Raw genomic sequence first — 72089 nt, 5'->3', positions numbered from 1 at the left:
GGCCCTAATTCTTGGGGTCTGATGTGATACTCCAGTACTAGTACTGGGCCTTTCATCCAGGGGTCTAGCGTCGGTAGGGGGTGTATGGCACTGCTGTTAGTTGCCTGGTCTTCAGAGCATCTTTTCCTTTTAGGAGGGACTGTTTCTCTAGTTGAATTTAGTCAGTGCTGATAAGCAGTTGTGATGGATACCCTGCTGATGGGAGACTGTGATGAATAAACTGCTGATGGACAGCTGTGACGGGTACACTGCTGATAGTGCTGGCCACTCTGTCATGGGTACACCGATTAGGCTGCACTTATGGCTGCTATAACAGGTACACTGATAGTCTGCACTGATGGCTGCAGTGACAGGTACACTGTTAGGCTGGACTGATGGCGGCAGTGATAGGTAGACTTATAGGCTGCACTAATGGCTGCTGAGACAGGTACACTTATAGGCTGCACTGATAGCTGCGGTGACAGGTACACTTATAGGCTGCACTGATAGCTGCTGTGACAGGTACACTTATAGGCTGCACTGATAGCTGCTGTGACAGGTACACTTATAGGCTGCACTGATGGCTGCTGTGAGAGGTGCACCTTATTCTATGGCAATCAGGGCACAGTACAGAAGGATATAATTGGTAACACACAGTTCATGGGTCCTCCTCTTCACACAGGTTCTGCATGTGAGGAGAAGAAGCCAGTAACAGCAAGTTACTGATCTTTGTTTTCATTTGTGATCGGCTGTGATTGGACACAGTGATCACATGCTCTTTACCCTTATTGGTGATGCGCTGTATCCAAGGAACACAGCTCACCACCGATCGCCATGCTGCGTGCCCCCGGTGGAGCGCACAAGCAGTGAGACCGGGAGAATGTCATATGACGTCCACCTGTAAAGAGGAAACTGGTCAAAAAAACAGCATGGGGGTCCCCCCTAAGGCTTATCAGGCCCTTCAGGTCTGGTATGGATTTTGAGGGGAACCCCACGCCAACATTTTTAAAAAATGGCATAGGGTCCCCTCCAAAATCCATGCCGGACGCTTATCCATGTATGTGGCCAGGCAGGCCAGGAAAGGGGAGGACAAGATAGCACCTCCCCCTCCTGAACCATACCTGGCCACATGCCTTCAACATGGGGGGTGCTTTGGGGAAGGGAACTCTCCTGAAAGCACCTTGTCCCCGTGTTGATGAAGACAAGGGCCTCTTCCTCACAACCCTGGACCAGTGGCATAAAAAGGTGGTTTTGAGGTTTTGAAGAAGGAGCTCCTGTGCATCCTCCAAAAGGCATCACCGCCCCCTATGTGATGTCACTTCCAGTGCATGCGTTCCACACACTCCGTGTGTTGGTCTCACGCTGGTCCCAGAAGCGCAGCGGTCATCTTGACCCTGCGCTATAACCCTCTGGCAGCTGCTGGTCGGCATAGTGAATACGGAGAGAAGAGTGGCAGGAGTCCAGCCAGAATGATTACTATGATGAGCCTACTATACACTAATTACCTGTAAGTGTTTTTAATCCTGTATCATAATAAACTGCTGGTGTACTGCACTTAGAAGCGCTTTCTTTGTTTTTTACTGTCATGTTAGAGTCTGTTTCTACTACTTAGAGTGCTGCTCAAGTGCCCTCTTAGGTTCATCACACCTCTTCCTTGGATGGTGGCAGAAGAGCACAAGTATACTGAAGAAGCCTCTCATGCAGAAGTGCCCTACAAACTTTTTTTCTATCAGGGACACTTTGACTGCTGTTGCGGCGATCAAGGATATTGTAACTGGGGGGGGGAAATGATCAAGGACACTGTAACTGGCATGGCGGTGATTAAGGAAAACATGATCAGTGTGGTAGTGATCACGAACACTGTAACTGGTGTGGTAGTGATTAGGGACAATATGACTGTTGTGGTGGTGATCAGGAACACTGTAACTGCTATGTAGCAGTGATTAAAGATACTGTAACTGGTGTGGTGGTGATTAGGGACAATATGACTGATATGGCAGTCATCAGGGATGCTGAGACTGGTGCAGCGGTGCTCAGGGACACTCTGAGTGGGTGGCGGTATTTAAGGACACCAACTGGTGACAGTAAAATACAATTTTGTTTTACAATTTGTATTTATTTTTTTTTACAATTTTTTTTTCTGGTGACAGTCACCAGAATAGTGCAGTGTCAACATAATGACACTGTACTACCCTGGGAAGGTAATCTGGATTTTTTTCTACCCTATGATTGCTTGTGCAATGATGATCAGTGTAATAGCAACAGTTTTAACTGTCATGAATTGATTTAATTAATGACTTATTGTTTACTGTTTTGATTGCTGTGGTTTTCTAAAGCTATCACATGGTACAGGGCTGTTGTGATTGGCCCTGTACCATGTGATCACTGTGAATGATCACATAGGTCACAATAGTAAGCAAGCTGTCATGAATGAAGGACATTCATAACAGTTGTGTTTGCTTGTTATTCTGGGCCAATCACAGCAATACGGTATGAACACTGTGAGCTGCTGTGTCATCTGCACGTCCAGAGACCTGGAACTCCTAACCCTAACCCTGGAGAGCACTCCATATATTCAATGGCCGGGTGGGAAGTGGTTAATAATGCAGACTGACGATTGATTTCCAGCACAAGGGACAATTTTTGCAATGTAGATCTGGACTTTTATATGGTTTTTTATTTTTTCATCTTTGGATTTTTGTGAAGGACACTAGAGCACTTCATTGTTTTATGGTTTCCTTTTATGCAAAAAAATTATATATTTTTTTGTTAATTATTTACAGCACTAGAGCACTACACTTTATTATGTAAATGCTTTTTATGAAGTTAGGATGTTCTTATCCTGGTTGAGATTAGGATGAGGTCACTCCCTCTCTCTGCCATCATCTTCACTGATTTTCAGTCAGTATTCATTAATATGTGGTTGTAACAGTAATATTCATCAACATGAAGGGGCACGTTCGTTTGTTGTTTGCTTCATATAGTACTGGTAAACCAGATTTTAGCAGCAACATTTTTAGGCTCTTCTTCCAGTATGTGAGAGCGAAAACTGATCAGTCTTTGGTCATGAAGCCTAGTTTTATTGAAAGGATCAAACAGTATGGAATTAGAACCACAAGGGTTAGAAAAAGCCCTAAAATGCCATTTAATTTTACAGAAACTTGATAAAACAATGAAGCTGTAAGGACATTTAAATCTGAAATAAAGGAGATAATACTTTTTGTGTGCTTTGCGGTCTTCCAGATTTGTGCGGTAATCCAGCATGAAAGTTTCAATTTGAGCAGGAGCTTCTTTTAATGAAGACCAGTCAATGCTCATCCCTCAACTTGTGCAGAGTGACTAGTCTTGTATCCACCCTACCTCAAACATATTTTTCTGCATGCAGTCTGTAGTGGGTGAGTCTGATGGGTCCCCCTCACAGTTCTGCTCTCTGTACAGGCTATGTGAAGCACAGTGAATAAGTCACAGCCACTGTTACGAAGTATTATCTAGGTTTGCAAAGCATCCTTTGTGGCTATTGAACAAAATATTTAAATGAACAATTTTGTGGTGGAACTTCAGCTTTGCTCTGAGATGATTATATGTAGAAATGTCACCATGCAACCCAATTAAAAAAAAAATTCACAGAAACCGGGCAGCACACACTGTTAATCACCCACTGGAACAAGAAATACATTAGAAAAAAATGCAGCTCTAAAATAATGTTAACCACTTCACTTCCAGAAGATTTACCATCCTTCATGACCAGGCCATTTTTTGCTTTAACAGGTAAACGTTTATTCAGCGGGGCTTAAAAAAGCCGCTCGCCAAATGCGAGAGAAAATCCTTGTGTAGCGAGCACAGATGGGGTGGCTCCACCTGCGCTCCAAGCCTCATTGTGAAGCCGAATTCCGGTTTCTGACTTCCGGTTTCTTCGGCACCGCCATTACACTGGCAGCACCGCTGAGGGGACAGGTGCAGGAGAGGTCCGCTCTCCTCCGCTGAGAGGAGACACCCGCTCTCCACTGTTGCAGGGGACATGAGGAGAGGCCCGTTCTCCACTGCCTTGGAGGACATGAGGTCCCCTCTCCACCGCCTTGGGGGACACGAGGCCCGCTCTCCACCGCCTTGGGGCACACGAGGCCCGCTCTCCACCACCTTGGGGGACACGAGGCCTGCTCTCCACCGCCTTGGGAGACACAAGGCCTGCTCTCCACCGCCTTGGGGGACACGAGGCCTGCTCTCCACCGCCTTGGGGGACACGAGGCCTGCTCTCCACCGCCTTGGGGGACACGGGTCCCGCTCTACACCGCCTTGGGGGACACAAGGCCTGCTCTACACCGCCTTGGGGGACACGAGGCCCGCTGTACACTGCCTTTTGGGGACACGAGGAGAGGCCCGCTCTACACTGGCGTGGGGGACACGTGAAGGAGAGACCCGCCAACGGTGCACATCACTACACCCGCCAGCTTAAGGTAAATGACATTAACTAAACTTACATCTTTTAAAAGAGCCTTTAGTTACTAAAGTCTCTTTTAAAAGATGCAGGAGATAAACAAAAAAATACATAATGTTTACTACAGGGTTAAAGCTGTAAAACTTGATATTTTGATTGCACCCTATTGCTATTAAGCTATTGCTGTTATGTTTAAATTGACATAATAAAGCTATGTTATAATTGCAGTTTTTTATATTTTGGACTCTTTATTCTAAAGAAAAATGTAATTTCATAAACTTTAAGGGGGCGTGGTTGGGGGCAGGGTTGGGGGTTGGGTTGGAGGTGGACCTGGGCAAGGTTTGGTGGGGCAACTGGTGGAGAGTAAGGTTTGTGCCTGGCTAGTAGGTCTAGACTCAAAATTTTAATCCCTGGTTGATTGTATAATGCACAGACAAGTACAAGGATAACTGTTAAGTTAGCATAGAAATATCTGAACATAAACAGATTTCCATTAAAAGTCAGCAACAAAAATAGCAAACATAATACAGACATTCAAATTAGCATAAAGAGCCATGGAAATGCATATAAACACAATTGCACCCAAATAAAGCCACCGCTGCATATGGGGTGGGGGGGGGGGTTGGTGTAAGGGAGGAGGAGGATAGGAGGAATGTGGGGGAAAGAAAAGGGAGGAAGGTGGAGGGGGGGGGGGAAGATGGAGGGGGGCAGAAGGAATGGAAAGGAGGCGGTGGGGGAAGACAAGGGAAGGCCAAAAGACGTAGTCCAAGGACAAAGAAGATATAAAACTGCTACATCAAGCTTCCATGATCAAACCAACACATTATAGTCTGTTCCATATGCATCAATCCAGGCTGACCATATTTTATCACATTTCTTAGGGCAGTTTCTACTTTCATAGGTTATCTTATATAATGGTAGGACCGCATTAACCGTGGACTTCCAACCATGTACCATGGGTGGGGAATTCCATTTTAGAAAAATTTCCCTTTGAGCATAATACAGTAGAAAACATAAACCCAAAATATAATATCTAGCAGAGTCTATATCTTCCATGCTACCCAGGAGCATCAGCTTTGGATCTAGGTGGAAAGGGCAATCAGACAGGTCTTTCAATGTCTCACAAACCAACTGACAAGAGGGGACAATAGAGGGGCATTGCCACACCATATGGAAGAAGGAGCCAGGAGAGGACAGACTGCGGGTACAAAGGGGGCTAAGCGAGGGGTAGATAGTCGCCAACCTCTGTGGGGTATAGTAAACCCTATGCAGAAATTTGAGCTGTATAAATCCATCCCTAGCAGATATCATATTTGTAACATAGGGGCCTATGCAGTCCTCCTAGTCAACAACAGTGAGGTCAGAAATGTCAGTTTTCCATTTTTCAAAGTTCTTTGTGGAAGAAGAGGTGTGGGCCACCGTGAGGTGAAGATAAAGGAAAGACAACGGTTTTCTCATCACCTTCGAGGTAAAGAAGTAAAGAAATTTAGGAAGATAAACCATTTTTAAGAGGTTCACTCTACCCACAGGGGACAATAGCAGTGTACACCAGGCCTGATATTTATGAGTGAAATGAGAAGTAAGAGGAGTAATCTTGTCATCTATATACTCTTCCAGGCGCCCTCTCACCTTGACACCCAGGTAAGTGAACTCCTCTGTCCACTGCAACGGCGTACCGGTATGCACTCCCAATCCTGAGGGGAGAAGGAAAAACAGGACAAACTTCTCCCACTTTGCATAGATACCATAAAATGGCCAAACAAATCAATAATGCCCAGAGCAGAACGCAATGAGGAACATCATCTTGTAGATACAGTAGGGTATCATCCACATATAAGGACATCTTTCACAGCTCGTTCCTACTCTAATGCCTTGCACATGTGGGTCCTGTCACAGCAGGATTGCCAGGGACTCAGTGGTCAGGGCAAATAGGCCCTGGGATAGCAGGCAGCCCTTTTGTCTTCCTCCTACGTAGGGGGAAGGGAGCAGAGAATACCCCATTAACTCGCACTCTAGCCACTGGACTGCGATACAACAACTACAGCCACACAATGAAGTTAGGCCCAAAGCCAAAAGACTTCAACACTTTCCGCAAATACCCCCATTCGACTGAATCAAATGCTTTTTCAGCATCAAGAGAAGCTACAACCCCAGGGGCATCCTCAGTTGTGAGAGCTATATGGGTAAACAAGCACCTAATATTAATGTCAGTACCCCTACCTGGCAAAAACCCAGATTGGTCTGGATGCACCAATGCTGTTATAACCGAGTTAAGCCAACGGGCCAGAATTTTGGTGAGTAGCTTAGCATCAACATTCAATAATGATATAAGGTGATAAGAAGAACACAAATCCAAATCTTTATAAGGTTTGGACACTACAACTGTCAGTGCCTCCAACATAGAGGAGGGAAAGGCCCCCGCACTGCGTTACTTTAACTGACAATTGGCAGTCATGCAACACTGTACCCCCTATCCGGCAGTGCCATATCACGTACTAGGTACATGATCCGTATAACTAGGTTATGTGGTCGGCAAGTGGTTAAATATGCAAACAAATGTGATGAAACAAAATATTCCAACTCTCAGCCCAGTGATTCTATAAATCAGGGAGAAAAAACAGCCAGCACTCTAAGTAAAAGCAGCACATTATACACACATTACACTCATCAGGCACACAGTTAAACCTTTGATTGCCCCTTGATGTTAACCCCTTCCCAGTCACTGTCAGTACAGGGACAGTGTGCAATATTATATCTAATCACTGTATTAGTGTCAATATTGATGTCAGTGTCAGTCAGTTAGTGTACCTCCCAGCGAGGATCTGTTAGTGCCAGATTGCCTGCCACACTGTGATAGTCCGCTATAGGTAGCTGGTTACCGCCATTACCAGTATAGCATCATAGCTACATAAATTCCAATATATAAACCCATACTTTGTAGATACTATAACTTTCACACAAACCATTTAATATACACTTATTGTGATTTTTTTTTTTTTACCAAATATATATTTTTAAATTATATTCTTCAGATTTTTTTTAACATATAAAAAAGTCATTTTAACATGTATTTTACATATATTTGTAAATGCATTCCAAAAATGTAGATTTGTATTTTTATGTTCAAATATTTTTATTGAAACATTTTCAAGACAATTACAAACTGTTTAGACATATATGAGCATTCACATAGAGAGATAGCAGAGTATTACATTCGTCATAAGATGTCTATTCACCCCTCTATAGGGTAATACGTGTGTATATTCCAGAAGAAAAAACGGTAGAAAATATAGTTAATGAAGGTATCTTACGAGGTATTCTCATTCTATGTGAATCAGTTGATTGAACAAGTAAATTGGAGGGTAGTAGGGTATTGAAAGTATGAGGGGGAGGGGAGGAGGGGAAAGGAAGGAAAATGCCAGTCTCGCTTTGTAAGAATAATGTGGGGTTATCTTGTCAGCAAGATATTGAGCAGTTTGGATTTTTGAGCCATCTGGACCAATGATTTTGAAATTTATAGGGTGAAAAATTTTGGATCGATGTTCTTTTTTCCATCTCTCCGTGCCAGTTAAGTTCAGTGATGAGGTTTGAAAAAGAGGGAGCTGCATTAGATTTCCATACTTTGGTGATGTTAGTTTTAGCTATTGTGAGGATATGGATGATAATGGTACGTGAATTGTATGGGAGGCTATCAATTCCTAAATGGAGGAGAGCCAAAGAGGGAACTGGTGTCACTGGGTATTCTGCTATTGTGGATATAAGTTTGAAAACTTTGATCCAATAGGATCTGAGAGATTTGCATGACCACAACACATGAAAAGTGGTACCAAGTTCCCCGCATTGTCTCCAGCATAAGGGAGAGCTGTGGGGGTAATAGAGGGCTAATTTGGTAGGCATTAAATACCATTGATGTAGTACTTTTAAATATGTCTCCCAATGAGTAGTGCATTTGGAAGCTTTATATGTAATAACAAAGGTTTTTAACCATGTAGACTGTGATGTAGATTGTTGTAAAATTTTTTCCCAGTTATGAAGAGAGGAAGTAGACGGAGTGAACTGTGAATTGGTAAGGGCCTCATAGAACAGTGAGATTCCTTTTTTAGGATAGGCTTGTTTATCGTAAAAAAGGTATATAGGGATTGGTAGTCTAATCTTCAGAGGGAGTGTTGTCTTTCGCAGAAGGTGTGTAATTCTGATATAGGTGTATATTTCATTGTCAGGGAGAGAGAACTGTCTTTGAAGAGTGGAAAAGTGGTGTAGTGTTAGGTTCGTATATAATAATTGGTGTATATGTGTGATGTGTCGCTCTGTCCATGTTTTAAGGTTTAAATCAGGGGTGAAGAGTTGTAGTATGGAGATAGGTGTAGATATTGTGTTAGTTTCATTGTTGGGGTATTCGTAGGATAGGAGAGTAGACCAGGCTTGTAAAGAAGCTTTAATGCAAGGGTGGTTAGATTCTGTGTGTGGTCGGATTTTATTAGGTAAGAAAAGGAACGTGCTAAATGAGTATGGTGGGTGTGTGAGAGTTTCCATGTTGGACCATATTTTTTCGCTCGTGGGATGCCACCAGAAAAAAGTTTGGTCTAGAAGCGTTGCGTGGTAGTAAGATTTTAGGTGTGGAAGGCCTGCTCCTCCTTTAGATGGGGGTCTGATTAGAAGGTTTGTTGTGCATCTCGGTTTTTTGGAGTTCCATGTGAATTTTGTGAATATGGATTGGAGTTTAGAGAGGAAGGAATCAGGAATTGGGATGGGAAGAGTCCGGAATAGGTATAGTATTTTAGGGAGAATGCACATTTTTAACGACGCTATTCTTCCTAGCGTTGATAAGGTGGAGGTACGTAGGTGTTTTAGTTCTTGAGGAATTGATTCCAATAATGGGGTGTAATTAGCTTCAAATAGGTGTGAGGTGGTAGATGTGAGTTTTATGCCTAGGTAAGGAATGTTCTGGTCTTCCCATATAAAGGGGTATTGTTCGGTTATCTTTTTTTTGTTCTGTGGAGATGAATAAAGATTTAAAATGGAGGATTTGTTTGCATTGAGTTTATAGTAGGAGACTTTTGAAAATTCGTTGAGGTGGTTATATATTGTTTGAAGTGATGAAAGGGGGTTAGTGATCATCAGTATGATATTGTCTGCGTAAAGGCTGATTTTGTGTTCTGTACTTAGATGGGTGATCCCAGTAAACCTTTTGTCATCTTTGTTTAGATGCTAAGGGTTCTATGGTTAATATAAAGATAATGGGGGATAATGGGCATCCTTGTCTAGTGCCATTAGATATTGAAAAAGGGGAAGATAATATACCATTAGTCAATACTTTGGCAGAAGGGTTGGAGTATAAGGAAAGAATTGCAGATAATATCCAGCCAGTGATCCCAAATTTTTGGAGGGCTAATTTCATAAATAACCAATGAATGCGGTCGAATGCTTTTTCTGCGTCTAATGAAAGTAGAAGTGATGGCTGTGTATCTAACTCAAGATTATGAAGCAGGGATATTAAGCATCTTGTTGCGTCTGGTGTTTGTCTATTAGGGACGAAACCTACTTGATCAGGGTTGATCAGTATGGGGATGTATGGTAATAATCTTTGGGCAAGTATTTTAGCATAGAGTTTAATGTATGTATTTAATAGAGAGATTGGTCTATAATTTTGGACCAACTGAGTGTCTTTTTGTGGTTTAGGTATTGTTGTGATAATTGATTGTAACATTTCATCAGGGAATGATCCTGTTAAGGCAGCCTGGTTGTATATGTTAGATAGATGAGGTGACAGGCTTGTGGCAAATGTTCTATAAAATTAATTCGTGAAACCGTCCGAGCCTGGTGAATTGTTTAACGGAAGTGTTTTAATGGTCTTTTCTATTTCTGTGTGGCAAATTGGCATTGATAATGCAGTAAGTTGAGTTTCATTTAGACGTGGTAAATTAGTAGAGTCTAGAAACTGTTGGATTGTTTCTATTGTGGGTTGTGTAATCTTGGAGTCGTCTTTAAGATTATATAGGGATTGGTAGTATGACGCGAAGGCGTCAGCCATATCTCGTGGGTTTGTAAGGAGTGTATGTGTGTGTGGGTGCTGGAGTGTGGGGATCTTATTTTTGAGTCTTTTTTGTTTAATTGTTTTAGATAGTAGTGAGCTCGCTTTGTTACTAGATGCATAAAATTTGGCTTTCGATCGTTGTAGGTTTAGATCGTAGTGGTGGAGTAAAATTGTACGGAGCTTACCTCTGTCTGATGATATTTTATCGGTTACGGAGCGTGTCGGTTTTTTTTTGTTTATCTCCTCATTTCTTTTGATGGATGTGAGTAGTTGGTCGATTTGTTGTGATCTCTGCTTTTTAATTCGGGAATTTAATTGAATGAGAATACCTCTCATATAAGCTTTGTATGCTAACCAAATTGTGGTCATAGATACATCTGGGGTATTATTGGTGTCAAAAAATACTTCATGTGCATCTAATAAAATTTTTTGGTGTTCTGGGGTCTTTAGTATCATCGAGTTCAGCCTCCATATGGGTGGGAGTATCGATCGTTGATTGTCATCCAGTGATATGGTGACAGGAGCATGGTCAGACCAGGTTATAGTTCCAATACTTGAGAAGGTTACGTGCTGCAGTGACCATTTATCTGTCAGGAAGTAGTCGATCCGAGAGTATGATCGGTGGGCTGGGGAGTAGTATGAGTAGTCCTTTTCCATGCTGTGTTGGCACCGCCATATGTCGTAAAGGTCATTGTTGTGTAGAAATTGGTTGAAGGCTGGTTTGAGAGATTTATTGGAAGATGAAGAGTCTAATTTCGGGTTTCCAATTATATTGAAGTCTCCTCCCATTATGAGTCTTCCTTTCTTTACACAGTTGATGTTCTTTATTATTTTGTTGAAGAAATTAATCTGGTGTTTGTTAGGACCGTATACATTCACCAAGGTGTAGTAAAGGTCATTAAGTTGGCAAACAAGTATGTGGAAACGGCCCAGGGGGTCCACAGATTCTGAGATAAAACGAAATTGGATAGAGTCTTTTATAGCCGTAATTACTCTGTTTTTTTTTTTGGGTTGGTGGCCATAAAAATATGTGGAAAGTGAGTAAGTTGAAGCTTGGGGGCCTTATTTGTAGTGAAGTGGGATTCTTGAACAAATATGATATCTGGATGAAGTTTTTTGAGTTCTTTGTGGAGCATCGATCGTTTGAATGGAGAGTTCAGACCGTGGGCATTTAGAGATGTAATGTTAATCATGGTGGTAGGTCAGTTGGGTTGTCATTCTTGATCTGTGTGATGTTTAAAGTTGTAAAGGTATTTGTAATAGATCCAGGATATATTCTTGAAGCTGTATTAGTAGGCGACGATTGATTGTGCTTTGGAGGTTGTTGTATGTCGACTGGTGACATGGAGGAGGAAAGAGGATGTGGGGTGGAAAGGTAAAAAATAGCCTTGCAAGGAAAGCAAGGAACCTGAGTAACCGGACCGGCTACTGCCGAACTAGAGGACTTATTCAGGTTTAGACCAGAACATAGGTCAAACCTGGAGAACGTATGAAAGAACAATCTTCTCATCTGTGGCCGAATGCCAGATTATTGAAGAATAGATTCACAACTTAGGTTTGGAGTTGTGATTTGGTGTTTGCTGTGTATTTTGAATATTCATGTTTGTTCCATAGGTTGAGCATGAGTTGGTTGGTATTGTTGTGAAACCTCGGGAATTATTTTCCAGCTTTTGAGTAGTTCTAGGCCTTCTTCCATATTTTTAATTGTATGGATTTTGCCATGTTGTCTTATGGTCAATTTTGTTGGGAATCCCCACTGATACGCTATGCCATGGTTTCTTAGGGCTTTGGTTATATTGATCAATCTTTTGCGATTATGCAGTGTAAGCTTGGAGAGATCTGCATATAGACGAAGGTTAGCATGAGATGGCGGGAGATTAGACATGCTCCTGGACTGCATCATGACTTTCTCCTTAACGTGGTAAAAATGTATTCGCGCTAGGACGTCTCGTGGGACCGAGGCGGGTAGAAAGGAGGGTTTGGGGAGTCGGTGTGCTCTGTCAATAGCCAATTCTCCTTCAGATATTGTGGGTATCGCGATTCTCATATATTGGTGTATATATGGTATTAGTTCCTCATTGCTGACGTTTTCGGGAATGCCTCTAAATTTGATATTATTCCGCCTCGAGCGGTCCTCTAGATCAGCGAGTTTCAGTTTAATTTGATCAATCTCTGTGGAATGTTCTGTATGAGCGTCAATCAGATCATTATGGGCTGAAATGATATCACTAATATTGGTTTCAATATGTTGTATTCTATTTTCTTGCTGGTGCATTGCAGTGGAAATTTGTGCTAATGAGGATGCCATATCATTATGAAGGGTCTGGCGGAGTGACATTAGCATACTCTTCATGCATAGCTCTGTTAGCGGTTGGTCTGTAGCCGGGAAGGCCTCTATCACAGGCACCTCAGGGCTTATGAGGACCCCTGTTTGTATATGGGTCTGGGAGCTAGGAGACTGGTGGCCTGAGTCTAGCCTAGGCTTGGATTTTGCTGGGCTGCTGGTTGTGGGTGATAGAGGGGGAGATTGCTCACCAGGGTCCCCTGGGTATAAGGGATACTGCAGCCTCGGATCCTTATAAGCCTGTGCTGTCTCCTGTCCCTCTGTGTCTGCTGCTGAGGTACTGCCGCCGGCGCCATCTTGGATCCCTGCATTCACTGCAGGGAAGAAGTGGGTGAGTTTTCCCGGTATTCCCGGGGTTTCGCGATGCCGGGTCATCGTGCTGGAGGATCGGGTGCCCTTCATGAGTACACTGGTACTCTTTGAATCTCCCGGGGTTTGTGTGTGCCGGTGTGTAATCTGGCGGCAGGACGGAGCAGGGCTAGTGTGTATCCGTCACTGAAGCCGGCCGCGCATGCGCCCCAGATTTGTATTTTTAAAGACATACAGTATATTTGAAATGTATTTTTTAAAATATTTTTCGTATATTTTGTAATAAAAGCACATTTCAACATGCAGTGTGTGTGTGTATATGTATGTATGTATATATATATATATATATATATATATTTATTGAAATATATTTTGAAATATATTGAATATGGCCAAAATTGTAGTATTTCAAATATATGACAATATATTTGGGAAGAAGATTTTGAAAATATATTTCAAATATATTTTTCTTCCATATGGGAAGTTATACCTTTTTAGCAAATAGCAGTATTTAATATACAGAGTGAGATATATAATCTGGTATTTTGAGTGCATATATTTTCTTTTTCAGCAATATTGATATGATTAAATCTCTACCTTCCATCTTGGCGACCCCAGTGGCTATGGAATCTCTGGGACCTTGATATGCCCTCTCCAGGGTGAGCATAGGTGGCGACAGCACTGCACTATTGAATTTAATCTTAGCAATCTAGTATAATCTTATGTATATTAGGTTGGTGTCTATTATGCATATTGTCTGTGTTTATGTTATATTAATACTTTATTGTATAATGGCCATCTATGTATGCATTATTTTCATCATTACAAAGAAAAACTGAATCAGCAAGCATACACCCCTCAGAGACAATCTCAAAACACATCGAGTGTTACTCTATAAATATAAAAAATGTGGCGAGAGCTTCTTGTATAACAATAAAGAATATATAAGCAGCTAAAGCACTGAAAGGAGATCACAACAGCCTCAGGTGAAGATAAATAAATAAAGTGCAGCGCTAAAAATAAACAGAAAATTCGATCTAGAAAGTTCTGGTCTAGAAAATTCGATCTAAAAAGTTTGTTCTGAAAATATCAAAAGTTCATAGAATCAGCGATAAAGTAGATATGTCACAGCTTATGAGAAATCTGGAACAAATGGCAGAAGTGCGCACTCACCGACCGCGCATAGGAAATGCGCATATGTTTAATCAATTCTGCAGAGTATCGATCTCCCTCAGGAAGGGGTGTTATCATGCGATGGTCAGCTGGGCTCACAGAACCTCCCAAGGATCGGGATAGATCGGCCGGATACAGACTCCAGGTGAAGGCTTCCCTCCTCTGGATGAAGTGGAAAACGGTGTCTGCTGACCCCTCAATAAGGGGCAAAGAGTGGGAGAGTACCCATAGTGTAGTATTTCAAAAGATAGTTTTATTGGTAATAAACAGTGCAGGGTATATCAGTAGTGATGCTAGGCAGATGGCCAGACATATAAAGTGAATCACATAAAATTGGATTAAAAAAGCAAAAACCATTGCATTACATACCGCTGACAGAGCACATAGAACAGTGCATTTGAGCGGTATGTAATGCATTACAGCTGACAGTTCCAGATATCCACGGCAAAATGGCGCTTAGCCGCGCGCGCATGCGCAGTTGCACGGTCTCTCCGAAAATGGCGGCGAGTCAGTGCGCATGCGCGACTCCCGTTTTTTGCTATTTGAAGATTCGGCGTCTGTCACAGAGCTGTCAGTATCCCCTCTGATGATGTGCCTTAGCACGAAAGGCCTCAGGAGGAACTGACAGCCTGTGACGCCTTATTGCCGCCCAGACCACGAGGAGGTCTGGCGGCTTCTTCATTCAGGGTCAGTGGTTTTTGCTTTTTTAATCCAATTTTATGTGATTCACTTTATATGTCTGGCCATCTGCCTAGCATCACTACTGATATACCCTGCACTGTTTATTACCAATAAAACTATCTTTTGAAATACTACACTATGGGTACTCTCCCACTCTTTGCCCCTTATTGAGGGGTCAGCAGACACCGTTTTCCACTTCATCCAGAGGAGGGAAGCCTTCACCTGGAGTCTGTATCCGGCCGATCTATCCCGATCCTTGGGAGGTTCTGTGAGCCCAGCTGACCATCGCATGATAACACCCCTTCCTGAGGGAGATCGATACTCTGCAGAATTGATTAAACATATGCGCATTTCCTATGCGCGGTCGGTGAGTGCGCACTTCTGCCATTTGTTCCGGATTTCTCATAAGCTGTGACATATCTACTTTATCGCTGATTCTATGAACTTTTGAGTGTTACTCTATGCTTTTCATGTCTGGGTTTGGCTTATAGGCATTATGGATATACTTTACTATTTTGATATTTAATAAAGTTTATATTTTTACTAAAATTCCTGTCATATCAAATTGGTCCTTGGAGATAACTGCTTTCTAATGTCCACTTTCTTGTTCACACATATTTGGATATATGAGGTTTTCTGGTTACATGGGACTACACTCATTGGATGTGGGAGGATACCAGGTATATAACGTGTTCCTATAGTTTTAATTTTTCTCTTCTGTGAATGCATGTTGATTATTGCTTATGATATTGTTATCGAGCTAAAACTCCTCTGTTTGCTCTTTTATCAAATTTTCAAGTAATTTCCCTACTATAGAATGTAAACTAACCAGTCTGTAGTTACATAGTAAAGACTTTGATCCCTTTTTAAATATAGGTACCACATTGACCTTGCACCAATCAAGTGGTACCAAACCAGTAATTAATGAGCCTCTAAAAATTAGGAAAATGGCTTTGAAATAATAAAGTTTAACTCTTTGAGGATATATGGGTGCAAGCCATCTGATCCAGGTGCTTTATTCACCTTTATTTTATTAAATGCTTCTGGACCATATCATTTTTGAACCAGTGTGGTTCTTTTGGGGCTATGTCAGTACTAGAGCCCCTTTATTTGTATACACAGAGCTAAGAAACCTTTTAATAAATTTGCCTTTACTTTGTCCCCAGTTATCAACTTTGAGTTAACCTGTAAAGGGCCCACATACTCAGACTTGACCTTTTTTCTATTATTTTTTTGACAAACTTGGGGGCTGGTCTTACTCTCTTTTGCAACTTTTCATTCGTTTTGAATTTTTGCAACCTTGATTTCCTTTTCAACTATTTTTGCAAGTTTTGAATGAGAATAGTGTTCCTTCCTTTTATATTCTGTGGGAAGCTCTGTATAATCATAGACAGACCCTCATGACATTGAGAAAATTAGAATTTGTTTTAATTAGCAAAGATAGATTATTCAATAATTACTATAGTACCAGTTTGAAAACATGTACACCATTTTTTATGGCATGTACTGATCTGAACTAGGTATGCTTAGTTGGACTAGGTGAAGTGCATAGGAAGAGAAGGTCATCTTGCTCACTAAGATCTACCTGGACATGGGGAACTATCTGTGATTTGTGGCTGGCATCACTGTAGCTCATAGCAGGAGCCTCACTTCTGGAGACAGGCTCTTTTCTTAGGCCCAGTTTAAAAGCTTTGAAATGTCTGGAACCTTCCATACTGCCAATAGTCTGTTCTCAGGCCATGAGTGAAGAGGGCATCTTCTGAAGCGACCCTACACCAGAAAAGGTACTTATTGGCACATTTTGTTTGGTTTAGCATAGGCCTATAGTGAAAACATGCCAGAGCAATATTGGTTAACCTAGATTACCCTTGCATAGACATGTACAGGACAGAAAATATTGTTTTGTTTGGGATTCGTTCGTTAAGTTGATCATTTTATTTAATCAAATTTGTTATCTTAGAATGATTCGTTTTCAGGATTTGTTTCGTATATTTGGACTCATTTCGTATATTCGTTATTTTAAATTTCGAATTTGAAATTTTAATTTCAAATTTAAAAATCAAATTCGAAATTTAAAATTTGAATTTGAAAATGAGAGTTTTGGAAGATGGTTATATTCATTCTCTTATATTCCATTCTGTTCTTTTATATTCCATTCTACTTTTTTCTCTTCTATTTTTTTATAGTCTATTCTATCCTTTCATATTCTATTCTATTCTAGTCATTTATTTTCTATTCTATTATATTCTGTTTTATTCTGTTCTAATCTATTCTTATATTTTCTATTCTATAAAGCAGCCTAAGTAGGCATCATCATCTTTCACTTTTATACCTTACTGTATTTATTAAAATATGTTTCTATTTCGAATATGAAGTGGAGTTCCAGTGAAAATTAAAAAAAATAAAAGTCAGCATCTACAAAAACTGTAGCTGCTGACTTTTAAAAAACAGACACTTACCTGTCCCTCAATCCCATGGTGTCCCCCCCGCAGGCAGTTTCACTGGCCGTCCTGTGTTCCCAGAGCCTGCATCAGTGTGGGCATCCAGCTGTGACAGCTTGTGGCTTCACAGCTGGGTGCCCACTCCCCATGCACAAGTAGTTCTGAGCTTTGTGAACCTTTTGAGACCTGTCATGTGTCTTAGAAGACTACGGGGAGGGAGGGGGCAAAGACAATTTCCGCTTCCGATCGCCTGTCAATTTTGGGTAGCCACTCCCCCAGCTCCCCAGAGCTCCTTAACGGGGAGCAGGGGACCAGTCTTTAAAATGGAACTTCCCCTTTTGGGTGGAGCTCTGCTTTAAATTCAAATTCATTTTTGGATATTCAGATAATTGGTTTGGTTATAATTTATTTCAGATTTATTATAATAAATAAATAAAAATAAAGTTCCTCTGAAGCCTGAAATTTTTGTGTGGTCTCATCTTAGATATTGGTGTGTGCTGGTGTTGTTTTATTGACCACTACCAGTGTCTGTATTGGGGTTCTTGTGTTAATTGACCAGCATTCTGGCTGATTTCTGAGGGTGTGAGAGGGACAGGGATACCTCATGCGTCACCCAGTCTTCCTTGTCCACATACCCCTAATTACCCCCTTGACAGCCTTATATATAAATTTTTGTTTCAGGGGTTTAGATATCCTTTAAGTCTAGACTCTGACATGTTAGCAAAGCTGATTTGAAGGTTGAAAAAGTACTGTGAAATCTCACAATCTACTAACATAAAACATCCCATATTTAAATGAACCACACTTACTTTGCTCTTTTAGCTACAATGCTCAGCATAAATGAGTACACCCATTTTGAAAAGTAAGATTTTAATCAAAATCTCAATGAACACAAGAACAATTTTCACAATTTTGACAAAACTGAGTTTTATAGAACATTTGTTTAGCTCATTACAGGAAATTAAGGTTATTAATATAACTTAGATTACAAATCTTCAGTTTTACTCAAATTAGTTGATACAAAAATGAATACACCCCACAACAAGAATCTACAGCTAGTATTTTGTATGACTCCATGATTTGTAAGGACAGCACCAAGTCATCTAGGAATGGAATGAACAAGTTGGTGACATATTGCAACATGGATCTTTTTCCATCCTTCAAGAATGACCTCTGGATGCTGGATGGAAAGTGATGCTCAACTTGTCTCTTCAGAATTCCCCATAGGTGTTCGATTGGGTTCAGATAAGAAGACATACTTGGCCACTGAATCACTTTCACCCTGTTCTTCTACAGAAATGCAACAGTGGCCTTAGATGCGTGTTTTGGATTATTGTCATATTGGAAAAGTGCACGACGACCAAGGTCATGGAGTGATGGTAGCATCTTCTCTTTCAATATTTCAGTGTTAATGAGGAGGTGGAGACTCATCTCCTTGCACAGATCGAAAGGGCTGCAAGGGCTGGGACAGTGATAATAATGGGGGATTTTAACTACCCGAAAATGGACTGAAGTAATGTTACTGCAGGAACAGTTAAAGGGCAAACATTTATAAACCTACTACAGTTCATAGATGCCCCAACTAGGAATGATGCTCTGCTGGACCTGGTAATCTCAAGCCATGCAGAGCTTATTATGAATTTCCATATAAAAGAACATCTGAGTAACAGTGACCATAACAATTTAATTTATTGTTAGCTGTAAACATCAGCAGATATGGGAAAAATAAAAATGCTCAACTTTAAGAGAGCTAATTTTCCAAGGCTGAGAGCTGCTCTCCAAGACTTAGACTGGGAGGGAATATTGGCATCGATGAACACAATACATAAATGGGAGTTATTCAAAAAGACTGTATGTGAACACACTGCAAAATATATTCCATTGGCCAACAAGTTTAAACGGCTAAAAATCAAACCCATGTGGCTTACGGCCAAAGTTAAAAAGCTATAGATAAGAAGAGAGCTTTTATTTAACATAAAAATGAAGGAACACTATCATCGTTTAAATGTTACAAAAAATATAACAGAATATGCAAAAAGGAAATAAAGGCTGCAAAAATTGAAAAAAGACCAACAGATTGCAAAAGATAGCAAGACAAACCCTCAAAAAGTCTTCAAATATATTAATAGTAAAAAGGTGCGGTCCAAGCATGCAGGCCCTTTACAAAATAATCTAGAGTGGGTTACTGGAGACAAAGAGAAGGCAAGTTTATTAAATACATTCTTCAGCTCTGTGTATACAAAGGAGAACCATGCTTCACTGTAGGGCTAGTATTGGCCAGGTGGTGAGCGGACATGACACACATGCTGCTTGGTATTCAGGCCAAAGAGTTCAATCTTTGTTTCATCAGACCAGATAGTTTTGTTTCTCATGGTCTGAGAATCCCACAGGTGCCTTTTGGCAAACTCCAGGCGGGCTGCCATTTGCCTTTTACTGAGGAGTGTCTTCTGTCTGGCCACTCTACCATACGGCCTGATTGGTGGAGTGCTGCAGAGATGGTTGTTCTTCTGGAAGGTTCTCCTCTCTCCACAGAGAAATGCTGGCAGTCTTTCAGAGTCACCATCGGGTGCTTCGATTGCTCATTTTGGCCGGGTGTCCTGCTCTAGGAAGATTCCTGGTGGATCCAAACTTCTTGCATTTACGGATAATGGAGGCCACTGTGCTCATTGGGACCTTCAATGCTGCAGAAATTTTTCTGTACCCTTCCTTAGATCTGTGCCTTGATACAACCCTGTCTCGGAGGTCTACAGATAATTCCTTGGACTTCATGGCTTGGTTTGTGCTCTGACATGCACCTTTAACTGTGGAACCATATATAGACAGGTTTATGCCTTTCCTAATCATGTCCAATCAACTGAATTTCCCACAGGTGGACTCCAATCAAGTTGTGGAAACATCTCAAGGATGATCAGTGGGAACAGGATGCACCAGAGCTTAATTTTGAGTGTCATGGCAAAGGCTGTGAATACTTATGTGCATATGGGTTTTTTTGTTTTTTATTTTTAATAAATTGCAAAGATTTCAAAATGAACTTCTTTCACGTTGTCATTATGGGGTATTGTTTGTAGAATTTCACAGTGAATGATGTAGCGCTATCTTACTTTTGTCATCTTACTAGATGACTTAGTATTACATACTAAATACATAAGTGAATATCATAACCAAAGTGACCAAACAGGCATAAATGTGAAAAAATATAAAGAAAATAAATAAAACAAATAAACCAATAAAAAGCTTTAAATAAAAAACTTTGGTTATGATATTCACTTTTTAGTATGTAATATAGATAGCGTTACATCATTCACTGTGCAATTTGTTTATTGATCATTAGGTATATGATTAGATGTTGGCAGCTATATTAGTTTATTCATTTATTGTTTGTAGAATGTTGAGGAAAAAATGTAATTAATTCATTTTGGAATAAGGCTGTAACATAACAAAATGTGGCAAAAGTTAAGCGCTGTGAATACTTTCTGGATGCACTGTATAGTGAACTCGGTGTAGAGTTATTCACTCTGAGGTCATCACAGAGGACAAGGGGGCACTCTTTACGTCTGGAAGAAAAATTTAATCTCCAAATACGGAAAGGGTTCTTCACAGTAAGAGCTGTGAAAACGTGGAATAAACTTCCTCAAGAGTTAGTTCTGGCCATCTCAGTGGATTGCTTTAAAAAAGGCCTGGATTCTTTCTTGGATACATAGAATATAACTGTTTACTAACATTTATAGGTAAAGTTGATTCAGGGAATGTCCGATTTGCCTCTTGGGGAATCAGGAAGGAGCAAATTGGATCATGCTTTGCTGGTTTTTTTGCCTACCTCTGGATCAACTGTGGGTGCAGGATTATAACTTTTTTTATGGTTGAACTGGATGGACTTTTATCTTTTTTCAGCCAGAATAACTATGTAACTATGTAGTATAGAGCAGTACATCTGTGAATTCATGATACCATCAATGAAATGCAGCTCTCCGACACCAGCAGCACTCATGCAGCCCCACAGAAGGACACTGCCACCACCATGTTTCACTGTAGACACCATGCATTTTCTTTATACTCCTCACCTTTGCGATGCCATACAGTTTTGAAACCATCATGTCTAAAAAGATTTATCTTGGTCTCATCACTCAAGAGTACAGTGTCCCAGTAGTCTTCTTCTTTTTTAGCATGAACCATGGCAAATCCTAGGCAGCCTTTTTTGTGCATGGGCTTTGAGAAAGGCTTCCTTTGTGGACAACACCTATGCATGCCATCCTATGCAGTGTACTCCGTCATGGGAAACAATCACCCCAGTTTGGTTTTCTACTTCTTTAGCTAAGTGCAGTTTTTCTTCAACCCTTCTCATCAGAAGATGCTCCTGTTGATGTGTTAACTTCCATGGATGACCTGGATGTCTCTGTGAAATGGTTGCAGTTCCATCTTTGTTACATTTTTGTATCAATTTTGCTACAGTATTTTGAGTGATAAGTAAAGCTTCTTGTAACCTTCGCCTTTTTGTGTAAAGAAATTATTTTCTTTCTCAAGGCTTGTGACATTTCTCTTCCATGTGGTGCCAATGCTGACAGCATGAAATGGGAAGGGTTTTTTTTGTTAAGTAAGCCATTTTATAATCAACTGTCTGCTGGACACATGTTCAATGAATAATTAGACTCACCTGTAGTTGAGTTCTTGTGAATTAGGATTTTGTTTTCTAAAATTTAGCTTTGATCCTTAGACTTTCATTGGGGTGTATTCATTTATTCAAGTAAAGGTTTTCTGACAAATCTGTTGGGGTGTACTCATTTATTCAAGTAAAGGTTTTCTGACAAATCTGTTGGGGTGTACTCATTAATGTGAGCACTGTATGTATACCATTACTGTATTGCTCAGGTAAACTTTTGCTTGGGTTGACATTTCTGAAGGTGCAAGGCAAGACCTACTTTCTGCTTCAATGTACTTCATGCACCACTTCATAGCAGGTGGATGCAAAGGTTAGCTGAATCATTTTCAGCTCCTATTGAGTAGCTAACAAGATAGCTAAGGCATATTATCAAAAGGTAATCAATATGTCAACATCACAATATTAGATTTTTGAGGAATTTAAACCCTTTCTTTGATACGATAATTAATGTGACATTAAAGGGCAGTTAAACAAGATAAAACATTGATGGCACTAATTAAGACTTCAACCCACACTGAAATGTATCTTTTTATATTGTTCTGTTCCATGGCTCATGACATTTATGGATCAAACAATGAGTTGCATGTCTTAACAGAGATTAAAAAATTCCATTAAAAAAGAGTGCAATAAATATTTAATACTTTTCTAGGCGCAAGTTGTTCTGTAGAAAGTCAGAAACAAATAGTTTCTTTAGGATTTCAGGTGTAGACATGGTTCTTTATTAATTGGAGCTGATGTATGAAGCCCTATGGGAAAATGTATAGTTCGCCACAGCAATCAAAGATTCTCTATGCAGTTTCTTCAGTCCAAGTTTAAAAATGAAACTTGCTATGGGCAAGGACCTTGTTATGCATTTGCATGTTAGGCTTGAGTAGTCAATAAAATCTCTTACAGAAGTCAAAGGGCAACAGCAAATCTAATTGCCTGTTAGAGCTCATGTACACTGCAGCTGATAAACTCACGTTTAGGAGCTGTTCAGCGTTTTTTTTCAGCAGCCCCTGAACTCATCCTAATATTTTCCTATGTACACATCTTTGTTTACAGGCATTTGAGTTTACAGTCTTTTTTTGAACGCAGAAAACTTGCGTTCAGTAGTTGATTTTGTCAGCGTTTCAAACGCAAAACGCTTGTAAACGCAGCTAACCATGTTTATAAGTGTTTGCGTTTGAATTTTTTTTTAACTCTTCCAGTTCCCAATGCTGTCCAGAGCCTTTTTTCATCATAAAAAACAAAACACTGCACACAGGATGTTCCTACCAAGCTTGTCACACATTGCAATGACCAATTCACCACCTCAGACCTCTCCCACCCTTGGAAACAAAAGATATGTTAATGACTATTCCCACCTCAAATTCCTCATGAAGACCCCCTGCCAGGTGGCCTTAATGACTCACTCCAGCAGATACCTTCCCACCCTTGGAAACAAAAGTAATGTTAATGAGCAACTCACACCTAAGCTAATCTCAACACATGCTGCTCTCTCTACTCTCTGTATTTGTGTCAAACTGCCTGAAATAGTTAATAGTTTACCACTTTTCAGTACATTCTGGGCATTTGGGAGGTTCTCCTGTGCTTATCTTTAAAACACGCTTCTAAACACAAACGCGCATAAACGCGGTATGCAAACACGGATAAACAGACTTTTTTTAACCTATGTTTTCCATCAGTCAGTTTCTATCATTCAGAAGTGTCCCGTGTCCCTAATAAAAATAATCACAGTGGCGTTCAAGTGTTTACTTCTGTCTTTTAGTATTGTGCCAGCATTTTGGACACCTATTAAGACATATTTTGACCATGTTTTACACCAAAAGCAAGGGAAAGCTGTACGTGTTTGATAAGTGGCAGAACTGTTGAGTTGAGTACCTAGCTTTAAGGAAAACTATATTTTTTATAGTTATCTTTTAAGTCATTCTCCTTTCCCCTGAACCCCACCCCAACCACCTGGCTGCTGCAGCAAACTCCCCCATGCTTCTTCTGCACATGCACAAAAAATCATATTGCTATGAAGAGGACATATACAATATCATTGGGATGTACAGTATAATAGATGTCCTCCCTCTGAGTCTCCATGAACACTGGGCGTTTTGATAACGCTGGTAATGTCAGCTGCGTAAAGTCACGTTAGAAATGTGGATTTTGCAGCTATTTTAGTGTTTTTGCATTAGCGTTTTGCGACGTTTCGCTGTGTTTTCCTATGCTTGCTGTCTTTTAGTTTTTTTTTTTTGGTCAAAAGAAGTCCCAAATGCCGATTTGTGGATTTTTACCACGTTTTGCCACATTTTTCAGCTTTTAATGTGTTTTTACAGCTAAAAAACTCCTCTAGAAACCCACTAGCTCTGGGGTTTTTTTGCAGTCAAAAAACATCCCTGCCAAAAAACGTTGATTACAGTCATTGTGTGCATGGACACATAGGATAACATGCTGGGGACTTTACTGGCTGTAGAAAAAAAACATCAAAAGCCAAAAACAGCAGCTGTAAAAACATCATATGTGCATGAGCTCTTAAAAGAATGTGATTTGTTTCCATGCATGAGCAAAAGAAACAAGGAAACAGGTGAATGGGTTTGCAGTAGAAATTGTGAAACTCCCTGTGGGAATATCTGGCAGTTGTGTGGACAGGTGATTATGAAGCTGGCCATACATTAGTAGATTTTCAAATGAATGTTCATATGAATATTCGTATGAACATTCACTTGAAAATTCTTTATAATTTTGATGGCTGGACAAATATTGATGGAAATTTTGTTTAATTTTAACATTCAGTTGTAGAATGATTGTAGTTTCCTAACTGAAAACAATATATACTGTTAGAAATTCGTTCAGTTGGAAAAAATTTCCATCATGCTGCTTTAATTGTTCTCCCCACTGTGATAAAAAATGAACACAGATTTGACCCTACCAGCAATTAGAAAATGGATCAAACATCTATAAGGGGTTCAAATGTATGTAGTGATGATTCTCTTGATAATACAATATCCAGCCCAATATCCAATAGCAGACTGGGGTCTGCTATTTTATGTAGGATACAGTAAGTCCCCTACATGTGAATGAGTTCTGTTCCAAAAGCATGTTTGTAAGTCAAATTGTTTTATGTCCAGCAAAGTCCGTGCTTACAGCCAATAGAATTGTGTTCCCTGCCTGTAAGAACACAAAGGCACACTAGGGGAGATCCTTGCACTTACATAGTGTTTTGTATGGCCATTTCTCTTTTTTTTTTCACTGAGCCCCCCTCTGTTGAACAAAAAAAAAACATGAGTATGTGTACCCATCTTTACATAATTGGACACATGCTTGCATCTTTGAAAGTTTGCAACTTGAACGTTCATATGTAGGGGACTTACTGCACTAGAGTGTGCCACTTGAAAATAAATATGCTCTAACTGCAGAGCTACTATATAAAGAGGGGTTTTCAAAATGTTCAAATATTGCTCTGATTTCTTAACATCAAATGGCAGAAAATGTTTCTTTCTGTATGATCATCAAGGGGACATTTTAGTCACACTGGAAATCTAAACAAAAGAAATTAAAAAAAAATGTTCAAAGGCATGATCTCTAGCAGGTTGTTGAGCCTAGTCGTGTGGTGGTAGTTTTCCATGTGATGTCCTATCACGAAGCTGATAAAGGTTAAGAAAGAAAATAACAAGCTCCTTTTCAACTGTCACATGTGGCATTCTCAGTATGGAGAAGCAACACAATATTATCTAACATAATTACAAAAATAACCAACCAGGTATACAAAGTCTACAAAGTGCAGGTTTAGATACAATGCAAAATGTATAATTCTTTTGCTAGAAAAATTTGTGTTACTCGTCACTCCTGTTAATTATTAAATTAGAAATAGTGGAATAATATTCTGATAAAAACTTGCCCTTAATGTTAGTGACCCCCCCCCCTAGAAAATCCTTAGGATTAGGTTTTACCCATGCCACAAATGTTCTTATCGTCATATTAATGTAAATACGAGTAGGAAGATTAAATTTCAGTCAAAACAAACTATTGAGACATATGACATTAAATTTTTTATTATGTTTCACCAAAAATGTTGTATATTTATTTGAATGTCCAGAAAGGTTTTAAGGAGCACTAACTAAACATTATGCGAGATGCCACAACAAGAATCCTGCTGGTATGAAATTTGTAGCTATAGACATGTTTGAATCCCATTGGATTGGTATTTATGTTAAGAGGAGTATATTCCAACTTGAAACACGTTGGATATATGATTTAAAGACCTATAGACTGTTTGGGCTGAATGTTGACTGGGATGTCAACTGTTTTATTAACAGCAGTTGACTGGTGTTCCTACTCATATTCAACCTTTTTCCTTTTTCAGCCTTGTTTTAAATTTTGGAATTTATATTTCCTTTTTGTTATGTTTTAGTTTATTTTAAAATTTTTAGTTGCATATACAATCAAAAATGCTATTTGGCATATGCACCTGATTTCTAATAATGTTCTGTGCTAAGCAAGGACAATGTCTTATTGCGGTTCTATTATGGCGCATTTGTTGGTACCTCTGCAATTAACTCTGCAATTAAAAGTGCAGTTAGATACTGGGTGCCTACGGTAGCGTTATTCCTATCCTGCTTGGATGCATACATAGGAGGCACATGTGTGTACTTGATAGTATAAATGGATGCCATTCCTGTTATTTCCCTGATGAAGTCTTCTAAGATGAAACGCACAGGGATGGGACTAATGGATGTGATGTCATCATGCAAGAGTTACCGGAAGTGGAAAGGTATTGCACTTTATCCAATATTATTTGTTTTAAAATTTTGGTATCACAAAATTTCAGTGCTTGCAGCTTTCAGGTTGGTAACCTAAGCACAGTAGTTCCTCTTTCCTATTCAAAATATTCTGTTAAACCAATTTCCCCAGAGCTTAATATATATATGGTGAAGCTTCACTTTGTAATGAATAACCAATCGGGTGCAAAGAAAAAAAATGCTTGCTCATGATTGGGTGATGGAAATCAGCAGAACTTCACCATGTTTACTAAGCTCTGGGGGAAGTATGTGGTGCAACTGCACTTGAAAAGTGCCCGGTCTATTTGTCTTTAGTAAATCAATCCCTTGAATTAGTGCTAAGTGTACTAGTATTAGTGTACTAAGGTAGTAGAAAAAAGCAGGTATGTCACTGGTTGTCTCTAAATTCACACCTAATCCCCACAACCACCCCCTCCATCACACACACACTAAAACAAATACAATTTGAGTACATTCACTTTCAATTTTTCTATCTACCTTTTTTAGATTTATTAATGCCATGTCACTGCCCTACCTCTCCACCTTCTCCAATCAGAGAACACTTTGCATTCATTCAGAAAATACAAAGCATTTTTTGAATGGCACCTCCTGTGTTCAGAATGCATCAGGCCAGCCACTCAGCATAGGACTTGTATGGGTATTGTAACGGACCACCTGACAGCAGCTCTATCAGTCCCCTGATAGAGCCTCCCCAGAGTGCGGAGTCTAAGTACCGGAGCACTTGTTCACCAGGGCCCCTGATGGTGGGGATGGACTTGGAGCGCTCCGGGGCCAGGTCGCAGCTACCGGGTATCTCTGCCAGAGGTAGAGGAGTCTGCCAGAGGCTCCTGTGGGTTAAGAGTCTGATGTGAGGGAGCCCGGGGATCCCTGAGGGATGGATGGATGAGCAAGATCAGAGTCAAACAGGCCGTGTCGGTAACTAGCGGGTCGGTGCGGTACAAGACGGTAGGCAAGGGATAGTCGGGTCACACGCAGGGTAAATACCAGAAGATCAGATCTATAAGGGAGCATCCAGGAGCAGAGTCAGGCAAGCCAAGGGGTCAGGACAGGAGAAGGCAACAAGGTCAGACAATCCAGATCAGAGTACTCACAACACAGGCAACAGGATACGCAAAGACCATTCGGCAACAATTGTCTGTTCAGGGCTGGTTTAAGTAGTCCGCCCTGCACCTGACAGGCACAGCCTAGGTCCTAGGGCCTGCCCAGTACTGTCAGACGATGGGTGCACCTGGGTCCTAGTGCCCTGCTGCCTGCATGTCTTGACAGACACCTACGCATGTGTAGACCCATGCGTCGCGATGGTCCCTGACAGGTATGGTATATACATAGTTACAAGATATATATATTTACAAGCTATACATAGTCCAAGCTGAACCAATGTAACTATGTAAAAATGTAATTATAATGTTTAGGCAAAACTGTATTCAAAAGACAGAATAAATGTTTTACAGTAGCACTACAGCCTTTTAAGGTATTTACTAGTAAAATCATGATCTGGTCACACAGACACAAAAACAAGTACTTCTGACTTTAGATATGCTCATTAGTGCCCGGGGGGGGTACCCAAAAAGTGTTTTACTGGACTGTCTATTATGGCAGAGTTGGGCTGTATAAGACCTGTTTGTCTAGAACCAGCTCTTCTGATTACCAAAAGGTGGAGTGGGAATTGTTTGGCTTTGTGAGTGGATCCTTTACCATTTTGCCAGACCAAGGCCCCTTTCACTCTTTACCGTCCGATCCTATCTGCCTAAACGAAAGAGGATGGATCATCTTCCACTTTTTTTTTTAGTGAACTAGGTCAGACCTGGAGGTAGTTAGGTGTAAATGAAGTCCATAGAAATGCATGGACATTCCGATCAGGTCTGTCTGAAAAACTGATAGGCGGACCTGACTGGATCGCACATGTGAAAGGGGCCTAACAGTTGAACATACTAGCATTTGTCACACCCCCCTTGACAATGTGACTGCCAGAGTGACAAACGTGTAAAGCTTAGGTTTCTTGCAAAACAATCCACTGGGTAGTGGCACTGGGCTATTGTTTTGAAAACTGAAACATTTTTATGGCCCTCTCTGAAAATGTGTAGGTTCCCATGTGATGAACGCGGTTCCCAACCCCTGCCCTTCTCACCAACTCCTGACAAAGGACCAGCCAATCTCACACCGTGCTGTCCCTTGTGTAACAACGCCACTCTCAGCTGCACCCTGTACAAAAATTTTCCAGCTCGCGAGACCACAATCTATGCGCCAGCAGCCCGAGACTGATTGTCACTGGGTTAAGTTAATTATGCAATTAACTCTTCAAACTCCAAACTGCTACCAGATAGCTTTGAGACTATCAACCCTTCACAATGTTAGCAAGAACAGATATGAACAATGAACATCTGTAACACACACTGTCACCACAGACAGGTATATTCAGAGGATTATTATATACAGTACAGTAGCACTGTTCAAGAAACAGGGATTCTTTAGTTTGCATTAAAAACCTTAGAGATAATTTTAACACTTTTCAAAATAGGGTTTTTTTTTAATGAAAAGGTCAAATGGTACAATTAGAATATTTACAGAAAGGAATGTTACAAATAAGAGAGCAATAATGCAACAGATTAATAAAAGAAAGGAGTTAAGAAGACAGAATACTTGGCTTGGTTTTAGCAGAATCCAATTGTCCAAGCAAAAATGTTGACGTGGCTCTCAAGTCAGTTAAGATGTTGCTTGGTTGATGTTAAACGAGAGCTCAATACTAGATCCGGTCAGTCCCTTTTTTATGATATCAAAGGGATGTCTCCAGAGACCAACTGACCAATAATCCAGTTTAAGGGATGGGTGCTAGAAGGTCACCAAATTTATGACCAAGTCACAACTACAGTTTTACACTAATACTACTAACCTCCAATATGTGCAGGTGGTATTCTAGCAACTGGCAGGTTAATATTCAGAATTATATTTTGAACCCAGGGATACCAAACACAGCCTACCCAGGAGGGAAGAGTCTGCTTTCTCCCCTTTCCTATGTGCTAACATACTCATGTATGACCTTGATTTGTTCGGTATGATATTCCCTATTCAAATATATACCTAATATTAATGTGCCCTATTCCTGTTGAATTCCCTGAATTGTATGTGGAATTGTTATATTGTGGAATAGACGTTTTATGGCACGCTCTGCATTCCTAGAGCCTTAATGGCCTTGCATGTCATGTGTGATGGCTTGATGAAGTTATTATAGTTTTATGATAGGGCATAGGAAAGTGTTTTCCATGGTTAGGGGAAATAGACATCCTGTCAAGACTAATTAGCTGTTTACAGCCTGGCCAGCTCTGTGTTTTAATTAAGATAAGAGATTATTTTGAAGTTTATTAACCTCTTCACACCGGCCTAACGCAAATGTGCGGCCTCCCGGCATCTGGGCCTAGACGCCGAGCGGCCGCACATTTGCTTTCTATTAAAAAAGGACATATGTGCTGAGAGCGCACGCCCTGCGCATACTCATGGAAAGGTCCTAATCTCCTCTTTCGATCAGGACCTTTCCCGATCATGTGACCACCGTGACGGCGGGTCACGGCGGTCACATGACCCTAAACCCCGCTCCTCCTCCTGGCTTCTGAAACCCTTAAAGGGCCAGGAGGTGCCGGCGTGAAGGGGTTGAAAGTTACAGCTACAAATTGCATAGTTTGCAAGGGGGGGTAGGAACACTGCTCATAAGACCCTCACAAGATGGCTGTAGTGTACAGCTTCCATGTCTCTACTGCGCACAAACGTTACAACCCAAGCATGTTAGAACCAGTTTGAATGCTCTTAATAGAAGTGGTGCTTCAATGAAACTATACCACAGATATCTTCTAGGCATAGTGGGCACTGTGAAAGTGAACCAGTATTGTTTCCCTAAAGTTATCTCCATATATATATATATATATATATATATATATATATATATATATATATATATATAATTTTTTTTTTTTTTTTTTTAGAAAGGTAGAGCACTTAGATAAAAATTCAAAAATATGGTATTTTTATGTGTGTTATTAGTGTCTTTTTTTGTAAATAAAGCTTAAAGAAAGAACTGATGTTAAGGTAGCAACAAAAACCTCCAAATGTTGCATCATCCTTTGGGCCAACAATGGTTTGGTGGGCTGTTATTTTGAGATGGGAAGCATCATTTTTAAGTGCTCAGCTTCTGACGTCCCCTGCTAGTGTTTTGGTATATAATATGAGTGTTGCAGTGGTGGAGAGGACTACAGCTTCCAGTCCCCCAAACATTTCATATACTTAGTGTTCACATAATTAAATAACTCTGTGGTATATGAAGTAATGTCTCCAGAATGCTTACAGAACAGTTTTTACTATGAAATATGGTAATGTACCTGTGTTTATTGCACATGTTTATAGAAAACCTTGTATATAGTATGCATAGAACAGAACATACCATGGTGGATTTCTACTGCTGTATTTTCCGTACACTGATTTAGTGAAAGCACTGTGTTTTGCCTAAGATAACTTGTGAATGAACTCTTTGCTCCTCCAGATATAAACACTCACATGCACAGAGCAGCTCCATGAATTAAGAGGAACCCTTTCTGGCAGGGCATGAAAGCTTATCTTTTTTTTACTAAAAGCAGGACTGCTTCTACTTATTCTTTGTATACATATCACACTCTAAATAGAAGTAATGTGGCAGGGGAGGCAGGTGGATACACAGATTCAAATAGAATAGACTAGTTACTGGTCACGTGTTGTTAGACGGTTTCAAAGCTTAAGGACTTGGAGCCTGGGTTCACACTAGAGATGAGCGAATTATTCAAAAATTCGATTCGGCTGATTCGCCGAATTTTCGGAATAAATTTGATTCGATGCGAATTTATTCGCTGCGAATTTAACTTATTAAAAGGGTTTCTAGGCTTCAGAGAGCCTTTATATTAGTGCAGAACACTGTACCTTTAATTTAAATGCCCTTGGAGTCTGCTGGGGAAGAGAAATAATACTGACAGTCAGTATGACATGCAGATGAGTGCCGTCGATCTTAGAATCACCGCACACTTCACTCATTTGGGCAGTCACGGGGCACGACGAAGATGAAGAAGAAGAAGAAGAAGAAGAATGAAAAGAAGAATGAAAAGAAGAAGAAGAAGAATGAAAAGAAGAAGAAGAAGAATGAGAAGAAGAAGAATGAAAAGAAGAATGAAAAGAAGAAGAAGAAGAATGAAAAGAAGAAGAAGAAGAATGAAAAGAAGAAGAAGAATGAAAAGAAGAATGAAAAGAAGAAGAAGAATGAAAAGAAGAAGGAGAAGAATGAAAAGAAGAATGAAAAGAAGAAGAAGAAGAAGAATGAAAAGAAGAATGAAAAGAAGAAGAAGAGGAATGAAAAGAAGAATGAAAAGAAGAAGAAGAAGAAGAATGAAAAGAAGAATGACAAGAAGAAGAAGAAGAATGAAAAGAAGAATGAAAAGAAGAAGAAGAATGAAAAGAAGAAGAATGAAAAGAAGAATGAAAAGAAGAAGAAGAATGAAAAGAAGAAGAAGAATGAAAAGAAGAATGAAAAGAAGAAGAAGAATGAAAAGAAGTAGAAGAATGAAAAGAAGAAGAAGAAGAAGTAGGATGAGGATGAAGAAGAAGAAGAAGTAGGATGAGGATGAAGAAGAAGAAGTAGAAGAAGAAGAAGAAGAAGTAGGATAAGGAAGAAGAAGAAGAAGTAGGATGAGGATGAAGAAGAAGTAGAAGAAGAAGTAGGATGAGGATGAAGAAGAAGAAGAAGAAGTAGGATGAGGATGAAGAAGAAGAAGAAGAAGAAGTAGGATGAGGATGATGAAGAAGAAGAAGAAGAAGTAGGATGAGGATGAAGAAGAAGAAGAAGAAGAAGTAGGATGAGGATGAAGAAGAAGAAGAAGGATGAGGATGAAGAAGAAGAAGAAGAAGTAGGATGAGGATGAAGAAGAATTCCATTCCAGCAAAAAGTGTATCTGCAGAGAGCTCCGCTATTTCTGACAGTTCTCTGACAGTTCCTTCACATTTACAGCGGTTGAAACATTGTATCTATTTGTTTCCGAATAAAAACATCTGTATCCTAAATGGAAACAAATAGATACAATGTTTCAACTGCTGTAAATGTGAAGGAACTGTCAGAGAACTGTCAGAAATAGCGGAGCTCTCTGCAGGGACACTTTTTGCCGGCTGTAGAAGGGATGAAAATCGGCGGATCGGGGAAAATTCGATTCGTGCATCCGAAGTTTGCTAATATTCGGATTCGACGCGAATAAAATTTTTCCTAATATTCGAAACGAATTCCACTTTGCCAGGTTCGATTCGCTCATCTCTAGTTCACACTGATGCGGTCCGGAATTAGCAGCGTTTTCTGTGCAAATTCCACACCACATCAGAATCGCACCCCGTTCATGCAAACCACTACAGATGTGAATGTTAAGTTAACAACACCCTGAAATCGGTCTGCAAAACGATGTGCAGAATTGGATCGCATAGGTGTGAATACCCATGCGATCCGATTCTAGTGCGGACCCAAAAAAAGGTCCTGCACCTTTTTGGTGCAGATACGGTGCAATTTGAGCCATACATAATGTATGGCTCAAATCGCACCGCACACAATTTGCACGTGATTTGCACAGGAATGCTGTGCAGTTCCTGTGCGAATCACATGCAATGTACCGCACCGCATGAGTGTGAACATAGCCGGACAGTTCAACGTAATAAACTCTACCTTTCTGTAACATGTGAATAACATTAAAACTACAGTTGCAAGAAAAAGTATGTGAACCCCTTGGGATTACGTGGAGTTTTGCATGAATTGGGCATAAAATGTGCTCTGAACGTCATCTAAGTCACAACAATAGAAGAACACAGTCTGCTGAACATAATACTACACAAACATTAGATGTTGCCATGGTTTAATTGCACATATCATGTAAACATTCACAGTGCAGGGAGGAAAAAGTATGTGAGGCCCTAGCTTAATGACTTCTCCCAGAGCTAATTGGAGCCAGGAGTGAGCCAACCTTGACTCAAATCAGTGTGATGATATTGGATATGTTGCTGACAGCTGTCCTGCCCTTAAAAAACACACACCTGTTTTGGGTTTACTGGTTTCAAGAAGCACTGTCTGATGTGAACCATGCCTCGCAGAAAAGAGCTCTCAGAAGACCTACCATCAAGAATTGTTGACTTGCATGAAGCTGGAAATGGTTACAAAGGTATCTCCAAAAGCCTTGATGTTCATGTGTCCACGGTAAGACAGACTGTCTACAAATGGAGAAAGTTTAGCACTGTTGCTACTCTCCCTAGGCGTGGTCGTCCTGTAAAAATGACTGCAAGAGCACAGCGCAGAATGCTGCATGAGGTAAAGAAGAATCCCAGAGTGTCAGCTAAAGACCTACAGAAATCTCTGGCACATGCTAACATTTGTGTTGACACATCTACAATAAGGAAAACATTAAACAAGAATGGAGTACATGGGAGGACACCACGGAGGAAGCCATTGCTGTCCAAAAAGAATATTGCAGCACGTTTGAAGTTTGCAAAAGAGCACCTGGAGGTTCCACAGCACTACTGGCAAAATATACTGTGGACAGATGAAACCAAGATTGAGTTGTTTGGGAAGAACACACAACACTATGTGTGGAGAAAAAAAGGCACAGCACACCAACATCAAAACCTCATCCCCACTGTGAAACATGGCAGAGGGAGCATCATGGTTTGGGGCTGCTTTGCTGCCTCAGGGCCTGGGCGGATTGTTGTCATTGATGGGAAAATGAATTCCAGAGTTTATCAAGACATTTTGCAGGAAAACGTACGACCATCTGTCCGCCAACTGAAGCTCCGCAGAGGATGGGTGATGCAACAGGACAATGAGCCAAAGCATACAAGTACTTCAACAAAACAATGGCTGCAACAGCACAGAATACGCCTTCTGGAGTGGCCCAGTCAGAGTCCTGACCTCAACCCGATTGAAATGCTGTGGCATGACCTTAAGAGAGCGATTCACACCAGACATCCCAAGAATATTGCTACACTGAAACAGTTTTGTGAAGAGGAGTGGTCCAAAATGACTCCAGATCGTTGTGCAGGTCTGATCTGCAACTACAGGAAACGTTTGGTTGAGGTTATTGCTGCCAAAGGAGGATCAACCAGTTATTAAGTCCAAAGGTTCACATACTTTTTCCTCCCTGCACTGTGAACGTTTACATGTTATGTGCAATTAAACCATGGCAACATCTAATGTTTGTGTAGTATTATGTTCAGCAGACTGTGTTCTTCTATTGTTGTGAATTAGATGACGTTCAGAGCACATTTTATGCCCAATTCATGCAAAACTCTACGTAATCCCAAGGGGTTCACATACTTTTTCTTGCAACTGTATATAAACAAATGACTGTTTAACAATATACAATAGGCCAGACGGGACACTCGCCATTGTGACTGGGTGTCATATGACGTCCTGTCAAAATGAGCCGTTCACGCGGCCGCGGGCAACACATCGCCACAATCTGTCACCGGTTGTGTCCACGGGATACAGCCGATGACATACCACTATACCAGCCCATTGCCAGGGTCATGTGACCACTGCGACCAATCACAGCAGATCAATTGTATATTATGGATGGCTTCCTGTCATGCCATCCATTGTATACACTTATGTTGTTAGCTGTGACTGGTCAAGGCAGTCACATGATACAGACAGGGCCAATCACAGCCCATCTGTATGATGTGATCAGTTTTGCCCAATCACAGCTAATCACAACAAAAGACTGAATGAATCAGTTTCATTCAGTAACAATGATTGCAAATATCAATGAAATACATTGGTATTAGCAATCATAATGTGTTAATAAAAAAAAATCCTGATCACTTGCCCAGAGTAGTTCAATGTTACAATGCTAACATTGTATTGCTTTGGTCACAGTGTGCTGAAAAATAAAATACTAAAAAAAAGGAAAAATGTAATAAAAAATAACTGAAACATTTGAAAAAAAATACAAATTCAATTATAATTATTTTCACAAAAGAAATGTAGCAGAATACGTTTTGACCTAAATTTATGAAGAAATGGTATTTTTTGCAAAAAGTTTCAGATGTTTTTTTTTTATTTAGCAAAAAATAAAAATAACTCAGTGGTGATTAAATACCACCAAAAGAAAGCTCTATTTGTGTGAAAAAAATTTCATATGGGTACAGTGCTGCATGACCGTGCAATTGTCATTCAAAGTACGACACTGTTGAAAGCTGAAAATTGGCTTGGGCAGGAAGGAGGTATAAGTGCCCGGTAGGCAAGTGGTTAAACCAAATATTTAAGGGTCATCACATTAAAATATCCAATAACATAATCATGCAGGCCACTTGGGAAACTGATCTGCAAAATTCTAACTTGCTTAAAGCGGAGTTCCACTCACCGGTCAAAAAATAAAAGTCAACAGCTACGAAAACTGTAGCTGCTGACTTTTAAAAAAACAGCCACTTACCTTTCCTTTGGTCCCGTGGTGTTTCCCCCGCAGCCCGTTATCCGGCCGTCCTGTATTCCAGGAGGCCGGCATCTTCAGTGTGGGCACCCAGCTGTGACTGCTTGTGGCTTCACAGCCGGGTACATACTGCGCATGCGTGAGTAGCGCTGCGCTTCCTGAATGGTCCTGTAGTCTTCTGGGACCTGTCACGTGTCCCAAAAGACTACAGAGAGGGAGGGAGGACACCTTCCACTTCCGATCTCTTAGGCGATTGGACCGGAAATTCGGGTACCCGCTCCCCCCCACCCCCCAAAGGTGCCATTCCTTAATAGGGAGCAGTCCTTAAAGCGGAGCTTCCCCTTTTGGGTGGAGATCCGCTTTAAGGATTATCGAAGCTTTGGCAATTCAAGCATTGGTTTTGTGCCAGAGTTTAACTTTGAAGTTTGAAATTGGGGCAACACCTGGCAGTCTTTTCCCTACCACCTTTCAGCTGTCTCGGTTTACAGTGTGCCTTCTCATTCTTGTCCAGCAGCCGTTTATGAATGTACGTAAATGTATTGCAGTAACACATATGTGCCAGAGCATGCCTGGGCAGATTGTTTGTCAAATAGAAAAGCACACCAAACCTCTTTCTAGAGAGCCTGGAAAATCTCTGTTACAACTGTTATTATCATCTTTATAAAAGGAGCCCTACTATCATTACTCAGCTGAGCTACTGGGAGTCTTCATCACTACGTGAGAGTGCTGTTCCCCATCTCAGGAAGTACAACATACTTTTTATTTTTTGTTACGTCCAGTGGCTGAACACAGTGCAGGGGAAACAAAGGACAGGTAGGTATCAGCAGCTAGTGGGATCCACCATTAAAGTGAACCTGTTGCTTTGCCTTGCATAGGAAAATAATGGGTTCACTCTAATGAAAACCTGTAACCTTAATTATTGTCTAGCTGTTGAATCAGTGGCTTCAGTATTTTCTCTTCGTAGATTCCCTTTAACCACTTTTCCGTCGCCATATAGCAGAAATACTGCTACAGGGCGGCAGGAGTGCGCAAAATCACATATATATATATATATATATATATATATATATATATATATACATATGTAATTTTGCATTTCCGGGTAGGGGGTGCGTGCCCTACCCGCACCCACTATTCGTGGCCTAGGCTGTCAACCATCGGGTCCCATCCAGTGATTACTCGCTGGCACCCAGTGATTGCCGAGTATTACCGACAGAGGGAGAGAACTGTAAGTAAACAATACAGATCTCTCTCCTGTCAGCTCCTGCACACTGCTTTGTATGGCTCTGCATAGCCATCACCCGCAAATCATCTGGGAAAGCTGACAGGGTAGAGACCTGTGTGTAAACACAGGTGTCTCTCCTGTTAGCATGGACATGCTGCTTTGTATCTCTCTGCACAGCATATCTCCCTAGTAAAACACAAACAGCACACAGTTAACCCTTTGATTGCCCCAGATGTTAACCCCTTGCTGTCCAGTGTCATTAGTACAGTGTCAGTGCTTTTTATTAGCACTGATCACTGTATTAATGTCTCTGGGGATGTCAGTGGCAGTTAATCAGTTCCCCTGCAGTGTCAGAATGCCCGCCGCAGTCTCACTATAAGACGCTGATAGCCACCATTACTGGTATGAAAAAAAAAATTCCAGTATATATACTGCCATTTGTAGATGCTATATCTTTCATGTAAACCAATTTATTTACATGTATTGGGATTTTTTTTTAGCAAAGACATGTAGCAGAATACAGTTTGGCCTAAATTTATGATGAAATTTGATTTTTTAAATTTTTTTATTGGATATATTTTATGGCAAAAAGTAAAAATATTGTTTAACCAATTCAATACCGGGCAATTTTACACCTTCCTGCCCAGGCCATTTTGCCGGTTTCAGCGCTCTCACACTTTGAATGACAATTGCAAAGTCATACAACATTGTACCCAAACTAAAATTTTATCATTTTCTTCACACAACTAGAGCTTTCTTTTGGTGGTATTTAATCATCGCCGGGGTTTTTATTTTTTGCTAAATTAACAAAAAAGACCGAAAATTTTGAAAAAAAAACACGTTTTCTTTGTTTCTGTTATAAAAGTTTGCAAATAAATAATTGTTCTTCATAAATTTAGGCCGAGATGTATTCTGCTACATGTCTTTGGTGAAAATAACCCAAATTAGGATGTATTTTTTAGTTTGTAGGAAAGTTATAGAATTCACAAACTATGGTATAGATCTGAATATTGATCAATCCTGAAGTACTGACAGCCAATCTAATTTCTTAAGGTCCAAGAATGTCAGAACAGTACAGATATCCCACAAATGTCAGGACAGTACAGATATCCCCCAAATGACCACTTTTTGCAAAGTTGACAGTCCGACGTACTTCATAAGAGGAATGGCGAGTTTTTTGAAGTTGTATTTTTTTTCGGAAAATGAAAAAATAAAAAAAATTATTTTCACTATTTTCACCAGTGCAGTACAGCGTCATCATATAACTGGCATGGCGGTGATCAGGGACACTAACTGGTGACAGTGTGAAAAAAAATATATATTTTTTTTTATTTCATTTTTTTTATTTTACATTTTTTATTAAATTTTTTTTAAGATTTTGTTTTCATATTTCACTATGTCTAAAGTAGTTGTCAGGGATCGCGGTGTCTCCTCGTCCGGCGCACGCGCACTGGCGACGGCTCACGCCGGGACACAAGCACCAGGTGCAGGGCGCAATATTTAAAGATGCCCTGCACTGTCACTAATTGCCGCAAGGTCTATCTGTGATCCTGAGTTCCTGTACCTGCATTTTGACCCTGATTGACCCTGACTACGCTGCCTTCTCCTGTGCTTTGACCCGGATTGTCCTGACTACGCTGCCTTCTCCTGCATTTGACTCGGATTGCCCTGACTACTCTGCCTTCTCCACTCCTGATCCTCGGCTTGTTTGACCTATCTGCGGACTGACTTATCCTGCTGACCCTGCGTGTGACCTGACTACTCTTTGCTTGCCGATTCTGTACCTCGCTTACCCCACGGGACCGCTGCTCGTGACCCACATCTGGCTCTCCCGGTACCTATACATCCCCGGAGGTTGCCTCTGCCACTGGTAGGCCTGCTCGGAGGTCGTGACCTGGCCCTGGTCTGTTACAAGTCCATCCCCACCATCAGGGGCTCTGGTGAAAGCACAGACCGGGACTTAGATTCCACGCTTTGGGTAGGTCTGTCCAGTGGGCTGCCAGAGGCACCACCTGGTGGATCATAACAGTAGTACAATGTTACCATAGTAACATTGTACTACTTTGGGGAAGTGATCAGTATTTTTTTTTTTTTTCTACACAATTTGCTTATAGCAAAGAATTACTTTGCTATAAGCAAGCATTTACCTGAATGACATTGATTCATTCAGGGTTTTTTTTCTTGGTTTTTTTTTTGTGCTTAGCTGTGATTTGGCCACAGCTAATCACATGACATGTGCATGTGATTAGCTGTGACCATTCACAGCTAGACACTAGTATACAATGGATGGCATGAATGAAGCCATCCATTGTATACAACTGTCATGTGACCTGCTGTGATTGGTCACAGCAGGTCACATGGTACCGGCAACGGGGGCCGATACTCAGATCTGTCATTGGCCGTGTCCGAGGTACACGGCCGGTGACAGATCGCGCCACTGCGCGGCTCTGCAAGCGTGCAAACTGCACATGTGCTGGAGGACGCCATATGGTGGCCTCCCGGAAAGGTAATACATTTTTGCGGACGCCATTTGGCCATAGGCCGGGCGTCAAATGGTTAAATTTCAAAATTGTCGGTCTTTTTTGTTTATAGCGCAAAAAATAAAAAACATAGAGGTGATAAAATACCACCAAAAGAAAACTCTATTTCTGGAAAACAAATGACATCAATTTCATTTATGTACAGCGCTGCATGACCGCACAATTGTTAGCTAACCACTTGCAGTCCTGAGGATTTACCCCCCTTCCTGACCAGGCCATTTTTTGCATTACCGCGCTGCTTTATTTTAACTGCCAATTGCGCAGTCATGCAATGCTGCACCCAAATTAACTTTACGGCCTTTTTTCTCCCATGAATAGAGCTTACTTTCAGTAGTATCTGATCACCGTTTTTTATTTTTTGCGCTATAAACTAAAACAGACCAACAATTTTGAGAAAAAAACTATATTTTTGACTTTTAGCTATTAAACATGTCCAGCAAAATCATTTTAAAAATCAAATAGGCCAAAATGTATTCTGCTACGTCTGTGCTAAAAAGAAATCCCAATACATGTAAATTAATTAGTTTATGCAAAAGTTATAGCAATTACAAATGTCAGTATATATACTGGGATTTTTTTTTAACTTTTAATGGCGGTGATCAATGACTTATAGCGTAACTGCGGCAGGCATTCTGACACTGAGGGGAACTGACTTGATGTGACACCAATACAGTGATCAGTGCTAAAAAAAGCACCCTGAAAGAAGGGACATATGCGGCATTGGGACCATGTGGGATCCGAAAGAGGCTGCGGGCTGCTTGACGGTGTATGCAGAGCCCGATTGTCGTTCCTGGGGATGTCCAGAGCTGTGAAGGTGAGTGTCTTTCTCTCTTTTGCCGGGGTGGGGTGTTAGTGGAAGGCTCTCTCCTCAGGGGGGGGGGGCTGGTGTTGGTCGGTGTCAGGCTCTCTCCGCCGTGGAGGGGGGGGCTTCACCCGATTTTTGTGTTGCCTAGGGCAGCATAAAACCTAAATACACCAATGCATATGGGGTGAGCACAGGGTTAACTGTGTGCTGTGTCCCGTTTATAACTGTGTGCTGTGTAAGTGCTTCACTGTAAGCACACTGCTTTGCATGGCTGTGCTATGCAGAGCCATGTAATGCAGTGTGCAGGAGCTGACAGGGGAGAGAACTGTTTTGTTTACAAACAATTATTTCTCCCCCATTGTAGATGCTCGGCAATCACCGGGCACCAGCAAATAATCAGCAGGCGGGATCCAATGATTGACAGCAGCGGCCCCTACCCAGAAATGCAAAATCCCGTATATATACATGATTTTGCTCACCTGTACCGCTCTGTAGCAGTACTTCTGCTATAGGGCGGACGGGAAGCAGTTAAAGTAACACAGCTTCATATCGCAAAAAAATGGCCTGGTCAGGAAGGGGGGTAAATCCTCTGGAGGGCAAGTTGTTAAAGTGGTTGTGAACCCTTACATATACCCACTGGAGCAACTAGCCACAGAGATGAAGCAAATCCTCCTACATAATTTGTACCTGATTTTCTGTAGCCGTATATTCTCTACAGCCATCTATAACACACAGATCAAAGGATTTTTCTTAGCTCCAGCAGGCAGAGGACAGGGAACTGATGTCACACACTGCACAGGATAGAAAGGGGAGCTTGTTGTAATCTGAGACCTGAGTGGAGGGAATGGGCACACCTCCCCCTACACACTCTTATAGGGAAACATGGTGGAGCCAGCTGTCAGTTGGGAAGCTGGGTGGATCCTGACAATATGATTGCAATTTTGTGACTTTAGCCTGCTTTCTTCTGGTTCTGCTGGTTCTGGGTCACAGAGGAGCAAAACTAAGCGCAGTTCTGTGATCCAGAAAAGAAGTATGTCCAAAAACGTGTTGGTGATGTTTCTCTTTTAACCCTTGCAGTGTGGGGAAAAACCACTGCAGCTCCATAATTCCAGGAGTTGGACTTTAAAATTTCTACCTTCATAGGTAGTTTTTTTGTTTCAATTAGCAAATCAACACAACATGTAACAAGAGCAGACGTGATCAAACTTTTAGGGCCCATTCACACCATATGCATTGAGTTGCACTGTCCCAACGCATAGACAAAGCAATTTTCTTTATGTCCTATGAGGTCAGGTCACACCAATACACTGCTTTGGTGTGAACTAGAAAATTTGGACATGCTGACTTTTTATGCAGCATGTTGCAATAAAGTACCCTGCATTGCAACATACTATGGTGCATAAAATAGAAAGAAATTTTATTTTTTTGTGACATTTCAATAAAATTAACAAAAGAAAAAGTGAACTGTGAGATGCTTTGTAGCAATGCCTGCACCAGCCATACAAAATGCACATTAGCATAACGTGCTACTAGTGTGAATGGGTCCTTAAAAAGTCAGAAGTGTGGAAAATAATACAGCATATCCCACACAGTGACTCATACAGCCCATAAACCTAGAAGATTGTGAAAACTACTGAAAATATTATTGCTTGTATTGCAGAATAACCTGCTACCATAGAACAGATGGCACAGCACATTAAAACTACACAAAACTATATAAGATTTTCAGTGCAGTGAAATAATCGAGGTTAGAAAATAGGACTAATTAAGCACAATACTGTCAGACCTATTTAAAAAGACAAAGCAATGTGCAAGGTGTAGTGATTCATAGAAAGAAGAGTTAATATTTCTCAGGTATAGTAAACATCACACTGTACTACTCGTAGAAAAGAAGTCTAAGGCCCCATGTACACGGGACACTTCTGAAGGATGCAAACTGACTGCTGGAAAACGTAGGTTAAAAAACGTCTGTTTAACTGCATTTGCATAATGTGTTTATGTGCGTTTGCGTTTAGAAGCGTTTTTTAAAGATAAACACAGGAGAATCTCCCAAATGCCCAGAATGCACTGAAAAGTGGTACATTATTAACTATTTCAGACTGTTTCAGAGAAATACAGAGAGTAGAAGCAGAGACAGCAGTATGTGTTGAGATTAGCTAGGTGTGAGTTGCTCATTAACATTTCTTTTGTTTCCAAGGGTGGGAAAGGTGTTAGGTGGAGTGAGTCAATAAGGTCACCTGGCAAGGGGTCTTCATGAGGAATTTCAGGTGTGAATGTGCATTTACATATCTTTTGTTTCCAAGGGTGGGAAGATGTCTGGTGGAGTGAGTCATTAAGGTCACCTGGCAGGGGGTCTTAATGAGGAATTTCAGGTGTGAATGTGAATTAACATATCTTTTGTTTCCAAGGGTGGAAGAGGTCTGAGGTGTGAATTGGTCATTACAATGTGTGACAAGCTTGGTCGGAACATCCTGATTTTAGTGTTTTGTCCATCTGCGTACCTTGAGAACGCTTTGCATACATTTTTCATGATGAAAAAAGGCTCTGGACAGCATTGGGAACTGGAAGAGTTAAAAAAAAATTTCAGACGCAAATGCTTATAAACGTGATTTGCCACGTTTACAAGTGTTTTGCGTTTGAAACGCTGAAAAAATCGACTGCTGAACGCAAGTTTTCTGCATTCAAAAAAACGACAGTAAACTCAAATACCTGTAAACGACTGTAAATAAAGATGTGTACATGGACACAGGAAAACATTAGGGTGAGTTCAGGGGCTGCTGAAAAAAAACGCTGAACAGCTCCTAAACGTGAGTTTATCAGCTGCAGTGTACATGAGCCCTGGCAGTAAGCAAAGTAATGTGAAAGTCCAGCTAAATATTTTTTATATTTTTGGTTTCTTCCAGTGCAAGGAACAACCTGGGCTGTATACATTTAGAGTGGTACAATTTAACTGTAGGGTCATCTCTGACTTAATTCTGCAAGCAGACAAGAAGAAGTGTGCAACTTTCTGAAATGTACATAATCTGGTTTTCCTGCTATTTGGGTCTGCTTCACAACAGTAAGCCCTGGTTCACACCGGTACAATTTGTTATGCCATATGACTGTTCCAAATTGTATGATAAGACACACCCTATTGTCGGCAATGGAACCATTCAAATTTTTTAAAGTAGTGCTGGCATTATTTTCAGCAATTTCAGGTGCGACTTGCATAGACTGAGTAGAGAAAAACAAACAGAGGGCGCACCGGCCTAGTGCATTACCTTGCAAAATGTATTTATTAAATGATAAAAGTAGGTATTGTACTCACAAAATGACAATACAGTCAAAGGCACATCATGAAAAAACAGCACTGTCCAATCCGCACTAGAGGCAAGTCTTCGAAACATGTCAGCCTGTTGAAGGTCCAGAGTTCACATTATGGATTGACACATAGTGCGGATTAGACAGTGCTGTTCTTTCGTGATGTGCCTTTGACTGTATTGTCATTTTGTGAGTACAATACCTACTTTTATCAATTAATAAATACATTTTTTAAGGTAATGCAGTACCACCGGTGCGCCCTCTGTTTGTTTTTCTCTACTTAGTATATTTGGACTTTCCCGGTCATTTGAGGGCAACAAGAAATTTGTGATGTGGTCCTATCCATACGAGCACAGGAGTATCTAGGTTTGCTGTTTCGCGGCTTGCATAGACATCTACACATGAACGGTAGTGCCATAACTGAAGATAGAACTTCCAGGCTGCAAATGAAATATTAAAGTGTTACTAAACCCCTGCCCCTGCATTCACTATATCTGGTCTCCCACAGTACACACAACATGGAAATGCAATTACTTTAGTAAATATAAACTGCTAAATACCTTTTCTCATCAGCAGCTAGAGCAGTCTTGTGGCTTCTATCAGTGTCCAGGAGAGCACTGGTTAAAGCTTGTAGGAGAAGATTTCTTTCTGCAGTAGGAGGATAGCAAAACCCCTGACCTCTGTCTGGACAGTGCTGATTGGCCCATGCACTCTCCCAAGAAAAAAAAAAGCTCTCTAACAATACACACTAAACTGAGCATGTGCAGAATGGCTCAAGAGATAAGACGTGGACAAGAAGAGAGGCAAAGAAGACAGGATCAAACGGCCTTATTACACAATGCAGAGGATTAACCCCTTAGATTCCACAGTGAGTATAACAAGCATACTTTACTGCATATACAGACTGATTTTACTGTTGTGGGTTTAGTAACACTTTAATATGAAGTTTTAATTAGTATCTAATTAAAAAGTAATACAAATATAAATTTAAATACTTATTTGTAGCTTTGATTTGATTAGGACACTGTACAATACAAAAAATTATAAATTATGTTACTGTCCCAGTATTCCAGCAGAGCCAGATTTCTGAGGAGGCCCCTAGGCAGTCTACACTTTGGGGACCCCCCTCCTAGGTTTCTGGGGGTCGCTCCTGTGCACGCTGTGATGGGATAACATTGAAATAAGCAAATTTTTTCACAAACTGACAGCTGTAAGAAGATGAGCTTTAAGCATTGGTTCACACTAATGCGGTACGGAATTCGCAGCGTTTTCCGTGTGAATTCCGCACCGCATCAGAATCGCACCCTGTTCATGCGAACTGCTGCAGGTGTGTATGTTAAGTTAACAACACCCCGAAAGCGGTCCGCAAAACAGGGTGTGATGTGCAGAATTGGATCGCATGAGTGTGAATATCCATGCAATTCGATTCTAGCACAGACCAAAAAAAGGGCCCTGCACCTTTTTGGTACGGATGCAGTGCGATTAGAGCCATACAAAATGTATGGCTCACATTGCACCGCACACAAATCGCATGTGATTTGCACAGGAATGCAATGTGGTTCCTGTGCAAATCACATGCTATGTACTGCACCACATATGTGTGAACCCAGGCATCAAGTGGTTGTAAAGCCTGATGTTTTTTACCTTCATACATTCTGTGCATGAAGGTAAAAAGCCTTTAAGATGCAGCTTACCGCAGCCCCCCTAACACTTTCCTGATCCCAATCCAGAGATGTACACAAGAGCAGCTGCTGCTCTGGCTCTCCGTGTCCTCATTGGCTCAGACAGTAGCAGGAGCCATTGGCTCCTGCTGCTGTCAATCACAGCCACTGAGGAGGAAGCAGGGGCGGGGTCGAGCCCCGTTCGGTGTGTGTCTTGTAGACACACAGAGCAGAGCTTGGGCACAAGCATGTAGGAGTGCCCCCATAGCAAGCAGAGCAGGTAATTATAACATGTTTGTTATTTTGAAAAAAAACCTTTAGTATTACTTTAAAAGACAAATTGTAATGTGAGCCTGATGTCTCTGGTTTATGTAAGTTGTTATTGGGTACATTACATTAACCGCTTCAGCTCCACCCCATAGCACAAATACTGCGTGATTTTACATTTCCAGGTAGGGGATGCACACCACCATTAGCGACCGCGGCTGTCAATCACCGGGTCCCGGCCAGTGATTACTCACCAGCACTCGGTGATAGCCAAGGATCTCTGACCGGGGGAGGGTAGAACTGTTAGTAAACAAAACAGTTCTCTCCCCTGTCAGCTGCTTTGCATGGCTCTGCACAACTGCACATCACAAACACAGAACATCATGTAAAATGGCACACAGCACACAGTTAACCCTTTGATTGTCTCATATGTTAACCCCTTCCTGCCCAGTGCCATTAGTACAGTCAGTGCTTTTTATTAGCACTGATCACTGTATTGGTGTCACTGGGGATGTCAGTAACACCCAGTTAGTTCCCTCCATTTTCAGAGAATGCCCGCCACAGTCCCGCCATAAGACACTGATTGCCGCCATTGCTAGTAAAAATTAAATTTTTTTTAAAAGCCCAGTATATATACCACCATTTGTAAACGCTATAACTTTCACGTAAACCAATTAATTTACACATATTGGGACTTTCTTTAGCAAAGACATGTAGCAGAATACATTTTGGCCTAAATTTATGAGGAAATTAGATTTTTAAAAAATTTTTTACTGGACATGTTTAATAGCAAAATGTAAAAAATATTGTTTTTCTCTCAAAATTGTTGGTCTATTTTTTTTTTTTATAGAGCAAAATATTTTAAATGAACAGGCGATCAAATGCCACCAAAAGAAAGCTCTATTCGTGGGGGAAAAGTACATAAATTTAATTTGGGTGTAGCGTTGCATGACCGCGCAATTGCCAGTTAAAGTAATGCAGCGCCGTAATGCAAACAATGGCCTGGTCAGGAAAGGGGTAAATCCTCTGGAGGGCAAGTGGTTACAATTATATTCTCTCTATAGAGTCTTTAATGTAAAGTTTTAATTTCCCAGAGTTGATTCATTTTTTCTATCTTTATAAACAATTTAAGAAAGCTTCATTTTAATTTTCTTTCAAAGACCAAATCAGTATTATCTTGATCTATTTAACAGCAGGGCCCTTAAACAGCATGGGGCCCATAGGCCGGTGCATACTCTGCCTATTTAGTAATCAGGCACTGTATTCCAGTAGAGACAGTGAGGTTCCTGGTTTTCTCTAATAAATGTTTCTGTGGTCAATCTGTTATGCCCAGGCATAGGGCACTCCAGGACTTTGGAATTCATAGACTTTACCAGTGGAAAGTGGGCAATGAGATGATCCACAATCAGGAACTAACAGAAGTCATTGGATGCTGGTTAAAGCCCAACTTTTTTCTCTGTTTTAGATAGGTTGAAAAAGATTTCAGAATTGTGTCAGATTGTTTCATAATCCCTGTGACCCTAATGTGGAGATTTCCCCTGAAAAAAGGGACGCAGAAAGCAACAAAAACTTTACAGAGGTTCTTACATTTCTAATGAAAAAATGTCTGAAGTTGAGTTGTATTCAGTTGTAGTCAGTTATTCTTTCTTACAGTATATATTAATGACATCACTTGGGATCCCCGGCTGTCTGTTTTCATGAATGCATCTGGGAAATCTGTCTTTAGCAATGGGAGCGCAGCGTCAAAACATCAGAGGGCATCAGGTCTTTGGGATTGACAAGAATTACATCACTGGGTGCCATGATTGACGTGGGTTTAATTGCTGGACACCGTGAATGATGTTGTATTACATCGGGGGACACTAATAACTTTTTTCACATTTGTTTTTTTTTAAAGGACTTTAAATGTACGTGCGTTTATTTACCTTTAACTTTATGTTGGAATGGGTAAGGGTTACTAATATACCCTTTTACTTATGTCCTTGGAAAAGGGCAGTTATCTAGGGGCCCCTTATCACAAAGGGGGTTTTAGGATTCCACTATAATCCTGTCAAGGTCCTACCTTTTCCCTGAGGTTATGTTACTCCATGTGCTGGCGTCCATCTTGGATTCTGCTGTGCATGGTGGGAATCCTTTTATGCCTTCAGGTCTCTGAGGTCCACCCCCCAGAGGGGCGTGGCTGATGACATATAAGCCTGTGGCCCGCACATGCTTTTTGCACTTGTGTCTTGTGTCTTTGTGTTACTATTACTCTGTTCTGACTCTTGTGACTCTCCTGGTATTCTGATTCGGCTTGTGACTTGACTATTCTTTGTATTCTCCTTTGATCTGACCCTCTGTTGCTGAACCCGGCTCGTGACCTGTGATTCTCGTCTGCTGTCCTGTACTGTTTTGTCCTGTTGTTGTTGACCCCGGCCTGTCTGACTACTCTTTTGTCTCTTCCACCAGCTACACACCATTGGTGGCGGCCATTACCGCAGCTGAGGTGTCTCGGGGGCTGCGACCTGGTTCCTGGCTGCGTCAAGTCCATCCCCACCATCAGGGGCCCTGGTGAAGGGCAGCCTGGGACTTAGACTCCGCGCCCTGAGGGACTTCGGTCTGTGGGTGGTGGTTGTCGTCAGCCAGTGCGTTACATTGTTAGGCCTGCCTGTCCGTTCCTTGGCTCCTGCCCTGACATTACACAAGTGCCATGAACCCTGACGGTGCAGGCACGCCTTCGCTCCCAACGCTAGTCGCCAGACTCGATCAACAGGATCACCTGTTGGATCAGTTCGCTCAGGCGTTGCAAACTCTGCTTGCACGCACTGCACACCTTGCTCCTGGTGCTATTAGGCCGGTAGTCACTCCGGTGGCCTCTCCCGCTGCTTCTCCGCCTATTGCGTCCACCACCTCGGCGGCTGCATCAGCGGCACCCAGAGGTATGACTGGCTCTGCCCCTCTTCCACAGCGCTTTGGGGGTGAGTCGAGTCAGTCTCGTGGGTTCCTCAACCAGGTGGGTATTTATTTTGAATTAATACCCCACGCCTTCCCGTCTGAGAGGTCAAAGGTTGGGTTCCTAATTTCACTACTCTCAGACAAGGCCTTGGCCTGGGGAAATCCCTTATGGGAGAGGAACGACCCGGTGATTCAAGATTTTTCCGGTTTTGTCGATGCCTTCCGTAGGGTATTGGACGTACCGGCTCGTTCCGCCTCGGCGGCCAAGCTGCTCATGACCATGCATCAGGGTTCACGGACCGTGGCCGAGTACGCCATAGAGTTTCGTACCCTGGCGGCAGAGGTCGGTTGGAACAATGAGGCTCTGGTGGCTGCGTTTTCCCATGGTCTTTCTGACACACTGAAGGACGAGATTGCAGCTAAGGAACTGCCTGTGGTGTTGGAGGAGCTCATCTCTTTCCTGATCCTGATTGACACCAGGTTCAGGGAGAGGCCTTCACTCAAGGAACGCCTGCGGAGGCCTTCCAATCGACTGGCACCTGCGTTTTCTGTCCCACCCGTTCCTCCCTCTCCTCCCATGCCTCCTGGGGATAGATTGTCTGGTGGTGAGCCCATGCAGCTGGGGTTTGCTCGCCTTTCCGAGGGAGAGCGGGCCGCTCGGCGTCGGGAGGGTCGCTGCCTGTACTGTGGTCTTGGTGGGCACTTTCGGCAGTCCTGTCCGGTCCGTCCGGGAAACGCTCGCACCTGAGATCCTGTCGGGGACGGATCTTGGGTGGAGTCTCCTCGTCCCCGGCGTTCCGCAGAGATAAGCCACTGATCACCGTTGTCCTCTCTTGGGTGGAGGGCTCGGTGACGGCCCAGGCTTTGGTAGATTCTGGGGCCGGCGGGTTGTTTATGGACAGCTCGTTTGCTGCCCAGCACTCCATTCCCCTGCAGGCTCGAGTTACCCCATTGGTTCTCGAGGCGATAGATGGCAGGCCCCTGCAACCACCGCAGGTTACCCACGAGACTGTGCCAGTGGAAGTAGCTATTGGGGCTGTTCACAGGGAGTTGGCCTGTTTCCAGGTGATTTCTTCTCCGCACTATTCGGTGGTTTTGGGGTATCCCTGGCTCCAGATGCACAATCCAACCTTCAATTGGCAAACAGCCGAGATTCTCTCGTGGTCTCCACAGTGTGGGGCCGGGTGCATCCGTGGGCCGGTTAAGGTGTTGTGTGCCTCCTCGGACTCTGCGTTGCCCTCTGATTATGGGGAGTACCAGGACGTGTTTGATAAGGTACGCGCTGGTGCCTTACCTGCTCATCGTCCTTACGACTGCGCCATATCCTTGCAACCCGGTGCCACTCCTCCGCGTGGCAGGGTGTATCCTCTCTCGGTTGCGGAGAATAAGGCCATGGAGGAGTACGTTGCGGATGCGCTTTCCCGGGGGCACATTCGTAAGTCTACTTCCCCAGCAGGAGCGGGCTTTTTCTTTGTTAAGAAGAAGGGTGGTGAATTGAGGCCTTGCATCGATTATAGGGGTCTTAATCGAATCACCACTAAGAATGCCTACCCGATTCCCTTGATTACTGAGTTGTTCGACCGCCTTAAGGGGGCAACAGTCTTTACCAAACTTGACCTTAGGGCGGCGTACAACCTCGTACGGATCAAACAGGGGGATGAGTGGAAGACCGCGTTTAACACCAGAACAGGTCACTACGAATACCTGGTGATGCCCTTCGGATTGTGTAACGCGCCCGCAGTTTTTCAGGAATTCATAAATGATGTCCTTCGTGACTTGTTGCAGCAGTGCGTGGTAGTTTACTTGGATGACATCCTGGTTTACTCTGCCTCCATGGAGTCCCATATCCAGGATGTCAAGCAGGTGCTGCAACGATTACGCGAGAACGAACTTTTTTGTAAACTTGAGAAGTGCGAATTCCATCGATCCCAAGTTGCCTTTTTAGGCTACATCATTTCTGCGGAAGGATTCTCCATGGACCCTCAGAAGGTTTCGGCGGTTCTGCAGTGGCCTCGTCCCAATGGTCTTCGGCCCATTCAGCGCTTTTTGGGTTTTGCCAACTACTATCGGAAGTTCATCCGGAACTTCTCCACGCTGGCAAAGCCTTTCTCAGACCTAACCAAGAAGGGCAGTAATCTTCACGAGTGGCCACCCGAGGCCATCGTAGCGTTCGAGGCTCTGAAATCCGCCTTCGCGTCGGCTCCGATACTGTCTCATCCCAATCCAAGAATGTCAGGGCTGATGCGTTATCACGGCAATACTCTGAGTTGTCCAGGGAAGACTCTGAGCCAATCTCAGTTATTCCTCCAGATCAGATCCTGGCTGCCATTCGCACCAGTCTGACCTCTTCTCTTGGGGAGCAGATTTTGGCGGCTCAATCTGATGCTCCCCCCGGGAAGCCGGAGGGTAGATGTTTTGTACCCGAGGGATTGTGCACCCGCCTGCTGCGTACCTACCATAACGCCAAAACTGCCGGGCATCCGGGGAAGAACCAGCTGTGTTGGGTCGTCTCTCGCTTATTCTGGTGGCCAACCCTCCGTGCCGACATTGCCTCTTATGTAGCGGCATGTTCGATCTGTGCCCAGAATAAGTCTCCACGGCATCTCCCTTTGGGTCTTCTGCAACCCATTCCCAATGGGGAGCGTCCTTGGTCACACCTAGGTATGGACTTTATTGTAGACCTCCCGGTGTCTCGGGGTCATACGGTCATCCTCATGATCATCGATCAGTTTTCCAAGATGTGCCATTGCATTCCACTCAGGAAATTACCAACAGCGCAAGAACTGGCCACGGTCTTTTCCAGGGAGATTTTTCGCCTGCATGGGTTGCCTAAGGTGATTGTCTCGGACCGCGGGAGTCAGTTCGTGTCCAGATTCTGGCGCGCCTTCTGCTCCCAGTTGGGTATTAGTCTCTCCTTTTCCTCAGCCTACCACCCGCAGTCCAATGGGGCTGCGGAGTGTTCCAATCAGGCCTTAGAACAATTCCTTCGGTGTTATATTTCAGACCATCAGGACGATTGGGCCGATCTCCTGCCTTGGGCAGAGTTTGCCAGGAACTCGGCGGTCAACTCCTCCTCCGGGATGTCGCCCTTCATGGCCAACTATGGGTTCCAACCCGCGATATTACCTGAGAGGTTCTCACCACAAGACATTCTGGCTGTGGAGAACCATCTTGCTGGCCTGCGTTCTTCATGGGGGCAGATCCAGAGGGCCTTGAGGGACTCAGCTCAGCGCCAGAAGTTACAGGCTGATCGCAGACGGTTGCCCGCTCCTTCATACCAGGTCGGTGATCGGGTGTGGTTGTCTACTCGCAACCTCAATCTTCGGGTGCCCACACCCAAACTAGCTCCCCGTTTTGTCGGTCCTTTCCGCATTCTCCGCAAAGTGAATCCGGTGGCCTATGCCCTTGCCCTTCCGTCTGGGATGCGGATCTCCAATATCTTTCATGTTTCCCTGTTGAAACCTCTGATCTGCAATCGCTTCACTACCTCTCTGCCTCGGCCCTGTCCTGTCCGGGTTGACGGTCATGAGGAGTATGAAGTGAGCCGGGTCCTGGACTCTCGATTGGTGCGCGGTCGATTACAGTTCCTGGTTCATTGGCGCGGTTATGGTCCTGAGGAGCGTTCCTGGGTTCCTTCCGCGGATGTCCATGCTCCTGCCCTCCTCCGCGCTTTTCATACCCGCTTTCCTCAGAAACCTTTTGTTGAGCCGCGGAGGGGGAGGGGCCCTTGAGGAGGAGGTACTGTCAAGGTCCTACCTTTTCCCTGAGGTTATGTTAATCCATGTGCTGGCGTCCATCTTGGATTCTGCTGTGCATGGTGGGAATCCTTTTATGCCTTCAGGTCTCTGAGGTCCACCCCCCAGAGGGGCGTGGCTGGGGACATATAAGCCTGTGGCCCGCACATGCTCTTTGCACTTGTGTCTTTGTGTTACTATTACTCTGTTCTGACTCTCGTGACTCTCCTGGTATTCTGATTCGGCTTGTGACTTGACTATTCTTTGTATTCTCCTGTGATCTGACCCTCTGTTGCTGAACCCGGCTCGTGACCTGTGATTCTCGTCTGCTGTCCTGTACTGTTTTGTCCTGTTGTTGTTGACCCCGGCCTGTCTGACTACTCTTTTGTCTCTTCCACCAGCTACACGCCATTGGTGGCGGCCATTACCGCAGCTGAGGTGTCTCGGGGGCCGCGACCTGGTTCCTGGCTGCGTCAAGTCCATCCCCACCATCAGGGGCCCTGGTGAAGGGCAGCCTGGGACTTAGACTCCGCGCCCTGAGGGACTTCGGTCTGTGGGTGGTGGTTGTCGTCAGCCAGTGCGTTACATTGTTAGGCCTGCCTGTCCTTTCCTCGGCTCCTGCCCTGACAAATCCCCCATAATACTGCCATTTTCTTCTTCAGCATTAAAGTTGGGGAAGAGGCCTTTGTTCTTCAATAACAAGGACAAGGGTACTTTCCAAGGAAGGAAGGTTTTCCATTGCCCTTTTGCAAGGTACCCCCCAGTCTTGAAAGGCATATGGTCTGGTCTGGTACAGGAAGGGAGGCCCCACCCTCGCTGCCCTCCTGTAATAGCAACTTTGGGAATTCCAGGAAAACTGCGGACATGAACTTGAGGAAAACAAGCTTTTTATTTACCAGCTGGGACTTAGCCAGACTCGTGACTGCAAGCTAAGTGAGTTGAAAAGAACCTTACATGGTGTATATAACAAGAATTACGTCACAATGCATATATTTCCTCTTTAATTTTTGTACTTTTAAAATACATTCTGAGCAGTTCAGGATATAGCCTTTGCGGTTTCATATTTAGATAAAATATCTCCAACTGAAAGGGTGTCAACTGCTAGACTGTTCCACAGAAATGAGGGGGAGGAAGTGAGCTGATGACCTGGTTTTGCAAACAGATGCTTTTAGAAATGTTAAAGCTTAAAGGGTAACTCTGCAATATTTGGGTGCTGCCACATTCCCTTTCCTTGCCACCCAGGCTACATGTCTGGATAACGGTCTGGGTGGAATTGTATGTTGAACACAATGCTGTTTTTTCTCTTTCTTTTTTAATTTCAACATTCAAGCTGAAGCAAATAAGATTAAGGAGTGAATGTACATAAGTCTAGTATGCCTTTTCTACACGGTTGCTGATACAGCCCATAAAAATTGTATAGTACACCATGTCCAGCTTCAAGGCATTACAAAATAAGAAAAAGAAAGGGACTCACAAGCCTTGTGCATTGCCTTGATACAAAATTTCAGTAATAAAATATAACATGACAACCATACAACCATATCATGACCAACAGTGGCCCGTGATATGGAGTACTGCGTGAGTCCCACATGCAAGGGGACACTGAAAAACTGGCTGGCGCATTTCCAGGGGGGGTCCCCTCTTCCTCAATGTTGCATAGTCTACCCCTACAGCTCCAAGGTATCCCCCAAGCACGTTGTTTAAATATTTGTGTTTTGATGTTGCACTCTAAACTGTTGAAAAGACACTCTTTTGCATTTGTACATTGTTTTTATGACAGTGCCCAGCTAACCTTGTCCCTTTTTGGCAATAGTTTGCCTATTAGCTTTGAAAATGGCCAGGGAAAATCTACAAGATTCACTTTCAAGTGACCTCCATGGGGTTTGTTTAGGTTTTGCAAACTTTAAACAGGATTTAACAAATCCCAGGAGAACCGAACCCGGGCAGATTCGCTCATGGGATGACACTCTTGGACCTCTCCGGTATCCTCTCCATTATATGTTTTTGTGGACTGGGGTAATGGTGGAAGAGGGCATCAGCTGCTGTTAAATGGGGATTTTAGCATCAGGGAATAGATAGCTAGGGAGATACCCCATCAAAATTTTGCTATGAAGCTCAGTGATTTATAGCCATACCACTAGGGATGAAAGATGTCAGTCACTTTAGTTGAAGGCTATGTTGATGTTTTTTTTGTCCTTCTAGACTGTTCACTAAACTTCAATTTTGGTGTTTTGTTGGCTGTCATGAGAACCTTATCTAACTGTTTTGTGGCTGATACATGGCATACTTCTTGCCATCTAGTGGTTTTGTGGCTGCATTTTCTTTGCTTTCTAGTATTTTATTTGACTGTGCTCTTCCTGTTTTGTATATTTTTTATTCTATTTGGATTATATCTGTGATCAGCAACTTGAGAAAGAGCCCAGAGAGGCTCAAAGCAGCCCGTTACAGAGCTTTTTTTGTACTGCTGGATTTTAAAATGATTGAATAAAAAAGCTATTTTATACTGGAGATTAAATCTTGTGTGCAGATGACGTATGTTGCTAGAATTGGATTAACTCCTGGATTGTCAAAAGGATTGATCATTGTTATACAGGGTACGTACTGTACAGAGGAGTAACTAGAACTTTTAGTCTGGGTAAACATATATGCGGTGCAGTACATCACATGTGATTCGCACAGGAACCGCACCGCATTCCTGTGTAAATCACATGCGATTTGTGTGCGGTGCGATTGGAGCTATACACACCAAAAGGGCAAGACCCTATTTTGGGTCCGCACTAGAATTGTATCGCATGGTTATTCACACCTATATGATCCGATTCTGCACATCACACCGCGTTTTGCAGACCGCTTTCGGGGTGTTGTTAACTTAACATACACACCCGCAGTGGTTTACATGAACGGGATGCAATTCTGATGCGGTTTGGAATTTGCACTGAAAACATTGCAAATTCTACACATCAGTGTGAACTAGGGCTTAGGGTCCCGGTGCAAGAAACCCTCCTGACCCAGGGCCCTTCCCACTGATTCTGGGGTGCTTTACTCTCACTGCAGGGCCCTTTATTATGGTCCTGCAGCAGGACCCTTTCACATGTTATGCAGTGGGTCCCCTTTCTGTATTCTTGGCACCTTACCATGGTGGCGGATTGCCAGGAACTGGTCGTAAGTGTGACCTTTCCAACTCTGCTAGCCGCCACTACCTCAGGTCCTAATTTGACAGGCGTGTGGGTGCAGGTGTACGGCCCCAAACACAGACAGCATGGATTCAGGGCCACTCACCCACACCTTCACACCTGTCAAATTAGGACCTGGGGCTGTGTTTGTACAACCACTACATCCCCATAGACTAACAGGCAGCTCCAGCTGCACAAACTGTTCATTCATGGGCAGTAAAAAGCATGCAAATGAGCCCTTATTTTTTACATTTTACATTTGTAATTATTTTTTATTTGTTGCAATTTTTTTTATTTTTACATTTTTTTCACAATGCTTCTGGGGGTAGGGGCTTTGGTGAAATTTCCAAATAGGCCCCTGAAGTCTCACTTATGAGACAGAGAAAGGGACTGAGGAAACACTTTCTTTCTGGTGCCTCAGCTGCATAGAATCTTTGCACAGCCTTCTTGGTCAATTATAAACTGAAGCATAGTACACAGTGTTTACTATGCTTCAGTTATGAACACAGGTACCGATCACTTGATGTACTCCTTTTCCTACTCCCCATCCTGAAAAGATCCCACGCAGCAGACGGCAGGATGGGGGGGGGGTTCAGAGTTGCATGAGGGCCCAGCAGCAGGCACAGACACAGAATGGGTACAGAGAGGGTGATAAGGGTGATCGGTGCGGTGGGAGGCAATTAGAGGAATTGATCCCTTCTAACAAGCTTAGTGTCATAAACTGGGATGGTACTGAGGGTATTGGGTTGAGGAAAGCTGGACAATACACAAAGTTACATCGTCCACCATCTGGTCCGCATGGTGCTTGTGTCCTTTCTTTCATCCCTACTTTTGGGGGGCAGCGCTGCCCCCCTGAAAAATGCTGCTGCCCCCCTTAAAAAATGCCGCCCTAGGCAAATGCCTTGTTTGCCTTGTGGTAAATACAGCCGTTTGTGGGGAACCTTGGGTAGTAAAAAAAGGGGGTAATTCCTTTTCAGTATAAACAGTGTTCCACTCACCGCCCGTACAGTAAATAAGGATTGGTGCATAATATCTCCTGTTATTAGATTCAAGCCCAGAGTCCCGGAGGCAGCCACCAGCATCGGGACTGTAGACAAACAGGCTCCGCTTCCATCCAGGTACACGTGCAGATTGATGAACGCCCAGCAAAAGCGTGTGTTTCTGTGTCCCCTGCAGGACTAGGTGTATGGTGCCAATGCGCCGGCCGGTAGTGACGTCACTGATGTGTGACGTCAACACGTTTTGCCAATGGGTGTATCTTACTCAGCTTTGTCAGGACCAATGTGCCTGTGCTGTATATACATAAGACTTTGTGTCATTGTCTGTACAGCACAATCATATATATTGCCAGTCATGACGTCCTTCTTTTATAATAATTTTTTGTTTTAGGTTATTCTTTTGGTATTGTCTCATCTTGTGGTGATGGCTAACTGTGGTATTTACCTAAATGTCTAAATATGTGCAAAATTTGCAAATAAAGCATCATTTTTTGATACATTTTTGGGTATCGCTTTCTGTCCATAATGTAACCACTTTTTCTTGTGAATTGCTTTTCACACCCCCCCCCCCCCCTTTTATTGCTGTTTTTGGTTATTTGGCAGATAAAATACGATCTGCGATAGTGATAAATATACAGGTGAAACTCAAAAATTAGAATATCGTGCAAAAGTTCATTTATTTCAATAATGCAACTTAACCACTTCCCGACCGGCCGTTGTATATAAACGGCCGGACGGTGGCAGTGCAGGGTCGGGTGGCCGTCTATAAACGGCCTCCCCGCACCCTGCTTGTGCGTGCTCCCTGGGAGCGAGCAGCACCGCCATCCGGTGCCCGCTGTGTCCTCCGGACACAGTGAAACACCGATCGTCGGACGGGACCTCTGTACGAGGTCCCGATCATGTGATCACTGATTGGCCAATCAGTGATCACATGCAAAGTAGTAAGCAAGATGTCACTTCTGACATCATTGCTTACTATGTGTGAAATCTGTGAATGATCACAGAGGTCACATGGTACAAGGCTATTCACAAAAGCCTTGTACCATGTGACAAGCTGTGACCAATCACAGCTCACTCAGTTCTTCTCAATGAGTGCAAGAATGCACACAGAGAGAAAGAGAAATGATTGCTTTTACATCCTATATGGGTGTAAAAGCAATCCGTGTAAAAAAAAAAAAAAATCTTCATCACCCCTCACAAGTAGTACAGAGTACTAGTAGTGACACTGTACTGCTAGGGTGACAGTATGTAAAAAAAAATAAATAAATAAAAAATAATAATATAAAAAAATAAAATAAAAATGTAAAAAAAATGTTTAAAAATTATAATTTTTGCTTATAAACTAATTTGGATTTTTTTTTTTTTTACTAAAAAGATAATGGAATAAATTTTGGCTAAGATTTATGATGAAATATTATTTATTTGCAAAATTTTATAGAAAAAACACTTTTTTTCAAAATTTTTGGACATTTCATTTACATAGCAAAAAAAATACAAATCCCAGTGGTGAATAAATACCACCAAAATAAAGCTTTATCTATCTAAAAAAAATGGTAAAAAATTCATTTGGGTACAGTGTTGCATGACCGCGCAATTGTCATTCAAAGTGTGATAGCGCTAAAAGCTGAAAATTGCCCTGGTCAGGAAGGGGGTAAAAGTGTCCGGTCTGGAAGTGGTTAAAAGGTGAAATTAATATATGAGATAGACTCATTACATACAAAGCAAGATGGTTCAAGCCATGATTTGTCATAATTGTGATGATTATGGCTTACAGCTCATGAAAACCCCAAATCCACAATCTCAGAAAATTAGAATATTACAAGCAATCAATAAAACAAGGATTGTACATAGAACAATATCGGACCTCTGAACAGTATAAGCATGCATATGTACTCAGTACTTGGTTTGGGCCCCTTTTGCAGCAATTAATGCCTCAATGTGGCGTGGTATGGAAGCTATCAGCCTGTGGCACTGCTGAGGTGTTATGGAAAACCAGGATGCTTCAATAGCGGCCTTCAGCTCTTCTGCATTGTTCGGTCTCATGTCTCTCATCTTTCTCTTGGCATGGCCCCATAGATTCTCTATGGGATCAGGTCAAGCGAGTTTGCTGGCCAATCAAGCACAGTAATCCCACGGTCATTGAACCAGGTTTTGGTGCTCTTTGCAGTGTGGGCAGGTGCCAAGTCCTGCTGGAAAATGAAGTCAGCATCCCCTTAAAGCTCGTCTGAGGAAGGAAGCATGAAGTGCTCCAAAATCTCCTGGTAGACGGCTGCGTTGACTCTGGACTTAATGAAGCACAGTGGACCAACATCAGCAGATGACATGGCTCCCCAAATAAACACAGACTGTGGAAACTTCACACTGGAGTTCAAGCATCTTGCAGTGTGTGCCTCTCCATTCTTCCTTCATACTCTGGGTCCTTGGTTTCCAAATGAGATGCAAAAGGTGCTCTCATCAGAAAAGAGGACTTTGGACCACTCAGCAACAGACCAGGTCTGTTTTTCTTTAGCCCAGGTAAGACGCTTCTGACATTGTTTGTTGTTCAGGAGTGGCTTGACAAGAGCAATACGACATTTGAGCCCATGTCCAGGATCCGTCTGTGTGTGGTGGCTCTTGATGCACTGACTCCAGCCTCAGTCCACTCCTTCTGAAAGTTCCCAAGACTTTTGATTGGCCTGTTCCTGTGCTTTGATACAGCACTTTGGGAACATCCAACTTCTTTTGCAATTACCTTTTGAGGCTTTCCCTCCTTATGGAGGGTGTCAATGATGGTTTTCTGCACAACTGTCAGGTCAGCAGTCTTTCCCATGATTGTGATTCCTACTGAACCAGACTAAGAGATGATTTAAAGGCTCAGGAACCCTTTGTAGGTGTTATGGCTTAATTAGCTGATTAGAGTGGGACACTTTGAGCCTAGAATATTGCACCTTTTCACAATATTCTAATTTTCTGAGATTGTGGATTTGGGGTTTTCATGAGCTGTAAGCCATAATCATCACAATTGTGACAAATCACGGTTTTTAAGTTGCATTACTGAAATAAATTAACTTTTGCATGATATTCAAATTTTTTGAGTTTCACCTGTATATGGCCTCATGTCCCTTGTTATTAACCATAGGTAGTACACTGCTTTCCAGCCGACTTGCAGAAGGGCTCCACACAGACCACACACATTGCTCTCTCTAGCAGTTAGAGTTCAGCTCAACCAGGCAATATCACTTATAGAGTTAAATCTCATACTGCAAGCCACCAACAGAGGGAGACTCACCAAATCTAACTGTCTGGACACACACAGGCAGATGTGGAATACAATCTGGTGCACTCCAGTGCTTGTGTGGTAGCTATCCTGTTAGCTAGGATCCTTGTGCAGGCACCTTTCCCACCACCCACTCACACACATCACACACAAGAATCCCTATCTGGCATGCAATCAAATTGGCCATCTCATTCTCAGTCAGCCAGCCACTGGAATACAGGAGACGCAAGGGCACAGCCACACAATGCAAACTCACACAGCTTAACAGTGACTTATGCAGGCCATACATGGTTCGAATTTTGAACCATTTTCATTTGAAGATCAGACCTAAGAATAATCGGCCGATGTTCGCTCTGTTAGTGGGGCAATGGCATCGGCCGATTTTTGTGGTTCCTCCCCATTTAGTTTATCGGGCATGCTGGAAAATTCGTGAAAAAGGCCGATTTTCGAAATCATTGGTGGCACCAGTGGATTACAGAACGAACGACGTTTCGATTTTTGGACTAGAAATCGTTCGGAAATCGAACTGTGTGGCCTGCATAAGTATACACTGAACTTATAGGCAGTGATGATACCAGGCAGCTACAGACACAACAGTCCCTTCAGATTTGTGTATTCTTTAATTAAAGACCAGCTTATTCATTTTATATTTAATACCCCTTTTGTCCTGCAGTACATATAAAATGTACAGAAAATGACAAAAATATATTAAAACAAACAGAAAACATAAGGGATAAGATTACAGAAAGTTATGTCCCCTGCCAACGGGGTTAGATGAAAATGCAGACCATACCCTCATATTGATGTGGCCCCTCAATTTGACTGCATTTTTCACTGCAAATCTCCATTGTTATACCCATTGTTATACCCGAGTTGCCACCCACTCAGACTAATTAGATGGAAGAAGCAGGTTGCTGCATGTTACCTAATTAGCCTAGGTAGGGTTTTTGGTAATAACAATCTTTACAACCTCACAACTGGCTTCAGTTATGAAATATAGTTCTGCCATAAGGAGTAATGACCTTGGCTGTTGTTCAAATAAAATGGCCAAGAACCAGCACACAAAAGAAGATGCCAACGCTGTTGAGGGATGGGGACTGTTGGATGAAAGGAGAACATAGCTGCATTTAGTTTCACTTTAACCACTTCAATACTGGGTACTTTCACCCCCTTCCTGCCCAGGTCAATTTTTAGCCTTCATCACTGTCACACTTTGAATAACAATTGTGCAGTCATGCAACACTGTACCCATACAAACCCCAAACAAATAGAGCTTTCTTTTGGTGGTATTTAACCACTCACCGAACCGCTGCAGTACATATACTGCATTTTGCTTGTGGAGTGGGCTAAGGGGGATGCACGGCATGCCCTCCCCCATTACCCCCCCATGCTGTGTTCACCGGATTGAGACACAGAGGATTGCAGATCCCAGTACTCGGGGTCTGGTGATCATGTGATCGCTATGCGAAAGGATTGTGAAGGTAATCAGGATTGTCATGAAGATTGAATGGTGTTTGGGTCTCCCAGATTGGACTCTTTTGTTATTTTAATTTTTTTTGCGTAATTTATGTTCTGTTGGCAAAGTGAAAAATATGTATGAACATACCCACATAGAAGAAAAGTATATTTGAAATATATTTGAAAAATATTCTTCCCAAATATATTGACATATATTTGAAATTATACAATTTTGGCCATATTCAATATATTCCAAAATATGATTCAATATATACAGTGGGGCAAAAAGGTATTTAGTCAGCCGCCAATTGTGCAAGTTCTCCCACTTAAAAAGATGAGAGAGGCCTGTAATTGGTATCATAGGTAGACCTCAACTATGAGAGACAAAATGAGAAAAAAAATCCAGACAATCACATTGGCTGATTTGGAAAGAATGTATTTGCAAATTATGGTGGAAAATAAGTATTTGGTCACCTACAAACAAGGAAGATTTCTTGCTCTCACAGACCTGTACCTTCTTCTTTAAGAGGCTCCTCTGTCCTGCACTCATTGACTGTATCAATGGCACCTGTTTGAACTTGTTATCAGTATAAAAGACACCTGTCCACAACCTCAAACAGTCACACTCCAAACTCTACTATGGTGAAGACCAAAGAGCTGTCGAAGGACACCAGAAACAAAATTGTAGACCTGCACTAGGCTGGGAAGACTGAATCTGCAATAGGCAAGCAGCTTGGTGTGAGCAAATCAACTGTGGGAGCAATAGTTAGAAAATGGAAGACATACAAGACCACTGATAATCTCCCTCGATCTGGGGCTCCACGCAAGATCTCACCCCGTGGGGTCAAAATGATCACAAGAACGGTGAGCAAAAATCCCAGGACCACACGGGGGGACCTAGTGAATGACCTGCAGAGAGCTGGGACCAACGTAACAAAGGCTACCATCGTTAACAAACTACACCGCCAGGGACTCAGATCCTGCAGTGCCAGACGTGTCCCCCTCCTTAACCTCTTGCCGACCGCGCATAGCCGAATGACGGCTTCACCGCGGCCGGCCAGTTCTGGGTGGACGTCATATGACGGCCTCCCAGAACGCGCTCTCCTGCGCGCCCCAGGGGGCGCTCACCCAGTGATCTCCGTGATCGCTGTGTCCTACGGACACAGCTGATCACGTGATGTGGTAAAAGGCCAATCACAGCGGCCTTTTACCACCTGATCAGCGGTGTCCAATGACACGCTGATCAGAGGGAAATGCAAGTGCCGGTTCTCGGCTGCACTTTCCTCACACTGTCAGATCGTGAGGAAAGTACTGCCGAGAACCGGCAGTTGTCAGAGCGGGGATCGGCACCGATCATCAGGGCACTGATGATCAGTGCCCTGATGATCGGTGCCCAGCAGTGCCACCCGCAAGTTCCGCCCAGCAGTGCGCCCACTAGCTCCACCCACCTGTGCCCAGCAGTGCACCTACCTGTGCCCAGCAGTGCACCCACCTGTTCCCAGCAGTGCACCCACCTGTGCCACTCTGCAGTGCCACCTACCTGTGCCTAGAAGTGCCACCTACATGTGCCCAGCAGTGCCACCCACCTGTGCCCACCCACCTGTGCCCACCAGTGCCACCCACCTGTGCCCACCCACCAGTGCCACCCACTGCAGCCCAGCAGTGCTGCCAGTCAGTGCCACCAGTCAGTGCCCAGGGGTTGTGCCAGTCAGTGCCGCCAGTCAGTGCCCAGCAGTGATACCAGTCAGTGCCGTCTATCAGTACCCATCATCAGTGTCACCTATCAGTGCCGCCTATCAGTGCTGCATATTAGTGCCGCCTATCCGTGACACCTCATTAGTGCTGTCTATCAGTGCCGCCTATCCGTGACACCTCATTAGTACTGCCTATCAGTGCCCTTTAGTGCTGCCTATCAGTGCCCATCAGTGCCGCCTATCAGTGCCCATCAGTGCTGCCTCATCAACGCACATCAGTGAAGATGAAAAAATGCCTGTTTGAAAAATTTTATAATAGAAACAAAGAAACTTTTTTTTTTTCAAATTTTTTGCACTTTTTTATTTATAGCGCAAAAAGTAAAGCGCCCAGCGGGGAGTAAATACCACCAAAAGAAAAATCTATTTGTGAGGAAAAAATGATCAAAATTTCATATGGGTACAATGTTGCATGACCGCGCAATTGTCAATCAAAGTGCGGCAGCGCTGAAAGCTGAAAATTGGCCTGGTAAGGAAGGGGGTATAAGTGCCCGGTAGGCAAGTGGTTAAGCCAGTACATGTCCGGGCCCGTCTGAAGTTTGCTAGAGAGCATTTGGATAATCCAGAAGAGGATTGGGAGAATGCCATATGGTCAGATGAAACCAAAATAGAACTGTTTGGTAGAAACACAACTCGTCGTGTTTGGAGGAAAGAGAATGCTGAGTTGAATCCAAAGAACACCATACCTACTGTGAAGCATGGGGGTGGCAACATCATGCTTTGGGGCTGTTTCTCCACAAAGGGACCAGGACGACTGATCCATGTACAGGACAGAATGAATGGGGCCATGTATCGTGAGATTTTGAGTGCAAACCTCCTTCCATCAGCAAGGGCATTGAAGATGAAACGTGGCTGGGTCTTCCAACATGACAATGATTCCAAACATACCGCCCGGGCAATGAAGGAATGGCTTCGTAAGAAGCATTTCAAGGTGCTGGAGTGGCCTAGCCAGTCTCCAGATCTCAACCCCATAGAAAACCTTTGGAGGGAGTTGAAAGTCCGTGTTGCCCAGCGACAGCCCCAAAACATCACTGCTCTAGAGGAGATCTGCATGGAGGAATGGGCCAACATACCAGCAACAGTGTGTGCCAACCTTGTGAAGACTTACAGGAAACGTTTGACCTCTGTCATTGCCAACAAAGGATATATAACAAAGTATTGAGATGAACTTTTGATATTGACCAAATACTTATTTTCCACCATAATTTGCAAATAAATTCTTTCCAAATCAGCCAATGTGATTGTCTGGATTTTTTTTCTCATTTTGTCTCTCATAGTTGAGGTCTACCTATGATGCCAATTACAGGCCTCTCTCATCTTTTTAAGTGGGAGAACTTGCACAATTGGTGGCTGACTAAATACTTTTTTGCCCCACTGTATATATCTATCTATCTATCTATCTATCTATCTATCTATCTATCTAGATAGATAGATATATACTGTATGTTGAAATGCGTTTTTATTTCAAAATATATGAAAAATATATGAAAAAAATCTGAAGATTATATTTAAAAAATATCTATTTTTAAAAATATAAATTTTTTTAAATATATTCTTCACATTTTAACATATATTTTTACATTTATTTGTAAATGCATTCCAAAAATGAAGATTTGTATTTTTAAAGACATACAGTATATTTGAAATGTATTTTTTTAAATATTTTTCATATATTTTGTAATAAAAACGCATTTCAACATACAGTGTGTATATATATATATATGTGTGTGTGTATATATATAGATGTGTGTGTATATATATAGATGTGTGTGTGTGTATGTGTACATATATATATATATATATATATATATATTTAATAATACATTTCAAGTATACTGTATCTCTTTAAAGATACAAATCTACATTTTTGGAATGCATTTACAAATATATGTAAAAATATATGTTAAACTTACTTTTTTAGATATTAAAATAAATCTGAAGAATATATTTAAAAAATATATATTTTTAAAAATATATTTTTTTAAATATATTCTTCAAATTTTGTTCATATATTTTTCAGATATCATGTAATAAAAATGCATTTCAACATACAGTGTATATATATATATATATATATATATATATATATATATATGTATATATAGAATATGGCCAAAATGTTAACATTTCAAATATATGCCAATATATTTGGTAAGAATTTTTTAAAAATATATTTAAAATATATTTTTATTCCATACGGGTATCACTCTTTATACGGCTATTTGCACATTTTTTATTATATTCACTAGTATAATGTCATTTTAGGAACAATTGCCTAGCGGAAGCGCTTCACCTGTTCAGTTTATATATGTTTAAATAGTGATATAATTTTTCATCTCCTGACGATCGCAGTGATACCATATGTGTATGTTGTTTGCACCCGTAGTACAGCCCAGATATAATAGTGTACATTTTGTTTTACCTAAAACACACTGACACTATTTTTTTTTCATTAAATCCTGACCTTTGACCCTGACCTTGACCCAAACACTTACCCTGGCACTGAACTAGATCAAACCTTGATCTAGGTATTTTTTCTTTAATTTTTAATATTTATCTCCTTTTTTTTTTTTTAACATTTTTTTTCCTTCTATGCCAGGAGTTAGAAAGATACAATGTATCTCTCTCCTCCAATTATAGAGAGAAAAAACTGTGATAGCCCAACAGAGGCTATCACAGCGATCATGTGACCCAGAATCGGGAGTCCCAGGTCCCGATTATTAGAAGGGGACACAGGGCTCTCAGTGACACTGCGATCTTTGTGCTTGGAGCGCGCCTTGCGGCACACTCCCAGAATCACGACAGGTACACAAATGTGCAGCCCCACGGAAAACAGCCCAGTTCTGTGAGGCCGCATATTTGTGTTACATTTGCGTCAAGGGGTTGAATGCCAATGTATGCATGGACACATAGGCTATACTGCAGGGGTGTTTAGAGGCAGAAAACAAACTCCAGACACCCCTAAGAGCCACGTTAAAAATGGCCAGTGTGCATGAGGCCTTACTGTTCTGAAAAGGGCACACTTTGGCTAATATACAGTACAGTATATGTATAAAAATTGTTAATGATACCAAAATGCTTTCTCCTGTAGATAGCACAGTAAGGACATAATTTAAGCCTAGGTAAAGTTAATTGCTTGTAGACCAAGGACTGCCTTTTAGTGTAGACTTTTACTGAAAAATTATATTATTGCCAAGTATTATGATGTTTATGGAATTTATTTATGAAGACTCAAAAAGTTACTAAAATATTCATTTAAGATTATAGGAATTATTCAATATAAAAAAAAAAAAAATTAGATTGCCTGTCTGACAATGTGTCCCTACATTACAGCAAAATAACTATTAGATACAATTTTGTTGCTGGTATATTAGAGCTAGGGATTCCGCTGAGCTAAGGATCACATTTCCCCCCTCTATATATCCTTTTATGGATGTCACTGGCAGGGAGATCGTGCGCCTGTATAGCACTGAACAGCTTTCTCTAACTGCTTTGTTTTGTCTGTCTGTATGCCTTTTTAAATCCCCCCAATCACCACTTGTTCTAACTGGCCTCATAAAAGTACTGTTTTCTATGTTGTGGTGTGGTTTATCTCACTACTTTATGCTAAAATGATTTCACGAGACTTTATTGGGGCTTTTAGTATAAACAATATGTGTCTAGAAATTGCAGCACATTTATGAAAGGCCAAATAAGTGTGACTCACTGTTGGTACTAAACGTATCCAGTAAAATAAATTATCTAAAAGATGTTAAAGTGGTATTAAACATAAATTTGTAAAAAAACTGACAGGCAGGGTTTTTTTTATAGCAGAAGAAACCCTAGTGCAGGGGCGGACTGACCATTTGGAAACTCGGGCACTGCCCAAGGGCCCGGGGTCAGCAGGGGGCCCCATGAGATGCCCCTGGTACCTTTTTCATAGGATTTTTTGAGTTTCGGCAAGGACACAGGGGCCCCATGATCCCCTATTGCCCGGGTGCCCCATGAGTTGTCAATCTGCCCCTGCCCTAGTGGTTTCTTCTGTCTTAAATGCCTCCCCCTGCCTGTCACCGTTGTCATCCACTCAGTGTTATGGTGATGCATGCATGGGAAGAACGTCATGGCGGCCCAGCTATGCAAGAGGCCGAAGAGACAGAACTTGAAACAAAGTTTGGGCAAAGATTGAAGCCCCTGGGACAAGCAGGAGCTGTGATAGTGCAGAGCTGGAGGACTCCATTTAACAGGTAAATCTGTCATAATGTGCTAGTATGGGTGTATACTAGCACATTATGGCATAAACCTGCAGGGGAGACATTTCTAAAAAAAGTTTTGGCAGAGTTTAATACCACTTTAACAAAACAGTAGATGTCACCTATCTAACTGTATACAAAATAAAATCTATGTACATAAAATATCAGTAAAGGTAATTTTCTAGTAAACATAGAGAGATTGGTTCCTTTGAGTAAGAGGGACTAGAGTAAGGGAGCGTACATAGTCTTTGCATTTACTATTATAAGACAGTTAAAAAAAACCTTTGCAGCGCAGTTGTCCAGTCCTCCCAGGACGCGCCCTCCTGCACGCCCGGGGGCACGCACCCAGCGATCTCCATGATCACTGTGTCCTACAGACACAGCAGATCACATGATGCGGTAAAAGGCCAATCACAGCAACCTTTTACCACGTGATCAGCTGTGTCCAATGACACAGCAGATCACCAGTAAATACAGTTGCCGTTTATCGGCTGCACTTTCCTCACGCTGTCACAGCGTGAGGAAAGTACTGCCGATAACTGGCAATTGTCAGAGGACGGATCGGCACCGATCATCAGGGCACTGATGATCAGTGCCCTGATGATCAGTGCCGAGCAGGGCCGCCCACCTGTGCCCAGAAGTGCCGCCCACAAGTGCACAGCAGTGCCACCCACCTCTGCCCATCAGAGCCCAGCAGTGCCACCCACCTGTGCCCATTAGTGCCAAGTAGTGCCACCCACCTGTGCCCAGCAGTGCCACCCACCAGTGCCCAGCAGTGCCACCCATCAGTGCCCAGCAATGCCACCCATCAGTACCCAGCAGTGCCGTCAGTCAGTGCCCATCAGTGCTGCCTATCAGTGCCCATCATTGTTGCATATCAGTGCAGCATCATCAGTGCCACCTCATCAGTGCCAGCTCATCAGTGCCACCTATCAGTGTCACCTATCAGTGTCCATCAGTGCCGCCTATCAGTGTCACCTATCAGTGCCCATCAGTGCTACCTATCCGTGCCACCTCATCAGTGCCGCCTATCAGTGCCCATCAGTGCCACCTATCAATGCCCATCAGTGCTGCCTATCAGTGCCCATCAGTGCTGCCTATCAGTGCAGCCCCATCAACGCATGTCAGTGAAGGAGAAAAATTGCCTGTTTGCAAAATTTTATATTAGAAACAAAGAAAAACTTTTTATTTTTCAAATTGTTTGCATTTTTTTGTTTATAGTGCAAAAAATAAAGAACCCAGCAGCGATTAAATACCACCAAAAGAAAGCTCTATTTGTGTGAAAAAAATAACAATTTCATATGGGTAGAGTGTTGCATGACTGCACAATTGTCATTCAAAGTGCGACAGCGCTGAAAGCTGAAAATTAGCCTGGGCAGGAAGGGGGTATAAGTGCCCAGTAGGCAAGTGGTTAACCCATTATTAACCCTTAGTTAACACTGGTCATCCTTCCTCCTCTTCTCCCTTTTACGTTTTTTAGCATTTTTGTTTCTATTTTATATTATTTTTTTATTTTTTATTTGAATTTTTTGTTCATTTTCCAATGTTGCATAAAAGCAAAATGTGTAAAATAATTTAAAAAAATTATATTTGCAAATACCTTTGTTATGCTTTGTACCAGAAACATTGTTTTAGTATAATTTGAAATGGACAAATTGTAGCATAAAATCAATAACTTTTTATTTACAGTAAAACTATTTTTTTTTAAATTAATGCTAGTCAAATGAGATGCATTTTTAATTCTTTTAATGTATTTTGTCTATAAATTACATAGAAAATAACATAATGTTTGCTAGACAATATTGCTAAAAGAAAGTCTAGTTTGTCCCTTAAAAACAATATATGTGTTACCTTGTTGTCTCAGGTAATGACAAAGTTATTGCTGATCATAATAGAGTTGTGAAAATTGCTCAGGTCCATAAGGGGTATACAGGTACGAGAGTGGTTAATGAGCAATGGTGAGTCTCTTTTTGAATAGCACAAAGTTCACTTTGGGGTATAACACCATAAAGTGAAGATTTGTGCCATGTACCTGGTTTGAGGCCAAAGTGACAAGAGGGCTTCCTTTGCAGCTAAGCACCAAGCAGACCTTGAGGTGAGAACATGGAGTGCAGGGCTCAAAGAAGGTGGCATTTTGTTAGATCTGCAGAGGACTGCATGTAGTAGTGTCCAGCAAGGTGGTTACCAGATGATCTGTCAAGTATGAAAAGAATGCTGGGACCTTCAGAGGTGTAGCAAGACTGAGGCAGTGGATAAAAGTGAGATGGCACTTGGGACAGGAGGGTGGTCACACTGGTAGAGAAGAACTGAAGAGGCGTCATCAGGATCAGAGCCAGGGTCATATATGGAGGATCTAGCAGGAAGTATGGTAGAAGAGTGGTAGTCAGAAATGTAGCAAAGGTCATACACAAGGATCAGGTGGAGCAGGCAAAAGGGTAGTCAGAAAAGCAGGCCAGAATCATGCATGGGTTGTCAGAAGAGACAGAGTCCTTTAAGCAAGCCAGAGTCAGAACCAGGAGTCAGGTAGCAGGAAGGTTCAGAGGCAAGCCAGTCGGTAACAAGAAGTCCAAAGAATACAGAATACACAGGAACAAGGAGTACAAGTGAGCTGAAGATCATCCAGCAATCCATTGTCACTTCTATCATCCTTTAAAAGAGCGTTTGGCACCAGTTGTGGAAGTGGGCATGCGTGGTTGAGCACCGGTGTGTGTGTCCATGCAATCCCAATGTGCCTGCGTGCATTCTTGGGCAAACGAGCATTTCAGGTTGGATCAACAGAAAATTATGAGACAAAATGTTACTTGGAGACACAGGTTCAGAAGTTTCTAGAAATATGTGGGACAAGATGTCCACTATTCTTGCACTACAGATAATAGGTGATATGGAAGCTGAATCTGGAGAAAAATAAGGTACATCTAGCCTGCCGGGGCTTCAGCTGTTTCACAGTCCTAAGGTACTCTAGGATCCAATGATGGTCATGACCAGATGAATTGCACCTTTCAACAAATACCTCCACTCTTCAAATAGTAAGCAAAGCTTTTCAGCTTACCCTAATGCTCATAGTTTAGGCAACAAGCTTTGTGAGCTTACAGCTCTTATGTCTGGGGACAGCGTGGACCTTGTTGCAATTACACAGACATGGTTCAAGTGACTGGAAAATAACTATACCAAGGTATACACTATACAGGAAGGACAGAGTAGGGAAGAGGGGAGGTGGAGTTGCTATATATGTCAAAAATAGCATAACACTAACATTAATTCAAAAAACAAAATACATACTTTAAACCCTCTGGGTCTGCCTTCCAACCAGAGAGGGATCATCCTTTAGAACTGATGTAGTATAGAGAACCCCAAGACAGACTAAAGATTATGATAACCTGATTGACAAGATAACTCAAATGGCAATGAAGGGAGAAGATTAGACTATGGGTGATGGCAACATGGCGGACATTACCTGACATTCTCAAACTACTATTACAAGCAGTAGCAGGGATGTAATGGAAGCACTGAATGGGGTTTCCCTAAAACTAGTAATAAAAAATGGGGATCAACTGTCTGATGTTTAAGTGGGAGAAAATTTGGCTTCTAGTGATCACCACCATCTTTGATTTGATATTAAAACAAGAACTGAAAAATCATATACAAAAACAAAAGTTTTAGATTTCAAAAGGACACATTTTGCTGAAATGGGTACATTTCTAAAAAATTATTTGAAAGGTTGGAGTAAAACAGGAGTAAGTAATCAGTGTGCACTGTTAAAGTCTACCATCCAGGAGGCAACTAGATTATATGTTAGACAAGTTTGTATGAATAAACGGAAGAAAAAAACAATATGGTTCACTAAAGGGGTAAGTAGGATAGTAAAGGAGAAAAAAATCAGCATATAGAAAATTCAAGGAAACAGGAAATGTAGCTGAGAGAGAAGAGTATAAAAATAGACAAAAGGAAGACAGACACATTATCAGTGCTGTCAAAGCACAGACAGAGAAGGAAATTGCTAAATCTATTAAGAAAGGAGATAAAACTTTTTTTAGGCACATCAACGATAAAAGCAAAAATACAATGGAATCACTAAAATGAAAACTGGACACACCTGGACACAACACAGACCTGGATGTAGCAAATCACTTAAACAGAAATAAATTGTACTAACAATAGCAAGTTTAGGAATCATATTGGTTCTTGTATTGACGGTTTATTTTTAGGATTTCTGGAGATAGAGGTACAAGAGGAACTGGCTCAATTAAAGCTTAATAAAGCAATGGGATCACCAGCAGAAGGAAGGAGGTCCTGATTTCCCTATATAGGTCTTTAGTGAGACCTCATTTAAAATACTGTCCAGTTCTGAAGGCCTCACTTACAAAGGGATATTGATAAGATAGAACAAGTCCAGAGACAGGTAACAAAAATGGTGAAAGATCTGAGGAATAAAACCTATTAAGCGTGACTTCAGGAACTTTATATGTACAGTC

This window comes from Staurois parvus, unplaced genomic scaffold, assembly GCF_062004578.1.
Source record: "Staurois parvus isolate SC_StPar_1 unplaced genomic scaffold, SC_StPar_1.0 ptg000086l, whole genome shotgun sequence".
Classification (NCBI taxonomy): Eukaryota; Metazoa; Chordata; class Amphibia; order Anura; family Ranidae; genus Staurois; species Staurois parvus.
This window is presented reverse-complemented; position numbering follows the sequence as displayed.